Here is a 69935-nt window from a genome sequence, read left to right as displayed (position 1 = left end):
ATCCAGTCTATTTCATAAAGGATTAAAACCTTTAAAGAAGATTGATTGCCCCCTCCCTCCCCACCCTTTATTTCCTCTTTTCTACACAATGTAATCCTAGATTATGGAAACCATTCAGGGTTAGATTTTTAGGAAATTTGTCCAAGATTAATGTTGATGGAGGCATCCATTCTTAAGATTGTCTTGCTGCTTTGTCAGAGCTCTTTAAGGCTCCTTTTCCTGCCTAACACAGCTGAATGGTGTTTCCAAATTATAGAAACACAAGAAGAGGTTATGTTGGTGCATTGAAACGTGGTGGTCCCATCAATACTATAGATATGGGTAAACCCTGGAAGGACATGTGCAACTTTAAGTAATTTACCTGTCTTGTGATGTTGGGGATGCAAGTTACAAGTTAATCTGGTCGATAGTCATTCATGTCACCTCGCCAACGTGTAAAGTTAGTCACACTACGTATTCTGAAAACACAAACAGAGGACAACCTTTTGGAGATGCTGCAAACAGAACCAAGGATACTCAGTTCTATTTATCTAACCCATCCCTTCTCTGCTTGAATCAAAAATTTATTCACCAAAACAATCTTTATAAACCTTAGTCAGATTTCTCTTGACTTCTGCGTAGGTGTCACCGAGCTAGACAATACAGTCATCCATCTGTAATGCGTAGAATGAATGATCCGTAAAACATTCTGAGCAAAATCCAGAAGATACAGCTTCTCCTGTGGAGTGAGATGTTCTGAGTCTGTTTGGCAAAGTCTGGGAATCCAAACTTGTTATTGGAAGTACTAAACATATTGAATACTTTTGGTGGCGCAATAGATGACTGAGGTTAATGGAGAATGGTTGGATATCAATACAGGAGAGAAACCTGAGAGAAAAGATTGCGAGGCTGAAAAAGACGAGATGCCAAGCAGGAGATTCCCCTTCCTGAAGAAGCAAAATATTCAACCATGCAAGGCGCAGGTCAGAGCATGTTCATGTGTTAGAACGGCCAAGTCAAAGTCCAGACTTAAATCGATTTTATGAGTCTGTGGCAATGCTAGAAAACTGCTCTTCACAATTGCTCTCCATCCTATCTGACTGAACTGGAGCTACTTTTTGTCAAAGAAGAATGGGCAAAAACTCACTCTCGTCAATGTGTAAAGCTGTCAGAGACCCACCACAGAGCGCTTTCAACTGTAATTGCAGCAAAACCTGGTTCGACAAAGTATCACATAGTAGTGTGCAAATACATGTCACACTGCTCTTTCATTTTATATATTTATTTTTTTTAATGCGGCACGTCATGTTGACCTGTCACATTAAATCCTGGTAAAATACATACAAGTTCTGTCGTAACATGACAAAATCTGGGAAATTCCAAAGGGTATAAACACTTTTTTTTCCCCCAATGCAGTTGTAAATTTAGAAAACCTGCTTCAGTAAAAAAAAATCATCTTGTGCTAAAAGCCCACTGGATTTTCATCAGAAATCACATCTGAACAAGTTCAGCATACAAATTAGAAGCTGTAAAGGCAGGGCCTGGATCGATTAGCATTTCAAATATCATGCCTCTCTTTATTTATGGTTTAGGCACCTTGCCTCCAGACTGTTTTACGTTAAGCAAGGTAATACAGCAAAGAGAAAATGGTGAGCGAAAAAAACTAAAGACAAAGAATCAAATTGTGATGGAAGCATGTGGAAGGAACAGCTGGTGTACAACTATTTATTTTTCATGTACCTTCTGGGGACTGAATCACTTTGTGGCTGATTCAGGGCTGTTCACTGACTCACCTTTTGGGAGCTGTTTCAGTGTTTAAACATTTTTCTCTTCAGTTTAGCCAACCTATAAAACGTCCTACTTGTGGAACTCCAAAACCTGCAATTAGGCACACATATACAGTGCTGTATATGGACTGCAAGACAAGGCTCGGATGACTTTCAGATATGTATAAATGTAGTGTTGTAGTTTCCAAAGTGGGACAGGGAATCCACCGGGGTTTGCACATTAAAGTGGCTATGCACACTCTGGTGCAATGGAATCGTTGCTGTATAAGTAAAAGGTAATGTCACATAGCAGCAATGAACGCAGATAATGGAACTAAATGGCAACTGGCTCGGGGAAAAAAGACTTGTGGCCACATCTTACACGCTACTCGCTACTGGAGTCCACAAAAATGACCAAAAAGATGTTTGAACTAATAAGGCGACAGAATGGTTCACTAAACAGAGACAAACACGAATGCAGCATCAGGTGGGGAAACAACACAAACCATCAAAGGCTCCGTCTCTGTTCCTTCTTCTCCTATTGTACCGTTGCTACACTGAAAAAATAAACACAATTTGTGTTCCTGAAAACGCACAAGAAATGCACTGTTTCCTTTTGCTGGATTTCCAAAAAGTTTGGCAAATATTGGCGACGGGGTGTGACTGAGCCGACTGGAATATCGAGTGGAGATTAATGATTCGTAATCACATCACCGGGCTGGCAGCGGCAGTCGGAACAGAGGGTTGGGTGGAACTGATGGGGAGAAGGGGACGATTGTATGCGCGCTTGTGTGTTTGTGTGTGCGTGCGTGCGTGTGTGTGTGTGTGTGTGTGTGTGCGTGCGTGCGCAGAACGCGCCCACCTCCAGCGAAATGCTTCGCCAGCCCTGGAACTAATTTAAAGTCCTCGTTTAGAGGCTGTCACACGACGAGCTGTGACGACCACTGATCTCTGCACATTTAGTGGCGCGGGCAGCTGTCAGGACACTGACAGACAGGCCCCACCACTGACTGATTACATACTGGGCCGAGGTGAACTGTGATCTGGTGAACTTTATTTTCCCTGGCAGGCCCAACGTGCGGCGAATGCCTCAGGCCCCGCCGCCATTTAGGGGCCAGCGGCCGCCCTCGCCCAGCCTCTCCATCTCCTCCATTAACACTACAGCCGAACCTGTATGAATAATCCCTGAGGGGTTTTGATTTATTAAACCGATGATGGAGATCCTGTGACACCTTCCGAGGGACAGAGATGAAAAAGTAAACGCCTGCGGAGCTATTTTGGCAACACTCTTGAGATCCAGAAGTGTGCTTTCTTTAATGGCACCAAATTGGAACTCAAGGAAACATATTCGATGACAGTCCAAGACAATGACAAACAGCACAATCAGAAACAAGGGGAGGATGCTATAGGTTTAAGAGAAGCAGTTTTACTCAGATAAGAAAGGGCGCATCATGATTTCACTTTTGCGCAAAATATTATTAATTGAATTGTAGTAATACACAGGCAGTCAGACCAAATACTAAATGTGTGAATTAGCCAAAATACATGCAATACAAGTGAGTCAATATGCACATTTTATATACACTTTGTTTAACACTTTATGTTTTTATTAATCATCTTAGAGATTTCTTGTGATGTTCAGTTTGCCAAACTAGAGCTGTCACTGATCTCCAGACCATGTAATGTTTATATCATCAGCAAAAAGACCTCGGTTTTGTTTTGACATTAGACACTAAAAGAAAACATGATGGCTCTGATATTGAGCCTGGGGGTATACCACAATTAACATTCAGACATGAAAACCCAACAAGTCCAAACTGGTGCCTTCTTTGCAGATAACTTTCAGCAAGTCAAGCCCAACCAGCCCTGTGGCAAGTTGTCTGTAAATAAGTTGTGATCGATTTTGTCAGCTGCTCTCTATGTTAAACTTTCCATCTATTGTGCCCAGGGCAGTATTTAAACAAACCAAACAAACAGTAAAGATACTTCTGGTCTGTATCTTAATGTTTGACCTTTAGAATTGTTTTTTGTTTTTGTTTTGTTTTGTTTTTTGCTGCTGTCAGTTCAATTATTTGCCAAAAGGCTGGAAATCGGTCAATTTTGCAACTTTGTCAGCATTGAATAATACTGAGAAAAGGGCAGAGTTTATAGAAATGTATTTTTAATGAAACACATTTCCCTTTGTCTCCAAATGTAGAGACCTCATGAGAAAACGACTGTGACTTGCAAATTTTCTTTACCTTAAGTTTCATTGATGGTCCACGCAATAAATGTCTGAAATATCATCGCAACCAATTGGTGCTTTTCCTATTCATTTAAAACACTTAAAAAAAAAGTTATTTTTTTTTGTTGTGTGTTGTCCCTGTGTCTCAAAGCTGAGATAAAGAGCTCTACATTGAGTGTATGCATGCAGTCAAGTGTAACACCCTAAAAATGTAGAAACTGTGTCATGGAGCTTAAAAAATATCATGAATAATGTTGTATCATCAATAAAACATGATAACAGTTGAAAAGAGCCCATGTTCTTGGCCCTGCAATAATTGTAGCCAGAACTGTATGCTGTAAACACTGATTGCATGTCTTTTTACGTAGGGAATGCAGAAAATTCCCCTTCAGGCAACTTCTGCTGAAACAAAAACATCTCTATATTTTATATTATTTACTTCATTCAAAATTAGGAAGGCGATGTCTTGATGTTAAATGAGCCTCCAATTAGTTTTTAGAGCAACTAAGAGAACTGTGAGATACATCATTATTGAGCGTAGTTGTCATTGCAAACTTTGCACACACTCAGAAGCGCCTGTCAGTCTTCAAAGCAGGCTGCTGACGTCTCTTTTTGTCTGCACAAAGAAAGCCGTCAAATAAATATTCTGTGCCGTCTTTACCTGCAAATCTGCCTAAATCTGCGGATTAGATCTAAGTCCGCCAAAATCTGGGGTCGGCGATACATCAGAGGATGTGCGGTGCCGGGAAGTTACGTAACTCATTAAGACCGCACTGTTCTCTCCGGGGCCGCTTCCTCATCCCTCTAAACTTGCGGTCTTTGAGCAAATAAAGCCCGAGGAGGGTTGAAGCGCGAGACAAACTCTGCAGAACTTTCTGATCTGACGGCGAGAGTTCAACTTGGAGTCCGTTCAAAGTGGATCAGCAGGCATCATTACACCCATTATGCTGCTTTCGAACAAGTTTTTGCTCGACAAATCAAATCCAAACTCATACGGGAAATAAGTGCACACAGTTTCAAATCTCAGCTTTAAATATGTAGCAGTCCAATCACCCATTTTTCTTTTCCTACAGGTAGAATCCAACCAATTTGGTTGCAGAAATTGCCACTTGTGTTCTTCACTTATACATTCTTTCTCTTACGACACCCTTCTGTCAGCTTTTCTTTCCCATTAACTTCTTTGTCCTTCAGAGGGATTGGGGTCTCAGGTTTCCATTTCCTCCTAACTTGTCTTTCCTTACTGCACGTTGCAGCGACACCGATATGATTGGCATTCCGCATTAGCCACTTTTTTTTTTTTTTTTTTTTTTCGCCCCACTTTCCTATTGTCATTCCGCGGCAGTGCCGGACTCCCCGGCTCTCCCTGAACTGCCATGACAACGTGCAGGAAAAGTGTGACGAAGCCTGAAGGCCTCCTCAGTCAGGAGGAGCTCCGCTGGCCTCTGCAGCTGGCTGCACCCTTTCATTTATTTTCATGAGGGAAAACAAAAGGCCAGCTTGAGGAGGGAATGAGGCAGAATGGGTAAATGCACCGCAGAGACTGATGCAGCGATATTTTCCGGTCAGATTCTGCCCGAACATGAGGTGTTGTCGCTCTGACTTTGATTGTGGGGCTGCGTTGTGCAGAAAAGAAAAGGGCCCGGGCCTGTGGTTCGATGTTTATGTGCTGGAGTTTGCGAAACCCGGTGATGCAGATCGGAACGACTAATTGATTCGACGATTGATCTCGTCGCCCCACCCACGGTGTATTTCACAACACTTGTATGATTAATTGTGTTTATCAGGTGGACGCCTGGGAGGGATCAGCGCGGCCCGAATGGGAGTGTGCACGCACGTTTCTAGTGTGCGCACGTGTGGTGCTATCAGCCGCATGCGCGATAATGGACCCACAAGTGTGGAAGAATTTAGGTTGTGCTCAGATTCATCAGAGATTTGGATTCATGTACATCTTTCCGCTGCAATTCACAATTGAAGGGGATCTCCTTTCCTAAATTGAACAGCATGTTTGGACAGAACAAAGGGGAACTATTTCCTCCATTCCAAGCCTCCTTTGCAAACCAACCAAAGAAAACCCCTCATCTTTGTTTGATACTGATGCTTTATGACTGACTATATTTCATTAATATCTTTTCTGAACATTTTTCAGTGCACTCTTCTCAGTAGCCTGCAGGCTGATTTAAAAAAAAAAAAAAAAAAAAAAAGTTTTTCTGAATTAATCAGAACATTCTGTTTCTTTTTGAAGAGGAAAATTAGTCTCTGAAGCTTGTTTTGTATCTGAACTGACAAACACGGGACAAGAAGACTAATGGTCTCCTTGACAAACCACTGCTGCTTCCTTCCATCCATGTTATGCATTTTGCATCCTTTATTTGAAGGGGGAGCAGCATTTAAGGAACAGCAGTCTGTCAATTAATCAATATTTCTTATTTACAAAACACTAAATCACATCCAAAGGATGCACAATCAAAGAGAAACCAAAATACCTCATCCAGAGCAACCATGAACAATGTATGACAGTGGCCAGGAATAACTCCCCAATGGGAAGAAACCTCGAGCAGACCCCGACTCTGGAGGGGGGCAACATTTCAGTTCCAAGTCGACTCGCACTCATGGCTTTTTCTGCCTGCTGCTTCAGTGAAATGCATCCTGCGTACTGTATGTTACTCCAGACCTTCCCAATGAAATGGCTCAGCAAATATAAAGGAGTCTCCCCAGAGAGGCAACAAGTGCACATTGCGAGCAATCATGACGACAGAGCAAAAAGATGAAATGGCAGCAGATTCATCAGTATGACAAACCAGCGAGCACAGACATCCACAACACAAACAAACAGCGGAATGTGCTGCAACCAACCCAGATGAAGAGACATATTTTTATGTTTCTGGGAAACATTAAGAACAGAAAGACATGCGGAAGACAGTTGTTTTGCTGCCATTTGCTATTCTCAAAGATAACAAACTCAGCTCCTTGTCAGTATTATAGATGGTAACAGCTCACTGTGGTTATTATGGGTTGGTTGCTGTGGCACAAGTTGAGTTTACATAAAATGTCAGGAGATTTTTAAGCAAACTTTTCAAGGTTCTCGAAAAAAACAAAACAACAAAAGAATGAAAAAAATAAATGCAAAGTGGTTGTGTTTACGGAGCAAATAAATTGAAGGAATTACAGTGAAGAACTGGGCAAGTTAGATTTATTCTTGCAGGCTAGCATTGGCCATGATCAACACTGCTCTCAGACCAAATGATATGAATCTTCAGTTCAACTGTCACATGAGCTGCAATCACAATGCCAGAGTTGGTGAACCTGTTTCCATAAACATTTTGTGTAAATTAAGACTGTTCTTAATTTTGCCATTTCAATCAATGTTCCAATGCAAATTCTGCATTTAAAGGCTTTGGGAAAACCCACTAAATGTTCAAGTACAAAAACTTTATTCCCCTAAGTCCATCCCTAATGTATTAGATAGACATACACTATATATATTTTCTGCAACATAATTGTGTACTGGCAAAATAGTCTTTTCCTGGCTTTTCTTTTGAGTATCTTCAGGTTGGCAAAATTTTAGAAGTGCCCTGGTGGAGCAGCAGCAGAAAAAAGAAGAAACTCTCCAAGGTTTTGCATAAAACAAAATAATGTATTCCAACTTTTCTTTTTTTTTTTTGTCTTGGCAACAACCTCTCCTTTGGAACTCATTGGCTATCATTTATTCAGGCTCAATTGTTTGCTTGAAAGTGCTACATCTTCCAGACTATCGGAGAAAGCCTGCCGAGGAGGCCTCTGGTGTCTGGGCTTTCTTGCTGCTTTGATGCCTCATTAAACCTGCAGCCAAAAAGACACAGAGAGGTGGAGAGATTACTGATGCAACATGTCTGAGTTTAGAGCTGAATGAGGCCCTCCGGGGCAACTCCATTAAAACCAGACCCTCAACCGAGAGAGGGAGGGGAAAAAAACTTTTACAAACAACGATCAGTTTGAAGCCAATTCTCACAAAAACTCATCAGTTATGTGTGGTGAAACATTCAGGATTCCCCCCTCCCCCCTTTTTTCATTTCCTGGACATCCCACATAGTCTTGTCCCCAAAGGTATTATGATGTCTGTCAGCACATCTATATGAACGATAAATAAGGTTATCCATATAATGTGTAATTGCAGACATTACATTAAAGACATAGAGAATTATATAACCACTTGATGGGGGCACAATGTCAGTGCAAGCTCCTCACAGATGAGAGAAGCCAGAAACTATACAAAACAAGGAAAGGATAGCGTGCCCCCACCCCCACGGTCCCCCGGTCCACGAAGTAATGCCGGGACGTTAGCGTAGCGCGATAGCGATAACACGCTCCTCCTCCCCCCCAACTTTGCCCCCCCCCCCCCCGTCAACAAAACTTCTGTGGCCCAGCGAAACGATGCAGGTCTGACTTCAGCTGAAACAAATACAAGTAACAATTGCCGAGCTGTATACTTGCTTTGCCTTGCTATGGGTCGGCAGCCAGCCAAAAATAGTCTCAAGGTGGCTCTTCTCCAGCCGGTCCCCAAGCTCGGATACATGCAAAATGTTGTGTCAGGAAGGGCACCCGACTTTAAAACATATGCCAAGCTAAACATGTAGATCAACTGGCTGTGGCAACACCACAAAGTAACAGCCAGAAAGATTTGCTTTGCTAACTAACTAACTTGTTTTACACTTCGCAATTCTGCCTATTTTTGAGTCAGGGCATTCAAATAAATTACAGTTCCTGGGGGTAAATGTTTCCTGAAAAGGAGCCAATTTGCACGTAGTTACACACTTAAAGATTTTGCAGACTTTATGTTCCTTCATGGGTCTTTTATGACCAGAGTTATGAGAATTAGGTGCTCCTCGCTACCTATTCCTTTAATCTAGCACCTTCAATCAACCGCCCTGCTTGGATAACTCATTGCGCTCGCCGTGCGCTACTTTGAAACATTAATAACCATAATCACCATTTCACTTAACTGTAAAAGTGTGGAACGAGTTCAAAGCGACAAAATGAGCAAGCGGCTGGGCGGATGAGAGGCTGTGCAGGTGTCCGCTGGCGATAAAGCGGTGATATGGCAGCGACTGTGCCTTTACCCATTGTGCGCCCTCTGCTTCAACCTTGCCCGGAGCTCGGCCGCCCGAGGCCCGGTCATGTCTGACTGATTAGATAAAGCGGGAGAGTCAAAGTTGCCAGCGAGAGGACGGGTATGAATCCGCACGAGTCAGCACTTTCATCCAGTCACAACACCCCCGAAAGGATACAAACGCTGAGATTGACTGTGCAGGTTGAACCGAACCTCTCCAACTCTTCGTGAAACTCTTCATGCCTCAGCATTGAGGGGACGCTGTCTTTTATCATAGCCCTTGCTGTGTCAGTGTGTTTTTTGTCTTTCCTACTTTATGATGATTGGATTCCCTGAGGTGTAACGTTCAGGTCAAAGCCAGACAAAATGCCTGGAATAAGACGCTAAACTAAAGGGTCTCCATTACAGCCCTGCAAACCTATAAATATTTTTATTTAATCTGTGGCATACCCAAATTGCATTCTTAAATTTAACTTTCCTCAGCTTATAATTCAGCTTCTACCGTGATATTTATCTTTTTTGATACCCCTTCTATAAATATCCAAACTTTATTATATGACAACATTGATTCCAGGGCTCGTAATGCTGGAGCAGGTACCTCAGGGTACCTGCTCCAGGGTAGAGTACCGACCTCAGGGTACTTCTGTTTTGGTTAATAAATGTCTGAACATGACTTTGCACTTCACGTTTAATAATACATTACATGCTTTTTGTAAGCGACGGGGAAATTCCAATTATCATCGAACTATTTTGCAGCACCACTGGACTGCTGCCACTTTGACAACCCTTGCAATAGATCAAACTACCATTTGCTGAAGCTCCCGATCATTGAAAAAGGTTAAAGTCTGTGGTTCAGCAGCAATGAACGTTTGTAAAGTGACTCGCTGTCGGGGTTCTTCTAGCCGTCATCAGCCGCAGTTTTGGAAAAGAAAAAGTCACTCATCTGTCTGAACACATGGCAGCAGCTTGAATGTGGGAAAAAAAGAAAGCAAGCGCGACTTAGTACACATCCGGTGCATTTAATATCTTGCATTGCTGTTTGGGAAACCGGAGAGCCAAATCTTTCCAAGGAGGAAAAAGAATAAAGGGAATATTGTTTTATTTTTGTACCATAATGAAAAATAAATGATAAATAATCCATCTCTCCAAGGGAGAGGGGAAAAAAATATGTGTGGAATGAAACAGCTTGCGGCGCGTGCAAACGCACAACATGATGACGATTTCGGAGGGGGGAAAAAAACCCCGAAACATTCATCACGCAAACGAACAGCCGTTTCCTCGACTAATTGACAGGTTCTAACGATGGCACGTTTTTTTTTCCCTCTGAATTCCAGCCAAAGTGCTTTCAAGCTCCGCTGCCCACAGGAAAAGCGCCATCTGTACGCCTTCCATAAACATTTTGCCATTTTGTTTCGTTTTCGCCTTTTTATTTTTTTTAGATAAATGCATTCTTGATGAGCATGTTTGGTTTCATTACGTGCTTTATTGAGTCGAAAGGTACCCCTCACGCCCCCCCCATCCCCAGACCCTCGTCTCCGCAGGCACGTTTCTCTCTGATGACTCTCCTTTGTTGTAGAAAATACGCTGGTGATAACAACACTGCCGTCTTCTGTGAGTGTGACTGATCAGCCACTGAGTAGTTTTAATAACAACCCTGTTCTGAAGGGCTGCTCTTTCTTTCCAATACAGTGTTAAGAAATTTTGCCTAACAGGAACCTGAGCCTCTTCATTTCCAGTCCCCTCTTCTTTTTTTTTTTTTTGATGTTGCATTGCTTCCTTTATCATGGATTATGCATCTCCAAGGCATACAACCATTTTAATCCCCTTTCCTCTCTCCCCGGCAGATGTTTGCTTAATTCCGGCTCGCACGCCAGTAATTTATTTCTTGTATAAGGGCTTAATAGCGCCACACAGGTACACAGCAACACCGACTGGCTACACGAGGAAAGAGGTAAACAGGTGCTAAAACGGGGCCGTGGAGGTAGATCCATCGTCGAGGTCTTTCTGGAGCTCACAGTTGCACATCTGCGCCGTCCCCGGTCATCGTCACCGCGTGCCACCGCGTGCCACCGCGGCCTCCACCCCACAGATGGAGTTTGCAACTGGACGCCCCCTGCGAATAATCTTCTCATTACTTATCATGATGGACTGTGGCATGCAAGTATCAATAAGGGACTGCGGTGAAGCAATCCAATTAAGGCCTAAAACTAGGAGTCTCATTAGTGCTGAGGCCCTGATAATGCAAATGACACCGCGCTCGGTAATCAACCTTGAATATAAATGGGCCCGGTGAATCCAGCCCTACAGGTGATTCAGTCTACCTGGATGCAATTAAACTGCGACACGGCACCGTTTGAGGCTTTGGATGCAGGAATTAGCCCGTTCTGTCTCCAGTCTTGAGTTGTTTAATCATTTTTGGACAAAAAAAATACATATATATATATATTTGTATATACATATATATCGATATACATATGTATGTATATACATATATGGTAGGGGGCGTGGCCAGCCTGATTGTTCCCTTTCCACTCTGCAGCTGCAGCCAAGTGCACCTGCAATGGAGACACGGCTGGTTCTCGTCTGCATTTCTCAGCCTCTCTGTGAATGTCTTTGTGCCTTTGCCTCTTCACCAGATAATTTGGGCCGCTTGCAACATCCGACTCTTCTGCCCTCGCCTTTGGTCACGTTCGAGCATTTGCTGCTTTCCCCTCTGTCATTTCTCTGCCTCACCATTGAACATCTCCCGCCGCTTTTATGCTCAGTGTTTGCTGCTGCCCAAACAAAATTTCGCCTCTACGTGTCACGTTTCGCATCTTAAGATTAACCGCCATATTTTTTTTTGGGGGGGGGGAGGATGTAACCTGTGGCTACGACAGGGTAGAGTAAGGACGCGGTATCACTCTCTCTCCAAACAGCCTACAACCAAAACATAAAAAACAGTTATAACTACAACATGCTGCAAAAATGAGATTCAAAACTTCTTCAAACCCAGCGCCTGCGGATGCTCGGCAACAGACAGAAAAAAAGAAAGTACACCGTTGCTGAAATAAGGCAGAGGTCTTAACTCTGTTGTGCACCATGAATTGAGAATGCCTTTGGAAAACTTGTGCTCAGATCGACTTCCGCAGGCAAAAAAAAAAAAAACTTGAAGATAGCACTGAACTTTGATGGATGTTCCTTGCTATTTCTGAAGGTAAGGAAGAGATGGAAGGAGATGAATGAGGCCTTGTAATCCAGCATAGAGAAAATAGAAAAATAAAACAGACAATGGCGAGGTTGGGATGAATGTTTGAAACAGCTGTGCAGGATGTTCTTTCCTAAAAGTACAGCAGGGCTATTCTTTTATTTTCATGGGTGACTGGCCAAGAAAGCGGCAGCATCTTTGCTTTTTAATTGGCTTTGAAATGATGACTGGGCTCTTCTCACCGTTTAGCAGTAATGCAATGAAGACGGTGGCTCAGCACAAGCAGCCTCCCGTGACTGAGACACAAGTCAGATGTGAGGCAACAAAAACGCAACCCGATGGAGAAAATCCATCCGAGACGATCGCGCCAGTTTTACTGCCCAAACAGCATCACATCAGCAGAACCACCTTAAGCATCGGCATGGACACCTGATTGTTTCCCCACTATAACGTGAAACAAGTTTGGTTTGTAAATTCTAAATGACATTTTTTAGTCTTTCTACCAGACCAGAAAGCCTCCACTTTTTTGTTGCTTTTTTTGTCCAACAAAGATATGATCCTGTAACTCTAATCTAAGGTTGTATGTCGGGGGAAAGATGGTGTGAACACATTCACACTTTTTGCCGCTACCCCTGAATTAAATCCAGGAGTCGATTATCGCAGTAAAACACAGGTTTGGGGGGACTGCTGTGCGAGAAATTGAAATTGCTTTTGCACCGCTCCGTGTGTTGCGCCATTATGGCAATTTTCGAGGCACCTCGGATCTCAATCACTTTAGATTATAGCTGCTTTTCCTTCCCGCTAAGTGCAGAACCAGCAGCTGTTTCGGCATCAGCTGAGTGCACCTGATGCAAAATATCTGCTGCCACTTCACCGCGACGCCATCTCGCTACGAGCACATGCGCTTGGCTTAGCAATTTTACGTGAAGCTGGCGAGATTGCCGACGCGACACTTGGTTATTTGCAATAGTACAACAGTTTGGGCCATTTTAAAGTGTAATTGAATAAAATCAAAATCAAGAAGCTTTTCTTTTTTTAATCTCTGCGCCAGTCAACTACCAATAGTGTTGTGGATCTCGGTTTGGTTCTGTTTAATAACAGGCTAAAAAAAAAATATCTTCCTAAACCTGTCAATGTAAGACAGAGGCTAAATGTTAAAGTCGTGGCGATGTGGAACTTTCTCGCTGCCTAATTTGGAATGATACGGTAACAGCAGCAAGTGTCAGCATGCTGCAGCTTGGTCAACTGTTCCTGACGGTGATGCTTCATGTTCGTAAATATCACCGCTGTGAAGCCGTATAGGCATTGGGTTGACAGGAGAGCTCATTAGCAGCCCGGCTCTTAAAGAGGTGTAAATTATCCCGACACCTTTAGTAGGTATGGGTGTTAAATTTTCATAGGGTAGACAGCAGCTTAGAAGGAAGGAGAGCAGCATCATTAACACAGTGATGGTGTGCAAGTTATTAAACTTTTTTCTTCTCACTGCTAGTGCCTTCTGTTGTATATGCTGCAAATTTCCCCCATTGTGGGACAATAAAGGCACATCTTATCTTTTTTAATTTGAAGTTAAAAGTGGTGAAAGGCAGAATTAAGCAACAGATAGATGCTATCATATCCAATGGAAGAGAAAAAAAACATATCAAGACATGAAGGAAGCCCCCAAAACAAATGGAGCTTGACTCAAAGGAAAATCAAACAGGTAAATAAATAATCATGCTCCAAATATAATTTTCCTACTAGATCAATACATTTGGACACAATCTTAAACCTTGTGTCTCTAGCAATGAGTAGCCCCTGTGACCACATGTGGGTTGAGGTATTGGATAATTCCAAGATCATAGTGCATAAAGATATAAAGTTCATGGTGCACACAACTATCTGCAAGCCAACAGCAAAATAATTGGTAAAGATCAAAATAGGAGGTTATTTTCAGCTGAAACATAAAAACTGTTTCGACCACTTCTGTTGCTGCTCTGTCATGTGCTATTACAGGACATTTGTGAAGTTGGACCTTTTCACTATACTGTCCTTCTAAAGTCAGCTTGCCACCAGAAACAAAGCAGCCATTGCTTTTTTTCTTCTAAGAGACATGGATGTTTCAAATGTGAGGCAACCATCTATTCCTTAAAGGTAATAAGGTGGACGGACTACCTCAGACGCAACAGCTTAATTCCCCAGCAGTCACTCATTAGTGAGCGGAAGCAGCATTCTCTCTTTGCGAGGGAAGTTTCCAGTCCAAGTGGAGTGGAGGTGGGTGGATCTGTGGAGGCTTGTTTTGTTATTGTTTTTCTTTAACAGATCAGTTGGCCCATCATCAGCTCGAAAAGCTGAAGCAAAGACTGCCAACCATGTCTCTGAAGAAGAGCCGAAGACCACACTCACTTGTCCAACCATCCCAAGTATTGGCATCAAAGAAACTTCACAATACGGAACTTTTCACAACGTCAGCATTTTTTGTTGTTGTTTTTTTCTTTTTAAATCCAAGCCGCTGTGTTCTTAGTCATTAAGTTTACCCTTTTCCTTGAATACAAAACATCCGTATCTCCGAGGTGATTAATAATTCATGGCTTACTACGGCTTACTACAGCTATTAAGAATTTAAAACCCTCAGGGCTTCACGCTGATAATTAGATTCCAGAGAGCTGTCTTTACAGTGATCATACTGGGATTCAATACTGCAGAGTTTGTACGTATATATATCCCTTTTTTCCCCCTATAAATGATTTAATATACCTTATCGGTTAGCAATGAGTCTAACCAGTTGATAGCAACAAAAGAAAAATGCCTTTCACCTCTCAAACTGGGCACAAAGACTGAGGGAAACCTTGTGTCTGGTGGATTGTTTATTTGTTTGCTTCTTTACAATACATCTACCAATGATGGAACTGCCTTTTTTAAATGGGGCCACATTTGTAGAAGTCTGAGCGAAATAAACAAAATGAACACAGCATATTTCTTGAAGGGCTTCCATCAAATGTTGTCCCAGTTTTATTTTTGCCGTGACGGGTGAAACTTTGTGTCTTTTCACGTAAAGTGTATTGAAAATAGTTTGTTATGCTGAAGCGTCTGCACATACAGTTTATCATGCCAGTGTTTTTTTTTTGGTTTTTTTTTAAAAAACAAAACAAAAACACTGCACTGGCATAAGTTCTCTCCAGCACACTGGCACCCAGGGGGCGTCCCTGCTGCCAACTGCTACGGCTTTGCACCTCAGGCAAAGTATGCAGCAGTCCCAAAGAATTAGTTCAGTGCTGCTGCTTATTTGCTTACGTCCGTCACAGCACGCAAGGAGGGCCGCGACAAAGTTACTCCCGAAGACGTCCAAAGTTTTCCTTGATGCACCAGCTCGAAGAATTCGAGCGATGGGTCAGGAGGGAAGATGGACAGATCAGCGAGCCGAGGCCACGGCTTAAAGCGCTCCGCTCTCGTCCCAAATGATCTGAATCTTCATTGGAATTCGGGAGGACGTGCGGGCGGGTAGTTAGCATGTCTCCAAGGTTAACGTGTTTGATGCAAGACTGAGGGATTGAGAGAAGTGCTCCTTTGAAGTGTCTTGTCGGAGTCAGGGGGGAGGCTGCGGGGCCGTTGAAGATCGCCGACGATATTGACATTAAAACTCAACCCAGAATGATGCCAATTGAAATTTCATAGCGCTCCCCTCGGAGAGCCGTGGAGTCGGGCGTGCCAGTGTGAGATGAATAATGAAAGACGCCCGGCTTTGCTCATTTTTTATTTAATGTGGAACTCGTCTTTGTTGGGGCTCCGTGGGAGCAGGGGAGCGCACGTCATACAGGTGCGCATTCAAAAAGAAAGGAGTCAAACTCTCCCTTTAAACATGCATGGAATGTGGCGTGAAGGTTAAACGAAGGCGACGAGTCTTTTGTTTTTACTGCAGGTTCTCGCTGCCATTGATCGCCGCATGATGAATGTCTAAAGACACCTTCCCAACGAGTTTGGGCTGAATTCACTGACGGAGTCACCCTGCGGGTGCAACTAAATCATTCCACCAAACTAACACACTCAGCTCGGAGTATGCGTGGTGCGTTTCAGCCAGTCTTGTGCACATTCAAAACCGGTCACACGGACTTTGCACTGGGATTCCAGCAGTTGTGTTTCAACATGTCCAACGTGTCCTTTTATTTGTTTGTTTGGAATAAATATTGCCATTGTCAATGGACAGCAAAGCTCATTCACAGTTCACTGACCTAATCAAGGATGTTTTATAGGTCTGTGTATTTTTGTTTTTATGTTATAATATCAATATTAACCAAATAGATGAAGACATATTTCCCCCCTTTTGCTTCCAAGAGAAAATCAAATTCAATGAGGAAAACTCATCAATTTCTCTCTCTGCTTGATCCTGCACTCACACCTGTAGACTATTCAACATGCATTCAGCATCTAGTCATCATCATCCTCATCCTCATCCTAAACCTCATCATTATCATTATTATTATCCATCCATCCATCCATCCATCCATCCATTTTCAATACCCGCTTCTTCCTACACTCAGGATGGCGGGGGTCTTCTGGTGCCTATCCCAGCTGTCACAGGGCGAAGGCAGGGTGACACCCTGGACAAGCCGCCAGTTCATTGCAGGGCCAGAAGAGACAAACAAATGCTGTGTCTCAATTCAGGGTCTGCACCCTTCAGACCGAGTGTCCTCCGTCTGAAGGAAGCGTTCTTCGAGTACCCAGCCTAGAAGGACGGACCAAACCCCGCCTCCCTGGTCACCACCCGGGACGGTCTAGCCTTCGGCGTATTTCCTCGTTGCGTCACCGCCGTTCCCTCCTGCTGGCCAACCCCGGAAGTAGCGTTTTCATAGCATCAAGCTAACCATTGGTTTGCCATCTAACGATGGCGTTGGATGTTAAAACTGAATATTATATGTGAAATTTAATACTTAAATGTATACAAAGCACGCAAAGCATCATGGGATACATAAGTATGCGAAGGATAGTAGCGGTGCATCCTTGGAATCGGCTAAAACGAATGCGTATTTCCGAGTACGCATTTTGAGCGTCCTAAGCACCCTTGGGAATTGGGACAAGCCTTCGCGCAGTGCTATGACGCAACTTCCTTGCAAAATGCGTACTTCAAGGATGCAGACCCTGAATTGAGACACAGCAAAAGACAACCAACCACGTGCACTCACACACACAACTGCAATCAATTTAGAGTTTCCAATTCACCTCACTTGCATGTTTCTGGACTGTGGGATGAAGCTGGAGAACCCAGAGAGAATCCTCGCAGACACAGGGAGAACATGCAAACTCCACACAGAAAGAACTCATGACCTTTTTGCTGTGAGGCGACAGCGCTAACCAGTGTGCCACTGTGTCGCCCCATCATCATTATGTTTTTGATAATAATATATTACAGTTAAACACTTTGACACAACCAGTTGGTGTCTAGATTTCACTGTTTAAATGTCTGCCTGTAGCTCGTGCATATTGATTTGAGCCGGCGTTGCACAATCTTGCAAGGAAAAAAAAGGCAGACCAGTTGTCTTCTGTTTCACTGCAGCAGATGTAGATTTTATGCAAGCAGCAACGCTCGGACTTGACAAGCAGACACTGTTGTTTCCCCACTTGTCAGAAAAGCACCTGACCTGTTGTTTGTTTTCTCCTCTCCCGGCGCTGCGACATGTCCTCTGTTCTTTTTTGCCTGAGTCATCTGTCGTGGAGCAGTCCTCTCCCGGGACTTCAGACCCCGGCGCCACAGAATCATAGCTCACGGCCTGAAAGGTTAATAACCTAATGAAGAGTCAAGGGCATCAGCTTGAGCCGCAGCTGAGTGCTGTGAAAGCGAAAACCGTGTGGGAAAGGTGCCACCGCAGCCTATTGGATTTTGATTTAAACAAACAAAGGTGCTGACCTGCGCTGACCTCCGCATGGACTGACAGTAGGAGGAGTGAAGCTTGAAGGGTTCGGCTCGCTCTTGATTCCATCACCAGATTGTGGGTCAATCGAGTCGATGAGGGGTGTGAATCCCTCCCTGTGGAGATGGCGCCAGACTTATCAAGATATCCCATTAAGGGGAATAAGGCAGGAAGGAACTTGGGTTGTCAAAGGCACAGCCAAGTGTCCGCTATGGTCGCTAAACAGCAACTTCTCTGACCAGGAGGAATTATTAAAACAGCCCTTAAAATGTAAAAATAAATAAATAATAATAATAATAATAATAATAATAATGCATATATATAATTATAACAATTTATTAGGACAGTCTTTCTAACAACATAATGTAATATGACACTAATAGCTCAACGAAAAGCCAGAACTAAGGTGAGGACCAAAATATTGGACACATTTCTGTCTGCACGCTTATGAGGAGATCATTGAGGTAACGTCTTAAAACAAAATACCAGCTTTCATCCAATGAGAAGGTGTTGAGTTCTACACAACGATCTACACAAGTTAAACAGTCACACTTTTGTCCAACTTTCTGTTGTTCCTTCTGTGCGTTTCATTAAAACCAATTCAGTTTAACCTGTTTATTTAATACTCTAGCTAGCACATCATTGTATTTGTTTCTTTCACTTTCTACTAATTATTGATTCAGCTCACATAATTGTAGCATCCAGCCATCTGCCATTACAATAATGTCAGCAACGCGTCTGATAGCAATGGGAGTGTGTGTGTGAGTGCACATGCGTGTGCATGTGTGTGTCAACCAGATATTAAATAATAAGGTTCAGGTTCAATTGTGCCAAGAGGAATTAATCCTGCTTTGCTTTGTGTAATGAACTGAATCTCCTGCTTCGAGTGGTTCAGAACCAGCCGTACTTCTACGCTTGGCAGGAGTCGTTTTTCATTTTCGTGCAAGAGCGAACCTCTAAAAAAAGACGGACGGCGGCACGTGGGTTTGGGGAAAAGTCGGTGATCAATCTAATGACCTTATTCACAGGGATTTTCCAGGGAAGTAACAAATGTTACCACCTGTGAGGCAGGAGAATCATTGGGTCATGCTAATTAATAATTGCATTCACAATAGCCAGTGTTAATCCACTTAGGAGGAGGTCAGTGTAATTCATTCTCATTTTCAAGAAACCGGGACTGACATTAAATTAATGAACCTAGAATAAGTGGCATTTAAGACGCACTCGCCCACTCACGGGGCGGGGGGGGGAGCCACAGGCAACGATAGCTTCGCGTCATTTTAATTTCACTTTTCTCCCCCCCCCCACACACACACACACACACACACACACACACACACACTCCTCCGTCCCTCTTGTTCCCCCTCAAACGACTTATCCCGTTGCACCGTTACAACCTTTGGCATTTTCATCAAATTTAGTCTCCAGCAGAAGACACATTCACTTGTATGAGGTGTCAGCAAATGTCAGAAACCATCACGCAAATCGCGCCAAGGCCGACAGTAGATATTTGATTTCTGATATCGGTGTCCGGATTACATGTATATTATGTATACTGTACTGGACCGCATAGGAGGCAACATTCAGAGGGAGTTTTTTTCAGTTATTTTTCTTCTGTCTTTGGTTAGAATAGGCTTCCAATGGATGGAGTCCATCCCCTCTGTGAATCAGTGAAATGGTAGACTTATATTTCGTCTAAACCGTCCCTTCTGCTTTGTGAGCCATAAAGCTGTACTTTTATAGTGACCATTCTACAATGAAATACTGCACTTAAATCTCAATGTTTCCATTTCATACAGTGTTGAAAATACTCCAAAATAACCCCATACTAGAGGAGAGTGAAGCTGCATTTAGCTTGCAATACTGTAACTAAATAATCCATCAGTCTGTCCTCTCCAAAGTTATCCAAGATTCAAATGATAAAAGCCTGGTTAGCCCGGTTAGCCTCCTTGGCTAACCAGCTACTCATTTTGTTGTTGCTGAAAATGAACAGCAACATGGGCCGATAATGATGCTGCAGGTAGGCATTCATAACAGATCACTTGTCTTAAATATGAACAACACATATAATATATTTACCCGCAGGTGGAGCATTGGTTTATTTGCTCTCCTTTTGGTATTCTCAATTTTGCACTGACCTGGCTTTAAAGCAAATCTAAACAAAAAAATATCCACAGGGAAATACAGCGCCTCCTTGTGCGGCTTCCCCGTGGCCAAAAGTAATTGCAGCGACCAATTACAGGTGCATTTGGGGCTATGGTGACGGCATGCAATCCATCACATTGTTCAGATGCCCTACCAGGAGATTACTTGATAAGTTGCCCTGACTAATCTGGTTAACATGGTAATTTTTCAGATTTTGGTCTCGTCAAAGTCACGACCGTGTTGAAATAATTCCCGTAGTTTTCTGGTGTTATCCAGTCCTCCATATGTTTCCTTGCACACCACTTGCTAGGAAATCCTGCTTCTTGCATCTTGCATTCGAAGAAAAACAAGAAATCCATTCCAGGAGCCTTTGATTTTTCTTTTTAATGCAGAGTTCAATTCCAGAGTTGGGGATGGGATTTTCTTTGCAACCTGTGCTTTCTCTGATAACCACAAAATATGATCCAGCAACCCCGGAAACTAACTAAATTGCATCAGATTCTATCTATTGCCAGTTTCTCCTCGCTGGGTAAGATGCCTTGTGAACTTAGCAGGGACCACGCAGCCGCAGCTGGATGGACTACACTGTGTCTCCATCGCATCTTCACAAAGTCCAGCAAGATGGGCCATGAAAGACTTTCCTGTCTTCAATGGAAGCAAGTCGGCTCACTTTGATAACGTCTAAGGGCCGTGTGATCTCCTGTGCACCATTTAAGATGGCTTTGTGTTCGTTCTTGCTCAACGTGGTAAGACACAGCTCTTTTATCTTGCACTCCCTCAAGTAATAGCTACTTGCAAGACAACAAAAAGTACTCTTTTTTTCTCATCAACGTGGCCTTAAAGCTACGTGGAGCTCCGAAGCATCTCCTTGCTAATGATCCACTACTAGCTGCTGGGGTTCTGCAAGGGCTTCTGTTTTAATCATGCTCGATATTTCAGTGCCTTTGATAAGGAACGTTGCTCCATTTTACTTGCTCTAAATTGTGATTCATGATGAAGTGAGTATTGTGGGAGATGATCTTGATCTCTTGTATAAAATGTCCTTTCTCAAGCTGATAAATCTATTCAGCAGTTGTGTCTGCACTTTTATGTGGCTAAGGGGAGAGACATTTTGCAAATGAATCTACTCTGCTGCGCACTTAGGGCAAAGATCATATCTGGCGCAGCTTGACAAGTGACACTTTTGCTACTTTTCCACCGACAGCAATATGGTGCTGTTGCAAGGCGAGTGCTAGTGTTCATTTCAGCCTGCCTATGGCTGCCTTCACTCAGTACACTTGCTAACCGTAGCAGGGAGACAGTTTCTGTAACTGATTAGAAAGCAAAGTCATTAAACCAGATGGCCTTCCTAGAAACACTAGGACTTCTTCATCAAACTAATTGTGTGTCTACAACAATTCTTTATTGACCTTTCCAATTGTCACTTCCTGTTGACTGCTAATGTTGTTGTTGCTAAGTCAGCTCTATTACCGTAGTTAAAAAAAAAAAAAAAATTCCCTCAAGGTTCCTCCTAACGGCGGAAGTGGAAGCTAAGATCAGCAATATAAGCTGTGGAGTACTGTGGTGCTCAGCTGCCCAAAACAATACCATCCCAGCTTTTATTAATACAGCGTGTTAATTACAGCGGTGTTTCTCCACGTGCCACAGAGAGACTGTTTGCTTGATGGGCAGGCATCAACCAAAAAGTGGCTTCTGAACTCGCAAGATACATTTTCTTTAGAGAAAAAAAAGTATTCTTTTTGGATATTAAAGGGATATCCGTCAATTCAACTGAGTACAAACTGATTGTGTGCATGCACAACCAGTCCCTCTAGTTTTGTGTCTCCTCCAAGGTTCACAGAAACTAGCTTGGTGGACAAAGTGACAATAGTTGCTACCATCTGTACATAAAGCAGTGGTTCTCAAACTTTCTCTGTCACGCCCCACCTTGGAGGAAGAAAACTTTTCATGCCCCCCTCCCCAAATTTGGGGCTAGAAGCCCCAAATTTGACGTGACTGTGTCTTGAGGGATCCTGATGAACCTGCGAGTGGTCCTATGTCTCTAGGACAAAGTTGACTTTTGACCCCATAGACTTGCATGGCATTGGGTTAGCGATAAGGCTGGAATTAAGGTTAGGGTTAGGGTTAGGGTTACTGCTGGAATTAGGGTTAGGGTTTTGGGGTTCCTCATGGGCTAGAAGCCCCAAATTTGACGTGGCTGTGTCTTGAGGGATCCCAATGAACCTGCAAGTGGCCCCTAACTCTCTAGGACAAAGTTGACTTTTGACCCCATAGACTTGCATGGCATTAGGGCAGTGGTTCTCAAATGTTCTCTGTCAGGCCCCACCTTGGAGGAAGAAAAATTTTCATCTCCTCCTCACAAAGTGCAGAGAATAGCAGAGCTTTCAGGGGTCTTGTTTTGATGAAATTGACCACATCAACAACATCAGTCATGCGACAACATCACATTTTCTACCTGCCACACGGGATGACATTGAGCGTTGCGTGCGCTAAGTCACAATATCGCGCCAGTCACGGCGTAGATCACGTACTGATGCAAAGGTGTTTGATTACGTTCTATCAGCGCTGGAAAACTCTTCATTGTCCTCTGGCTTTTTCGCTCGCGGCTCGCACATTAGAAAGAAAATAGAGCAGACGCCGAAGCGATCGCTGCGCGGCACAAGCCGGCCGCGGAGGTGCACCCCGCTTCAAGTCTGGCGTGAACGACACAGCTGCGGAACGATTCTACAGCCAAAAGTGCCCAACAACAATGAACAGTGGCCACCGCCGGACTCCTAAATTCTTCTTTTGGTCCCTGTCAAATATTTGTCCATCCTGTGTACCTGAGCAGCGCTTTTCTTAGCTACAACCTACTGAACACTTTTTGTTCATTGTTCCGCCGTGGAAAAAGTTCCGACGTGAAAACATTAGTTCCCCCGGGGGGCCCGTCTCCCTCCCGCCCGGTGTTTCGCGCCCCCCCCCAGACGTGACTCTGCGGCCCCCACTTTGAGAAACACTGACATAAAGAATGGCACCATTCGCTATCACCCAGTAATAAAACATTATGTTCCAGTATGTTCAATATCACCATGTTGTTTCACACCATTATAAAGTGCTTAATATGATCTCCAGGCAGCTGTCCTTATTAAACAAAGCCGTAATTGGTGCAAGCTTGGCATTAGCAGGGAGAGAACTTTCGTGTTGGGCTGGCGAGGAATGTAATACAGCAGTACGCTGTGGACTTATGGGAACAGCCATTGCAAGACAATATGCAAGTTTTGCATCAGAGGATGACCTTTTTGGTTATATAAGAGGCCTTTCCACTTAAAAAAAAAAAAAAAAAAAGCGTGAGAAGCGAGTTGCCTATGGATGATGGCGTATTTGTTGCAAAAGGTTAGAAATGCCAAGCAGAGACTGGGAGCACTCTGGGATTCTTTATAAAAAAAATTATAACATAAGTAACTACTGCAGCATTTTCAGTAACATAACATACATATTAGTGTGGTAGTTTTAAAATATACAAAACAGGCACCAGTTTTCTCTATGTTTTTAGTTTGCAGAATGAGATTTCTTTATCCTTCAGACCAAATATCAACACCTTCATGGCCGATACTGTTTTAGTCGTTTAGGCTTTCACATTCTTTTCAGAACATTGGCCACACAGAGGTTCCATCTGAAGGCTGGATATTAATAAATAAATGTTTTATTTATTCATTTATTTATTTATTTATCTTTTTTGAAGAAGAAGAAGAAGAAGAAGAAGAAGAAGAAGAAGAACAGGTTGTGCACAGCAGACAAAGGCACCATCCAGTTGTGGTGGTCGTGCAAAACAGATGTCACGCCTCACATAACAATAGACGACAAGCTGTCTGTACCTTTCAACGCCAAGCCTTTTGTGCAAGATGCCAATTATATCTGAATAGCAACACTAACGACAGATCACCAGCAGCCACTGGGGGAAGCGCCAGTCGTCCCTGGGAGTTGTGCCTGACTTATTACATTACACGACACGTCTTCAGCAACTAGCCAAACCAAACACTTTGACTTATGAAGATTTTAGCTTTGACAAGAAGGTTGATTCGCTCTGTAAGAAGTAGTTCTCCATTTGAAATGCAAATAAGCTGCCAATTAAAACTTATGGAAAAATGACGGAGCCCTTGGGCATGAGAAGGATTTTATCTGTCAAACAATGGACAGATGTATTTTACAAGTGTGTCTCGAGTGAAGTTTGAAGTTGCATGTCTGTGTATAAGGTGGACTTTATTTTTAAATCGCTAACATCAAAAAAACAACACTAGCAATTTGCACACTGTCTGTGCTGTTCACATGGGCCCAAGTGCATGCAAAATTGAGCAAAACATAGTTTGAAAGTGATACATCCTTTTAAAAAGGGATTCATGTTTGAAAAGAAATGGTATTATGGGGATTTACAACAATTCAACGCCTGTAACAGTTACCTATCTGTCCATATTTTCTCCTCTTTCTTTGTTTATTCAATGACCTTTCGTGCTACAAGTTCAATCCAATGTGATTCAAGTCGCCACCCGGCCCGTCCAATCTCTGCAAGCTGCAGAAAGCAGGAGTCATCATCTAACACCAGCAGCAGAGAGCCACAGCCTGACATTTAAATAAAAGATGGTGCAATTCAAAGGAAACGCCGGGCCTCATGGAAAATCTGATAACATCGAATAGCTCTTACCCTGATTTCATAAGGAGGTCCCCACTTGAAGGAAGCATTATTTTTATCTTCTGTTCCACGCTCCGGAAAATTAAATATTCATAGGCTTTTTCTCCCGCATATTTACATACAATGTATTTTTCTTTCCTCTGCAGGTGAGCCTATTTTTTTTTTCTTTTTTTCAAGGTCACCCTTTTAAAAACAAAAACACCCTGCTAAAATCTCATTTAATTGCATTGTCGGATTTTGGAGTGCCCGCACCGCTGCGGCATGTGAACGCTGAACAAGACACGGGGAAATTATGTAAAGGTAAGTTTCCCTTTGGATTTGTGCAACTATGACATTTGAAAGTGAGACCATTGTCATGTAGTTTCATTGTCAAAAGACAGCAACTGATGAATATTTCATCCCGGCTCCCAAGCCAACCTTTGCTGCCTGCTGCATACAGATGTTCGCTGCATTAAAACCCCGTTCTGGTCTGTTGGGCTTCGTATACACAGGGTTCGGATTGTTCAGCCATACAGCTGGGCCCGGCTCTTTTGTTTGCAGCACAAAATCACATTCTTCAACCAAAGCCGAGATCGCCTGTTAATTAAATCCATTACTGCAGATAAAAACGCATTTAAAAAAGGCTTAGGGGACAGCAAAACATAAAGTTAAACTCCGCCGAGAAAGCAACAAAAGTAAAGAAATAAAAGTGAACACGTTTTGTTGGGGGGGTTTTTTGCTGCTGTTGTTGTTGTTGCTGTGGTGTGTGTTATGAATGGGTAGAGAGGTTTAAAACACCAGAGCGCACATCAGAAAAGTTGCAGAATGGAAGCAAGTCATAAAATTTGCTTGGAGTGGTGTGCAAATACACATTAAAAATCTGATAAATGTTAGAACCCCCAAGTTTTGTTTTTATTTTTTAATTAAGCACAGTGTTGACCAATAAAATGTGCCTCGGCGGACCAAGAATAACTTTATCTCAGCGTGAAGAACGAGCATCCACATAAATATAAAAAATGTTCTGTAGAACATATTTGCAGTCGACATAAAATGTTCTACTCACCACAGTGCTGGGCGACATTTTCTAATCAACGTAGCCATTCTGGTGTTTCACGGATGAAGCTCACAGTGGCTCATAACAAAATCCAAAGGGGGAAAAAAAAACTTTATATATTGATGCAGCCCAATGTGCCCAATGTGACTCGAAACAGCCATGTTTGCAGTCCAAAGTAGCCTGCTAAACACATTTTTCATTCATTGTTTTTTTTCTCAATTTGAATTGTGTGCTTTGAGTAGACAGCCACGATTCTATCCATTCTATTTACTTTTGAATGCAACTCTATCACTCCGTCAATCTCCATGGGTTGCGCCCCCAGCCCATGAACACAGCAGTGAGTCATAAATAAATGCAATTTCATTCTTGAAAGAACCATCCCTCTGTCATTCATTCACTTTATATCTGTCTTAATACAGTTCCTGTGTAACCTTTGATTTAAAATGGAAACTGACAATTTAACAAATAAATAAATAAAATCTCTCTTTTTGTTTGCTTTGTGCACTTAACCCTCATGGTTTGCCTCACAAGCAGATTATTTTTGTGCCCAATTAAAAACAAAAAAAACAAACAGTTTTATCAGGAAGGTAAAACTGATGCAGCAGAGGCCTGAATCCTCTTTTTTCTGGACATCTAGAGAGTTTATCGATCATTTGTGATGTGAGGTTGCTCCACAGGAATCTGGAATCTAGACTAGAGATTTGAAATATCTGAATATTGGTATAATATGGGACATTAAGTGCACATGCATTTTCTCACAAACAGCTAAAATGTAGCAATGACGGTAAGATTCTAACTGCTCACACCGCAGTCAGTGCTCCCCTCCCCTGCTCCACCGTTCTCCCTCCCAGGAGACCGCTGGACATTAACGGTGCAAGGACATCGCCTCTGGAGACGTTTTGGCTTCGCGCGGAAAGGTTGCCACGAAATCCACCACAGGCAGGACTGGAGAGCTGCGAAGCCTGCCGGGCTTCAACAATAGGGTGGGATTTGTTGATGTTATTGTAGTTTTCTTTCCCCCCTTTAAATAAATCCCCGGGCTACGAGACGCGGCCTTGTGTATCTTTTCTCTGATGAATATTGCATGGATTCCAACTTGACTGGCCAACCGAGCTCCACTCCTTAATAAAATCACTGGGAAATAGTGAGGTAAATTATGCCTTAACTGCAGTGGCGCCGATTAATTATTCATTAGCGTTCCAGACAGTCGAGGCCTAGCATACCTTCACTGACAAAGCTCCTGGTGGCGAAGCGGAATTAGCATTCATGGAATGTTCTGCGAGGCAGATATAAATGATTTTATGAACCTGCCACGGAAACAGATGTATGAAATGCAAATGCGCACATATTATATTACAGGCTTCCTCACCTCTCGGAACTTTGTTTACTCTGCGCGTGTCTGCAAATTAACATTTTTATTGTATGAAATGTGAGGAATGATTAGGTTGGATGTGGCTGTGATGCATGTCGCCGCCGTGGCTAAAGAGGACCGACGAACAAATTGCAAGAGGAAGTGGAAAATGTTGTTGTTGAAGTTGTTGGCGTGTTGGGGAATTCAATCAAATGACTGTGTTCCAATGTAAAAAGCAGATATGGGTGGGCTGCCTATAGTGATGTGCGGCGGGAGGGTTTTTAATTTTACGCGGTCACTATATTTCTCACTGAGAGAAGTCTATGCACGGGAGTCCCACTTTAAATGCAATAACAAAGTGTGTTTCCTCCTACCGGATATCCATTCTGCTGCATTAATAAAGTCGCTGGAAATAGTGAGGTGAAGCCATTATTGTGCTCGGGCGCACGCAGCGTTTTTTTTTTTTTTGTTTTTTTTTTATGTCTCCACAGGAAAGACGCTGCATTCCAAATTTTTTTGCGCGCATCAGTTTATTAATGAGCGCACGAGAGCCGGTGGTTTTTATTTGCGGCGTGGTGGTAGCAGTGGGACTCGAGTGCAGTTTGAAAGCCTTCCGTACCTGCACCGCACTCTGCCGGCGCGCCGCCCAGCGTCTCACCATGCGAGCGGGAAGTGCGCGGAGCAATTTTTGAGTCAATTTTCCCGGCCTCCTCATGCAGAAAATGAGCAGGGCGCAGATAAGATGCAAAAGTGCACTGTCGGCCGTGTAGCGTGCGGCTGCTCCTGCGATGGCGATACAGGCGAAATCCTGTAGGAAAACCAAACGCAGCCCGGGAATGGTGCAGCATAAATATGCGGCCAGCGATCACCATGGCAATGTACCCGGCTCACCCAGCCAGCGCCGGCCACGATTTTGTTGCGTCGTGCTTCCGCGCGGGCGGTATTAGCACTTTCCAATGCTCACAAAGGAGCCGTATAGCTGCAAATCCACGATTAAATGGATTTACTCAACTGGAGATAAATGCCTGCGATGCAGCCGTAGCATTGCAGAGACATGCCTTTTAATCCCAACACCAGCGTGAATGAGTCATTGACCCAAGTACTGGCACAATGATATTGGAATTATAATAGGGTTTTTAGAGACTGTACGGCGGGTTTAGGCGTTCACTTCGTCACCAAAAATAGGAAACAAGCTTTGAGGATTTGGTCAGTGGATTGGCGTGAAAATCAACAAAAACAATTTTGAAGGGAACAATTTGTGGAAATTTTGCCCATTCATCAATTCATCTACTACCAACAATAATTGATGTCCTTGCTTATACCCAGGGTAGAACCAGTCTACTCCTTGTCGTGGATTTGTACAGTCCTATCTTGGTTTAGGAAACAAAATGTTCATTTTTTTTTTTTTTTGCCTCATAGCTTACCTTTATTTATTGCCAAATCAAAGGAACAACATCCAAAGTGCAGATGTCATTTGGGGAAACAGGAGAGAAGTACGTCCACATTCTGGACAGCTTCCAGATTCACCTTTGGACAAACAGCACAGTGCAAAATAAAATTTGTCCACAAGATGTCCCCACCTATTAGTAAACCATAAAGTTTGTGTTTGCATTGTTGGATGTGGTTACATTAAAAAAAAAAAAAAAGAAGAAAAAAAAACTCTCATCCCACACAACAGACCATTCATTGCACACGACGATCAGCCCCACACTTATCATCTTTTCACTTTTCACAGCACACATGGCGCGGCATATGACGCGCTCTCAGGCAGCCCGCCGCACAGGAGGACTGCATAATGAAGAAGGAAGTCCTAATGTTGTGTGTGGAGTTATGAGCTCATTCCAGCCTCGCCTGAAACGCGCGTCTGCAGCCAAGGAGTCTCGTGGTGTAACAGTGCTTGTGTGTCTCAAATTTTTATCACTCAATAGACCTGCCATCTGGCCGCTCTCCGAGGTGCAGATAGACAGTGGTCCAAAATAGAAGCAGCGAGAGAAGGTCAGATGCTCAGTCGAGGCATCTGTAAAATTGCTCTCTGTTGGCGTTGCCGCGTGACAAAGAGGCAGATTTGATCGAATCTCTGGTGCACGTTCTGCACAGAGGAAAACGCCCTGATTGCAAATGACGCTGTGCCTCTTTTTTTTTTTCTTTTTATTGCGGGTAATAATAATGTCATTAATGCCTTTGTCCTCCAGACAATAGCCGGTTCCGTGTCCTTGATTTGTAAAATAATTGAGGGGAACATTATGAAATGGCCTCGTAAAGAGGTTTGATTCGGACCGGAGCCAGAGCGGCGAGGCTGCAAATAGCGGGAGATAAATCTGCTGATGCATGTTTTCCTGCATCGCAAATCCTCATCATCGCCCCACGCCTCCGCGGTTTGCATGAATGATTTGTTGGGGCTTAATCGGCGGCTCAGTCATTCAAAGAGGGGATCCGTGCTAACCTCTCCCCACGACGGCGCGCTCGGGCTTGGAAACTCTGATCTATGGCGCTGCAGCGGGAATTGACCCTCATCGGATAAACCGCACCAAATTGCCTTCCTGATATATAGCTGCCCCTTGTTACCGCTTTACCCCCTGTCAATTCTCCCCATTCCCCTCAAGGTCAGCTCACCGTGCTGTCGGACAGGAGTAGCAGAACAGAGCTCCTGCGATGCCGCCCGTCCTCCCTCCATGACTCATGATCCATGACTCCCCAGCCGTCGTCGTGCACCCCCCCCCCACACACACACACACACACTCTTCCCCACCCCGCCTCCTCCGCAGGCCCCTGAGCCCCAATCACATTTCAAATACGCTGATGATTGCAAACACCTTCCGGTAGCAGGCGCAAGGCTTAGAGGAGAAAGAATAGCGTCAAATCAAGGAGACACTGAGCTCGCAAATGCTATTTAGGAGTGAAAAGAAGCTCAACTCTGCGAACATTTTGAGACCTTGTATTTTGTTGTACGCCAGGCAGGAGGCTTCAAGTGTTCTGAAAGGACATGAGGCATCGCACGAGTGCTAGGACTTTCAATTTCATGTCTCACACCGCCTCACAGGGTTTCTAATCCCGTGTACACACTCAGTCGGTGCGTTTACGCGACCCCCTTTTTGTCCCTCTGAATTGGTTCAATCTGAGGAGTCAGATTGTTTTGTTTACATTTACACCAAATTGATCGGACTGATCTGTGGGCTCCCCTAATGCCTTCCAAATTGAAATGATCACATGATCCCGCACGCAGCTACACCAGGAAGCCCGCAGGCATTCGGAATGGAGATGTTAGCGAGACAATCCAAGCTTGTTGGTCTTTAAATTTGAGTTGCTTTTGAAACTGTGACACCGAATAAAATATCTTCCTTGTGTAAAATAGATCAAATATGTGGCGCGATCATTACGTTACATGGCAAATATACGTACAGCACGGGTTCCTTCATCCGATCAGAGTTTCAGTAGGATTGGGGCAGTTTGATCGCAATGAAGTTTTTACACAACGTGACTTTAATCAGGTTTTATGAGGTGACTCACGGTCCTTGTAAACGCACCTAATCAAAACTCAACCGATTTGGAAACTTTGTGGAAATCTACTATAGGAATGCACTGGAAGGAGTTCTGTTAGTCTGAATCGTGCAACTGTACTACCTCCCAAGTGATACTGCTTCACTTTAAAATGATGCCCTTTATATACACTAACCGGCCACTTTCTTATATTGTCTTGCCTATTCTGGGTACCTAAGAAAGGACACCATTTCAAGGTTGCACATGTTTTCAGAGATCACATTCTGCAGTCCTTGGTTATAAGCAGTGGTTATTTGAGCTGCCGTTGCCTTTTTCTTTGGTCTCCAACTAGTCTGCCCTTGATGACCTATGACCCCTCACAACAACAAGCTATGTTGCTGCTAACTGGATATTTTCTCTCCATTGGCACCATCCGTTGTAAACCCTAGAGATGGCTATGATGTCTTGTGAATCCCAGTAGTCCCAGCAATCCTAGCAGTTTGTCAAATACACAGACCTGCCCATCAGGCACCAACAGCCATGTTCAGTCTCCTCACTTCCCCATTCTGATGCTCAGCAACAATTGAAAATTTCACCTATTGGAGTGGGGGGTGAGCATGTGGTGCAGAGCCATAAGTCTTTGTTGCTTGTAATGTTCAAACATTTTGTCACGTTGCCATGTAGTTGAATAAGTGACAGTTTTATTGCATCTGACCGTGAACTTTTTGTTCGTGAGGAAAATGCGACGAGAGTGTGTGCAGAACCGATACATGCTGAACATTGTGCCGTTGCCGTCGTGAATAGACAAAAGCTGATTGCGCCAAAAGAGGCAGGAAACTGAACTTAAAGGGGACTTTGTTGCCCTGTCTCCTCTCTACAACATCAAGGGCCACATTTTCCATTGGCCCCTGCATCATTTCCTAAAATACTCCTTCATCAAACAATAGAACCCAGACCAGCGGTATTTCTTCTGTTTACACAGGAACCTGCGAGTGTTTGATGTGTGACAGATCTCTGCCAGGCAGCACAATTTCCCTCAGGAGGGAAGCAAACGTGGTCGACAAACTCATTCTACCTCTTTTTAACGTCTCTGCAAGGCAAATATTAGATGCTTGGTGTGGAATTTCTGGTACATTTCTCTTTCTCTTTTTTGATTGCATTGCATTCTCACAGGAAAGCTGAGGTGTTTGAGCTGCCGTGGCAGACTAGAAAGGACAGGACACAGTGCCAAAAAAAAACAAAACAGTTAAGTGTTAGTAAAGCATTTCAGTGTAGGCAAAAGCAATTTGAAAGCATTTACTCATTTAGTTAGGATTCTAAACTGTTTTGGAATTGTTGGATTGTGTATTTGATGAGTTTTTGAGGGAGGGAGACCTGCACCATTGACTTCCACTATGTTCACTGAGTAGCTCTATAAAAACAACAGGCAGAGATAATTAAAAGCAATGTACTAACTTATGTGACAATAGGAATTACGGCAATAGGGGAACTTGCCAACATGTTGGAGTGTCCTTTTAAAGCTGCCGCTGACAAATCAATCAATCACACCAAAAGGTTGTGCCCTCTCACTCATGCAGAACAGTGTTCCTTTTACCTTGTGTCCTGTTCCACTGACCCCTGCTTGGTATCGTCACCCTCAACCCCCCTGGTGGTGACAGTGACAGGAAAGTATTGTCACAGTCTCCGGCAGAATTGTCTGCTCTGTGTTCTGCCTTGTGTGTGTGTGTGTGTGTGTGTGTGTATGTGGTTGACTCACCTGTTCCTGATTTCCTAGCTACCACCAGCACACCTGTTGATCGTCAACTCATCAGACCTCACAACATTTAAACCCGGTTCTTCAGTAAACTAGTTTTCTGATTCTCGTCTTTTTGTATTTTTTGGACTGACTCTTGTTTTTTTTTTTTAATCTGTTCCCAGACTTTGCCTGTCTGCCGCCCAGACTGCCCACTCTACCCACATTCAGCTCGGCTCAACAACCAGACACCCTCGCCTCATGACTCCTTGCTTTTTGACATGAAACATTTTCACACCCTATCTCCGTGTTTGATCGCTGGTTTCTGGATTTTGCATTTGATTTGAGGCCGTTCTTGCTTTCTAATGGGAGAAATTGGAAAATGGAGACGGATGACCATGGAGCCTCGTTGGAGACTTTTGAATAAATGTTCTTGGAATTAATAAACTGTTGCCACTGCGTAGAAGGCGGCGTTCAAAAAATCTGGCACGTGGAATGAGCGTTGGACTTGGAGCAGAGCTTTGCGGTTGAAACTTTTATGAAAAGCACCGTAATGTATCGCCGGACGTGGACCGACTCAAAGGAGTGCTTAAGGTCCTCTATTGAGAAAGAGAACATTGTGTGCGTTTGTGTGTGAAGTGTATTTATTAAGAGCTTCCTAATGTTACACAATTTCTGACCCTTTTCAACAAGGGGGAACGTATGGTACTTTCATGTAAATCACAAAGAGTGTTGAGTCTCTTTAAAACTTCCCCATGTGGTAACATTCTAACAAGGAAGTGTGTCACAGGGAACGCAGAGGCTCCAAGGAAATCGCTTTCAAGAGGTCAATGTGGGTGGTGCAAAACCCTCAGGGTAGCACTGAGAGCTGGCACACAGGGAAGCAGAGGCGTCCTTGTTTCTCAGCACCAGAGAGACCAAGAGCAAGAATCTTAAAATTAATTTCTGAGCAAAGACCCTCAAAAGTTTGAAATTTGCGCTTGACACGCATCCAAATTGAATTCATTAAAAGGCCGTTCACTCCTTCAAAGATTTGACCATGTAATGTTCAGGCTGTTTTTTGAGGAGGAGGAAAAAGGAATGCATGTCCACGCACACACACACGCAGGCAAAATCCGACCTTCACCCTTGCCAAATGAAGGATGGAGAAGTATATTTTTTAGGTATTTTTTCTCTGTTTGTTTTACACCAACAATCGTGGGCACAAAAAAAACCAACACACTCCTCTTGGCTACTCTTCTCTTTAGGCCAAAAAAAATAAACAACACAACACTCGTATAGTCGGAGTCTTTTAAATCGCGTTTCGATTGCAGTCGACTCCAAACAAGCCATTTTAGCGCTGGGGCTAATTAATCACGGCCCAATTTCCTATTGGTTGACGCTTAACGTGGCAGATTTACGCGTACAGCCTGCATATACATTTCTGAAGAAGAGCATTTGTTTGACACCCAGCCGTTGTTCCCGGCAGCACTCGGAGACTTATCAGTCCGCCGAAGTCGTTGTCGTCTCCCAGCGCGATGCGAGTGTGTTGTTCCGCGTCTCAAATAAGAGGCTCTAAAAAGGACATTATGTCCTTAAGTAAGCCATTCAGGAGAATAATGTCCACTTAACGGCCTCCCAGAGCAAATGATGCACCGCCGTCAGAGCCGAAGCTGGGCAGCCTCACGGCATCTCAGTAACTCTTATTGCCTGGCTCGGTTCCACGGACCCAAACCTGTGCCAAAAAACTGCTTTTCTGCGTTGACAGGGAACACAAAGAACCAAGAAAAAAAAGCCTTATTTTCGAAGGGTTTGTTTTTTTGTTTGTTTTTTTCATAGCGTAGCGCCATGTGGAAGCCTTACCTGTCACGGCAGATGCTGCATGTGCGCAACATATGTTCGGCTACTTGTTTGCCTGAGCTAATTGGCTTTTTGCAACATCCCGGCACCAGCCTGACCCACAAAGACCCTGCTCTGTCTCGGTTCAGCAGGCCAGAATTTACTCCACACTTCATTTGTACCACCTCGCTGAAGAAAACAGCAATTGCCACTGACCACTGACCCCTGAGCATCAGTTCGGTACGCCGCGCCACACTAATGTGGAGTGCAGACCGAGTTGGGCTAGTCGCGCAGTTCTTTTCTCTCTCGTTGGACATCTTATTCTTTCGGACACCTCCCGCTTCTATTATAATGCGGATCATATTTATTTGAAACAGTAAACTAGCAAAAGAGGCTCCCGTTGTGCAAGCAGTAGACTGTCCAGCGTAGCAACACATTGCTTTCGTGAAAAAGCTGCTGGTGGGAGAGAAAAAAAAGTATCAGTCACATTAATGAACAGGGAACGCTGCTGGTGTGTTGACAGGAAATGTCCTAGTGTGATTGATTATGTATAGCATTTTTTTTCCCCTCTGCAGCTTATTATAGGCTGCTGTATAGAAGCTCTGTTTCCCGCAGCTTAGCTAATCAATTTTAATCCCTTCAACAATGTATAGTCTTTTCCAGCCGTGGTTCCTAACCACTGAGCTGCACAATGTCAGACCTGGGAACATGTGCTGCCAGCAGGGAAGAAAAAATGCTGTGACTCGTGAAAATAAAAAAGTTGATGGAGAGACTTTTCCCCCCTGTCGCCCTGTGCCATGCCCACAACATGATATTGACTCTCTGGAGTGAAATGAAAACAGCAGAGGCACTGGACTTTAGTTTCTCCTTTATTTCAACATTTCTAAGCTATAATACTGACTTGCATGCAGTAAACCATATCCATTACCCTGCATACATAATAAATGGCAGCATCCTGGTCACTGATTGGTTCATCTTATTTGTGCAGGTTCCAATGACGTTTATTTTGACAACACGAACAGTGGCAGCTTTGAAAAGAACACTGTCATTTTTTTTTTTTTTTTCAACTTAAAATCACAATATTTATGGCTTGTAGTAGGCAGAAAGGCGCCCCCTGATGTTGACACTCATAACTAGCTGGGCAGGCAACCAACTATCTATCAAGTAACTTTGGGTGTCTGCACACTATACACTTAAAGAGCACACACTCCTTTCTTTCTTTTCTTTTTTGCCATTTTTCTTATTCTCCTTCTCGGCACATTAGATGAACAAATGTGGACAGGTGTGCAGGTAAAAGGTACATGGGTAAAAAGAAAAAAAAAGACAGAAACTCAATAAACAGCGAGGACAACTTCATAAACTTCTCGTGCAGTAAATTCACATGTATTATAATTTTGCTTGAGTGAGTGAGTGGAGAAGGTCAGGCAACAGCAGGGCTGTTGAGGGGAAGTGGGGGCAGGTGAGGATGTGGGTGTAAGGAGGTCAGGGGACCAGGGCTGCAGGGAGAACAGGCCATCGGTGGGGCAGGTGAAGGATGAGGGAAGGGAGGAGAGAGGCCATCCCATATTAGAGGAGAATGGCAATGATGACAAGAGGAAGGTAAATGAAGGACAGATAGATGAAGGAGAAAGCAGGGCAGGAGGGGTGAGCGTTGCCTGTAGTGGATGGAATGGGTAGCGCTGCCCCCGATGACTAAATAGGGAAAGTGGTGAGAACTCCATGGCTGTAGGCTGTTTGATTTTAAAGGCGAAGGTTCCCATAGTAACTCGAAAGATAACGTTTCACTTTTTCATGAATTCTTGCCCTTTGTTTAAGTGGGACACTGAGAAGATTTGACTCATTTAGCTTCCAAATGGATCCTTATTTTACCAAATCTTGCTTTTTTTTTAATTGAGCAAATTTAACTCTGGTTTGACCTGCAATATGCGTGTGTGAAACAAGCATATCTTTCACACCGGTGTAATTGGAACGTTTTGACAAACACTTTGATTTGACATTGTGTTTGCTATAAACATTTAACATAATCACAGATCCCCTGTCAGGTGCAGGTCTGTTTTGTAAGATTCAGGTTTGTTTGCGATGGAGGCATCTCACCGTCAGAGGAATTTTGAATGGCAGAAGCTGTCGAATACACATCCTTCTTTTTTTCTCTTTTATAACCAAACTAATGTTCTGCATGAATTACTTTCACCTGGATAATTGGCACCAAGGTGATAATATAATCATTGCAGCTCTTCGAATGAGTCATTTCACCTAGTCAAAAATAACTAGTTTTAAATTTGAATAGGAATAAGCAAAGGTGTCTGAAACTACAACTTAAAAAAAATAAATAAATAAAAAAAATTTTGGCCAACTGTTTATTATTTTAAGGTCTGATGTTCATTGCTGATTAGTAGGAATAAGGATCACTTGCAGAGTTTTGGAGCAGCTTTGTCCTACATGCTGTTTTCACTTCTTCACCTCATCTTTTTTTTTTTCCCCCAGTCAGGCTGCTCAGCTGGTCCGTCAGCTGGTCGTCCTGGGATCCCTCTCCTTTGGCTGCTAATGCTTCATGCAGACATTTGAGAGACACCCCCGACTCCCCCAAGCCAGCCAGCCCTCCTGTTCTCTCCCTCTATGTCTTTCTAGTTGGCATACCGTCACGTCTGCTGCTCTGGTGCTCCTCCACCCACTGCTGAATGCACAGTGCTGCATTTCAGGAGCCGGAGGAGGCGTTGCTTCCTTCAGCAATAGTCCTGAGCACCTTCACCGGTATGTGTCAAGCAGAGGTGACAGCGACGGCTCCCACAGCTCCCTCCCAAGCATGTCTACTTAGGTTTCATTTGTATATGTTCAATTGTTTTTCTTGTTTTGCTGTTCATTGTATTTGCTCTGTTCATTTGTTAGACATAATCATAGAATCGGGAAATAATTTCTCACTGTATTAGACCTCAACTTCAGTTCAGTCAAACCATATTTGTGTGATGTGACTGCTACCTGAGTTGCCAGCATACAAGTTCTGTTACTGTATGGTAACACAAAATTACAAAACATTTCATAGCATATATACAGCCTTATATAACTACATAATTGTACAATAATGTGTGATATTGGCTAACCATTTTGTAACACAGGGACAAGAGAATCAAAAAAGTATTGACCACAGCTGCTGTCTGCTTACGTATGGTTATAGGCCTGACAACTCATGTGAAAGTGGCTGAAAGGAACCCACACTTTTGATTTGTTTTCATTGACAGCTCATAATTTAAGAAATTACATTTCAAGAAATCAATTAACTGCAAGTAGTGACCAAACTGACCAAACTGAAGTCAGACCAAATTGGCCTGACGACAGAACTGCATGTAAAAATCTCTAGGTCTCCAAAATCAGAGACACCAATCAACCATCATTGCGTGGAGAACCTACAGAACACGTCACATTACCTCGTGCCTCGTGCACTCTAAGTTGCCCTTTTTTGCCTTTTTAATGCAAGTACACATTGCAGTCTGTGAGTGTGTGTCTTGAGAAATCCCAAGCTGGAGTTGCGGCGATGCTCTGTTCGAAGGACGCCGAAAGCCCTTAGTGGAGGGAAGCAACACAAAACAACAGCGCAACAAAGAAATAATCTCTCAAGGCTGTCAGGAGCTTCAAGGCACCTTTCACCGTGCACCGGCTTTGATAACCTCCAGTGCGCCAGACCTTTCCTTTCCTTTCCCAAGCTCTTGACACTGGCACAATTATGGCTCTCCAGGGGATTCCAGAGAAAAGCCCGAGCGATCTGAGCACCCAAGTGCCCACCGATCGTTCTTTCAAGGTGCTCGAGGTGGACAATGTCTGTTGTTTCGAGGGACTGGATTTCTTGAATAGCCGCACTGTCGTCCGCAGCACCAGCTCGAGCGCGGCTGATAAACGGGCTCTGGTGCAGGAAATCTGAGTCTTAGAACTCATCTTATCTCCTCGAGCGCAGACAATGCTTGATATCCTCTTAGGTCACGCACATTATAAGACCCTGCAGTGAATTACTCCGACCTTGTTGTGTGCAGGCGCGACACATGACAGAGGGGTGGAGAAAGCAGTGCATGGGCATGGCTCTGGTCCCTCCACGGCCAATAAGAAGTTGACTGACCTCAGACCTTTGGCAGAGCAGTGTCCAGATCTTCCAGCTGTGTCACCTGGTCACCGACTCCACTTCACTTTTTTTTTTCCTCACTTGTTCTTCCTAAAGTTTTTCATCGCTGGAAACAGATCAACTATCAAGTCAGTCGCAACTCGCTGAAGGCAACGCGTCATTTTTAAAGGGACCAGTGTGAAGATTTGCATTTATCAGCGCTGCTTCAGAGATGCCCGGACTCATTCGTTGACGTGTTCACGTGCCAGTGAGATTATCATTTTTTATTTATTTATTTATTTTATTTTTTTCTGTCGAGCTCTTCTGGCCACGGTCAACAGCTCCTGCCAAGGTAAGAAGCTTTTCTTCAGACTACAAACCAACACACGTATGTTGCAGCTTTCTGTTCAACCCGCTTCAGTTCACAAGTGCTCTCCACTTGTTGAAAATAATGGAATGTTCCGTTAGTAACAGAACATTCCATTTAAATAAATAAATATAAATGTGCGTTTAATATTAGTAATAACAGAGCAAATGTCCCTAAATGTGTTGCTTTGTTTTCAGGTTGGTTTATTAAAATATGTTGCCAGAAGCATGGCCGCAGGGGGAGGGCAGCGGCGGCAGAAATTCTGCCAAACACAATAGAATGGAGTTTATCAAATAGTGTTTTCACTTTTGACTGGTATCAAGTCATAAAAAAAAAAATAATTCCCCCCCCTTCAGATAATTCAAACCACAGTTCGACAAATTAATCCAAACCCTTCTATTTCTGAAACTAGAGGCAAAGTATAAAAGGGAAGTCTTAAATTACAGCACCTCTGTCTTCCCACAAAGAGAACGCAGAGTCACCCATCTGTTTATGTAATGCATCTGCAGTGCCTGAGCTGTGCTGTGACCCATGTTCTTCCACGTCACTCCTTGCAGGGGTGATGATCAGATTAAGTGAAGCTGCCCTGTGCAGTTATGTGTGTTGTCAAGTGGCACTTGAGGCCGGAGCCACTTCGACTTCTTTATTTAGCCCTTTTCATCTAGGCAGGGTTAGCGCTGATGCCTCAGACTCTTTTTTTTTCTTCATTCTCCCGGCTCATATAAATCAATTTCACAGTTTTCCCTCATACTTTTTTCACCCCCATTCTAGAGACAAGCAATCAATCCTTTATACAGCGTAACACGTTTTATTCATTATTGTGGTGGTTTTTGGTGGTTTTATCTGGAGTTCTGTCTTTCTGGAAGCATTCCTCCATCCATCATCTATTGTCAGCGCGCTGACTTTTTTCCTTGACTTCTTCTTCTTTAAAAATACAACACTGTCTCGGCAGCGAGTGAAGAACATTTCCCCCAGCGCGCTGTCCTATATGAGGAGGGCGCCTGCGTGGTGGAGGTGTGCTGATTATTTTCAGACCCTGAGCATCCTTCAAGCGACCTTTCCCTTGAGCTCAAACAGTCCCCCATTTTTTCAAGAGCAAAATAAACCAGGTTCAGAGAAAAGTTCAGAAGAGCCACTTTACTGTTTCTTTCTATTCTGTCACAATTCATAGTCTGTGACAACTGAAATAAATCTGTGAGGTGAATTTAAGGAAAGAAGCTGACATTTTTTAAGAAACTACTGACATTTTGAGCGGGGGGAAAAAAATAATGACGTCGTAATTACTTGAATGACGGGAGCTCTAATATTACACTGATCCATTCTTCAACACTTCTTGGTGTGTGTATGTGTATGCTGAGGTATCAAGTAATACAGAATAAACGTGTGATACTTTGTGTGTCAAACTTATTTTTTTTATCATGCTGCTTTTAAATCCTTCACTTCTGGAACAACAACTTTGCATGCAGTCCATGAAAATTTGACTTCTTTGCCCTGAGTGGCTCTTTCACAATTATACCAAGTGGGCATTAACGTCTATAGGAGTAAATGAGAGACTTACTGTACGTTCTCAGTTCACCTCTCTCACCTATTGCATCTGTAAAATAATTCAGAGAGCACTTTTACAACCGCACGGCACCAGATAAAATCCCAGCTCAATAACAAAAGTTCTTTGGAGCATAAAATATTCACACACTCGCCGTGCACTGCAGGCTTGTACAATAAGTTTTCAAAGCGCTAAACTAATTCATCAGCCACATCAAGTCCTCCTTGGCTGAAAAACACTATATCATCACCCTCTATAGCCCTAAAGCTACCAAGCAGTGAATTCAACCAGTGTTCATGGCCTGATCGATGTTTTCTCCAGATAGCCTCCCCTGTGTAAACAATACAATAAGTTGCTTGACTCTGCAGATGGACTCTTATTCATCACCCGCAAAGTGAGACTGTGGGAGATCAGCGGGTGGAAGCGCAGCGTGAATACAAGCAGGGGACGATTAGAGTCAAAGCAAGCAAAGAAATAAATAAAATTAATACAGTCTTAGACCCTACAAGTGGACTCTTTCTGAGTTAGGGCAATGGCATGAGCAAAGTAAAAGGCTGTGGAATTAATGCAGTTAAATATGAGAGAAGCCCACTGCCATTGCAGAATAAGATACTAGTTTGGTTAGAACAGAATACAAACATATCAAAACAAGCAAACATCAGTGGGCATGAATCACTTTTATATATAATACAAATATGTTATATACAAATATAACAGTTTTAAAAATTTGATCAATGTAAGAGTTTTGTGGGTTGTTGTGCCCATTACTGCATGTTTGACCTTTGCAAGGTTCCAAACCTACTCATCGACGTCAGCAGAGTTTTGTGCAACGTTCAAGAAAGCTAAATAAAGCTGCATCCCACATCCATCATTAGTGCCAAGAAAATATTGTCCATGTCCTTCAGGGAAAAAAATAAAGAGTTATAATATAGTTGTATCCAAATGTATCCAATTAAACTTGCATTAAAGTAAAGAACAGCTCAACTCTCAACTCAGGGTTGAACAAAACGAAGACGGATTTGTTCTGTTGAGGTGATCTTTTTCTTTACATCCTTTAACCCCAGGATGCCTCACGAATAACATCATTCATGGCCATCAGCCTCTTCATCCAACCTTTCTTTCTTGTCTTTCCCCCCCCAAAAGATTCTCATTCCTGCCCAAGGTATTTCGATAAGAAGCTTCCTGAGTGAAAATGGCGCCTTCCGTGGGCAGTCCTCAAGGCTACACGCCACCCGAGGGCGGCTGGGGCTGGATGGTGGTGGTCGGGGCCTTCATCTCGATCGGCTTCTCCTACGCCTTCCCCAAGTCCATCACCGTCTTCTTCAAAGAGATCGAGGTGATTTTCAACGTGACCAGCAGCCAGGTGTCTTGGATCTCCTCCATCATGCTGGCTGTCATGTACGGCGGAGGTGAGTTCCGGCCCCAGACGCATTCTACCGACGGCCGATTCTACCGAGTTTGTTAACGCTCGGCATTTAGCACATCAAGGAGATTTATTGACAATCAATTTCTGGCTCTTAGCTCAAGTGTAAACGATTCACTCCCGGAGTGTTCAGTCGAAGACCAATCTGTTTCTTTATGATTAAACCGCGGGCTCAACATCGAATCCTGTCGTCCTTGGATTATCAACAAACAGGAGCTCTCATAAAAATACACAACAACGCTGAAACCACATATTTTGGAGAATTTTGGAGATACAGGCAAGATTTTGGTCCTGTGCTCCTGCTTCTTGAAAGCGTACACGCAAGGTTTTAAAATGGTCGCTGTGATGTCGTGTGATGTCACGCCAGATTGGGCAGAGATGAGATAATGTGACTTCCTCCCAGCGCGTGATACACTTCCTGACACAAAAGAGCTCCACTCCTCTGAAGATCTGTCTGCTCTGGGGAAGAAAAAAAAAAAACAACACTGCACTTTTCGTCACGCTAATGTGTGATAAACTGAAAGAATGATGACTTAGGCATCTTTTTTTAATCGGCGGGAACTTCCAGGAAAGTTTCCCTCAGTACTCCGACCTCATGTAAAATGGAAAATGTTAGACTTGCTCTGTATCAAACTTTCTGTTTTGACCCGGGCGGCAAAATGTGTTTGCAAGATGCCACTGCAAGCAATAAAAAAAAAAAAGTAGTGGAGGAATTGTTTTTATTATTATTATCATTATTATTATTATTATTGTTTTGTTTTTTCGAAGCTCGCAGGGGGGAAATGCCTTAAAGATTGACTCCTACGTAACATATATGTAAGTGAAACAAGCGGCGGCAACAGCATTACAGGGCGAGAGGCGAGGAAAGCATCACGTCTGAGTTAAGCCCTTGTTACAGTTAAAGCACCCGCAAGGTCTGAGTTATACAGTAAGGACATCTGCTTATTCAACTTTTTTGCGCCGTTCAACCACTGTGGGCCGGTGAACAACGAGTTGGCGCCCGCTCCCGCTGTCTTCCGCGGACGAGTGATTCACGAGCGACGGTGGAGGGACTGGGCGTGTTTATGCAGAACGCCGCTAATTAATGCAAATGCTACGGAGCAAATGTACACAGATGATAGCAAGCGGTGCATGGTAATTGGAAACAAGTGAGTGAGTGTTTGTCAGCGCTGTCGGCGCACGGTTCCGGCATTGTTCAACATTCCGAGCACACCGAGCGGGAGGAGTTCATTAACGGCCTACTGTTGCGTACTCCCTATTTTTGATTCATTACTTTCATAATATTTTACATTGGTTTGTCTCCAACCTTTTTATTCGAGGCGACTCTCCCTGCGAGGCGGAAGGAAGAGACTCATTGCTCGGCGCGGAGACGGCCTGCATCACAATTTAAAACCCCTTTGTCTTGAGCCGCCCGGGCAAATGAGTCTGGACAACCTCTAAACAAAAACTGTCAGTTTCTATTCAGGCTCATTGGCTAGTGCAAGGATTTGGCAGGAAGGCCGTGGTGTCTTCCGCGCAGATCCTCATACTCATTTAGGCCCCCCGATGGATGGAGATTGTGTTTCGAGACGCAAACTCACTGTTCATTTTAGTCATTTCCTCACAGATAAAGGTTTTTCGCTTGAATTTGTGCCGGGGCAAGGCTGCGCGCATACCAACATGACCAATTACTGTCGCGCCATTCATTCTTCAAGCCAATCAGAACACTTGCTAAACTGGAGGTGGGGGCGGGGGGGAGGGGAAAGGGAAAGAATATCACAGTTGTCTCCTCCAGACTTCTCACCTGCACAGCACACACACATACCTATACACCCGCAGTGCCCTCTCCACTCTGAGCTAACTTTAAACTGTTGCTATGCAAATGATTTCTCCCTTCAACAGTGGAAGTTAAAACAAAAAGAAATTTGACTTTATTACATTGCATTTTTCCTGGCAATTTCCAGAGCCCATCCACTGCAGTGCAGCACCCACTAAAGTGAGGAGCTGGTTTTTTGGGGGTGCATGGGGGTTTCTGCATTTTGAGCGGAGCCACTGCCAGGGCACTGGGGCTCTCTGGTGGTCAAATACAGAAGAATACGCTGAAGGTTTGATACAAGAAACGTCCCTCATATGTGTTTTTTTCCCCCCCTCCTTTAGGACCTATCAGCAGCATCCTGGTGAATAAATATGGGAGCCGCCCTGTTATGATTGCAGGAGGGTGTCTGTCCTCGGTGGGGCTCATCAGTGCCTCCTTCTGCAGTTCAGTTCAAGCACTGTACTTTTGTATTGGTGTGATCGGAGGTTGGTATAGTCTCCGTTTCATGACACTGGTTCTGCTGCACTCTGTCGCCACCTACTGTTCAAATAAAACAAATCCAAATAAATGTATTCCACAGCCATTGATTTGCAGCTGCACGTTTACAGGTGTATATATTTTTTGTGTTTGTTTCAACTCTGACAGGTTTAGGGTTAGCCTTCAACCTGAACCCAGCCCTCACTATGATTGGAAAGTATTTCTTCCTGAAGCGGCCTATTGCCAACGGAATCGCCATGGCTGGCAGCCCCGTCTTCCTCTCCACCTTGGCGCCGTTGAACACATGGCTCTTTGAGAAGTTTGGCTGGAGAGGGAGTTTCCTGATCCTGGGGGGGCTGCTCCTCAACTGCTGCGTCGCCGGTTCCGTCATGCGGCCGATCGGACCCAAGCCCGTGCCCGCGCCCAAGAGCACAGAGAGGAGGACGGCGGGGCAGATTATTAACAGCTTGATTGATCTGTCCTTGTTTAAACACCGAGGTTTCTTGCTCTACATCATGGGCAACAGCATCATGTTCTTCGGTCTCTTTACACCGTTGGTGTTTTTGAGTAATTACGCAAAGAGTAAAGACATCCCCAAGGAGAAGGCTGCATTCCTGCTGTCTGTGCTGGCTTTTGTTGACATGGTCGCTCGGCCTTCGATGGGTATGGTGGCAAACACCAAGTGGATCCGACCGAGGGTGCAGTACTTCTTTGCCGCCTCTGTGCTGTACAATGGTGTTTGCCACATTTTCGCACCCATGTCGACTGATTACAAAGGCTTTGTGATCTATGCGATCTTCTTTGGGTTTGCTTTTGGCTGGCTGAGCTCAGTGCTCTTTGAGACCCTCATGGACCTGGTGGGAGCTCAGCGTTTCTCCAGCGCTGTCGGGCTGGTCACCATTGTGGAGTGCGGACCTGTGTTGCTGAGCCCTCCACTGCTTGGTGAGTGTGTCTGCTTCACATTTGCCAGTTTTTGGTCTTTCTGGTCTTCGTATGCTTCACGCTCACATGTAACATGGCCTTGTTTTGACTTTGCAGGGAAGTTTAAAGACGTCTATCACGATTACAAGTACACATACCAAGGCAGCGGAATCCTCCTCATCATCTCCAGTATCTTCCTCTTTGTTGGGATGGGAACGAACTATCGCCTGCTGGCCAAAGAGAAAAAAGAGGAGGAAAGGGCAACCAGAGTAGGCGGCAGAGAACAAAGGTCCAACAGGGAGACTACAGATGACACCGTGTAAAAATTCATTTTTGGTTTAATTGAATTTGTTGGTCCGTCATCATCCTTTACATGGCAGCAAATACTTTTCTGACACAGCAGATGTTAAGAACCAAAGTGTATAGCCTTATAGCCTCACTTGCATTTTCAGTTTAAATACTTTTGCAAGAATAAAGCCATTTAAAACTGTAATTGAAACCGTATTTTTTTCACTCATATGCTTCGCAATCAATTTTTATTTGTATAGCGCCTTACTGCAAGCACAGCACATAATAGGTTTCTGATTAAGAATTCAAACCTATACATGTCACTTCTAAATGTTCTATCTATTATTATCTAATTGTACACGTACCAACAGATAATAGCTTATTTTGCAATGTAACTGCAATAACAGCTGTGTCTTTTTCTTTCATACTATCCTCTCGAAAGTGAAGCATTCCACAATACACGCGCACTTGCACTCTCCATAAGCAGAATTTATATATCTTTAAACTTCTTTTGGTCTGTTTGCATTTGATGGAAAATTCTGAATGCACTAAACATACTTGCATACCTCTTTGTAACTTTATGCAAATGCTGCAAATGGATGCACAGACATATAAAAAAAAATAAAAAAAATAAACTGCCATTTGGCCAAAAAAGAATGTCCATTGTCTCCTGTGTAATTTCAATTCAGAATTGAAACTAAGTAATCAAGGACGGATTATTTCACATGTACCGTGACAGGTTAGACTAACTATTCGTTTTTACGTTTATGGATGTTGATTAAATGCTATTTTTCTCAACATTATTTAATTCAATCAGACTTTCCCAGCCAAAATACATTAAATAAATTGCCTGAATGAAGACATAAAAAAAACATTACCGTCATCCAAACACATCACTAAGTAACCTACACAGCATTGGTTTAGAACATACCTTTGCAATAACCTCTGATATGCATTTCTGTCTCCAGACATGTCAATGTCAACATTGTTGAAATTTGTATAAAGTGACACACTTACATGAACAAATAGCACAATATCACTTGGTTTATCACATGGTCAACATATAGAACTTAGGAAGCAGCGGTGTCCTAGGTTTTCCATGCAACAAACATTATATTTGCATATACTGTTGAAGCCCGTGCTGGTTTTGATGGTTATCATCTTAATATTATATCCATTGTCCTTCAGAACGAGAATTCTCCAAACAGTGTGTTTATTCTGGACCTTTCAAATGTAAGGTGGTCACTGGTCAGGACCAGGTAATAGCAGTCTGACATTGTCCCAGTGCACCATCTGCTGGCAGGCGGCTATATTGGAGAAAAAAATAAAGCAAATAAATAAATGAATTAAATAAATAAATAAATCATAATACATTATCTGGGGAAAGTTCCTTCCATTCTAGTGATATGAAAAATATCTAAAGAGGCTACAATTAATCGCCTCATAACAAAGAACGACCGAGTACGAACAGCTTCACTGACTTGCCAGTACGTGATGATGTGACACTAGTAGACGGTGCACTGCACGCGCCCGCCGGTGAAAACCGTCAAACGGTCGAAGAAGAGTAACTTCGTCATTGGCCGTTTTTTAAATGAAAGTCTGAGTTAAACGTGTTGCCTGGTCGGTCATTTGCCCTCCCTCCGCCCGTTTGTCTTGTATTTCTTTGAAGAAGGTGTCTAAATGTAAGCTAAGTAGTTTAGACAACGTCGAATGACATGTCGCGTTACTCGGTGCACTTAGCTTGCTTGGTAAGCTAACTCAACCTAGAAAACTTGGCGATTGATGCTGCGCAATTCTATAAACGACACAAACAGGAGCGAACGATTCTCTCTCCCTCTCTCTCTCTCTCTCTCTCTCTCTCTCTCTCTCTCTCTCTCTCCCTCCCTCTCTCCCAGCAGCAAGCAGTGAAACGAAGTAGTTCGGTACACCGCTATTCAGTAATGTAGTAATAGTCGTAAGTGGACCCTTTTTCACGTTTAGTTCAGTAAATTTGAAAACTAGTTCAAATTCTTTGCTTCGTTTTTGTCAAATTACTCTTGGGAGACACACCTGTTCTTATCATAGGTTACTGTTTTATTGTGGGTGAGCTTTTTAAATGTTTGTCAGTGTAATTTAAAAAAAAAAAATAAAAAATGTATTTTTATTTTTATTTTTTTTGTAGTTTCCATCTCTTGTGACGCCCCCAGAATGGATAGAGACCGTGGATTCAACTTCAAACTGCTGGTTCCTCCAAGAGTAAATAGCAGCCAGGTGTCTGCTGTCCGGCCCCAGGAAAACATCGAGAACTGCGGGGATGTCGTGAATACATTGCAGCCAGTGAGTGTCCAGTGCACTGGTGACCTATATTATAAATGCTGTACCATGAAGTGAGAATAGTTGAACAGTTGTATTCAGCTCTTTACCTCTGGTGATTACACAATGCAGTCAGTATCTAAACCTGGCATGGGCAAACTATGGCCCGGGGGCTATATGTGGCCTGTTCAGATTTTTAATCTGGCCCGCCTAACTTGCAGAAAATATATTAATAGCAAGTAAGTTATAAAATGTATTTTTTCCCCCATTGTTTTACGAGTCATATTAAAGAGCTATATACTGTCAGGCTTCAAAGACAGATATTTGGTTGTAACGCTTTGCTCATCTTTTCTCTCCCATGATACATTTGCTCTTGGTCCGATTGCTCTGTTAAATCTTAGAACCCATTGTGGCCCACAAGTCAAAAAGTTTGTCCACCACTGATCCAAACGATAGCTTTGAATACGTCATAGATCTCTTGCCCACAGGGTACCTACAGTAAATACTTTGACAAGGAGCAGAACATGCCGTTGTCCAACACCAGCATGGTTGCATCAACCCTGCCAACCAAACAAGGTATTGTTTGTTTGTTTTTTTTTTGTTTTCTTAAAGCAACAACTTGTGGAGTTCACCTGTTTACATTTGTATATATAAATTCTCTGATGTTTTTTTGTCCCCTTTAAAGCTTTTGCTAAGACAAAAGCTGTGTCACCAGTAAAGGACAAGGTAATATTTTCAGTGTGCAGATATTAAGCCGGGATATAAAATGCAATAGGAGCAATTCATTGATAATTCTGAAGCGTTCCAGTTCATTTCCCATTTTGTTGACATTCCCCAGACTAATTGCAATCCCAAACACGTGTTTGTGAAGCTGTTTGATGAAGTTGAGAAAATCCATAGCTGGAAAGTTCAGATTGCCTCTGACACTGTGCAAATGGATAGGAGACTTCAAGAAAACAAAAAAACCATTGAAACCCAGCGCAAAGCCATTCAAGAACTGCAGGTTTGAGCCGTGGTGCCATTCCTGTTTTTGCAACCAGTATTAGTTTTCTACACAAGACACTTCAAAATTCTTTTGGAAATTTGTCCTTGCAGTTTGGAAATGAAAGTCTCAGTATGAAGCTGGAAGAGCAGATCAGTGACAATGAGAACTTAAGAAATAAGTATGTTGGTTTTTTTTTTGTTTTTTTCCTTGTAGTGAAAAACTCAAAACTAAAAGGTCACATCAAGTGACAATATGATTTGCAAAAAGAAACCAGAATTTATTATTTTTTTAAATATTTTCTCCTTTATGTTTATCATAGGGACAACGCAACAAGAAATTTGTGTAATATTCTTAAAGACACCTTTGAGCGGTCAGCTGAAAAAATACATTTATGTAAGTGTCTTTTTTTTTAACACATGGACACAGCAGTTATATGTGGATGATTTATATACATTTTAGAATATTTCACATTAATTCTTTCCACTTTCAGTTGAATCCGAACGAGAAGAAACACATCACGTGTTAATGGAAAATAGTGAAAGTATTCAGGTAAAACTAATTGTGTTTATTCAAAACAAGTTTCAATGATGAACCAAAGTGAAACCTCCTTGGATCCTGCAGAAACTCGTGGAAGCATTTGAAGAGCTTCGTTTGACAGCTGAAGCTGATCAACAAGAAATCCATAAAGGTTTTTCCTTTTACCTTTGCTGTTGGTTTCCAGCTACTAGAGCTAAAAGTCTTGTTTTTTTTATTTATTTATTTATTTATTCTTTTAGATAAAGGTAGAGAAAGAAAAAAAATGATAACACGTTAGAGTAGGGAACATTTCACTACTAACTAACAGTTAAGAAGGGTTTGGGTTAGGGAATGGGGAGCAAGGTTAGGAGTTAGGAATAGGCTTAGGGTTCTGATTAACTAGTAGTTAATAATGAAGCACTTCCAATTTGTAGGTTAATAATTAGTTATTTGTGAATTAATGTTCCTGAATCTAAATTACAGACAGATAGATAGATAGATAGATAGATAGATAGATAGAGAATCAATCACTTGTCAATAACTGGACAACAAGAACGTCTTCAGAAAATTTACTGATGATCTTTTCCCAGTCAAAGAAGAGTTTCTGCAGTTAGAAAATTTAAAAGAAAAATATTGTCAAAAATTCACCATGGCAGAGAAAAAGGTTAGTAAAGTAAAACCTTCAATGAAAGAAGTTAAGTTTGGACCTCTCACAGTTTGAAAGCAGTTATTACTACGGAGTGAGGCTGACTTCACAGGTCGATGTGCTGGAGAGGGAGCAGAAGGAGAAGGAAAATTACATACAAAAACTTCTGCTTGACTTGAGTCAAACTCAGAAGGAATTTAAACAACTTCAAGAAACTGCAAGTAAGACCCCGATTACAGTAGTGATGCTTAATATACAATTGATTGAATTGACAATGAGCTATGATCCTATGCATATATGAATGCTCATATGTGAGATGGTGAGCATTTATGTTGCTGTAAAATTATATCAGTTAGTTGTAGAAAGTTAATGCCATGCACTATTGTCATTACAGAGGAAAAGTCAGAACTTCTCGCAGTCTCAAAGGCTGAACAGGAGTCCCTTCTACAGGAACTGAACACTACAAAGCAGAACCATAAAGAAGCCCAGGTGAGTTTCTGGTGTTCTTTTATAATTTTCTGACGTACGTCAGTCTTTCTTCTTCCTTTTTTGATTAAAATTAAGTTCCTTTATATAGGAAAGTTTTGAGGCTACCGTTGCACTGTTGGAAAAGAGTAAAGAAGAATATGTAAAGATGATTGAAAGCAACGATCTTTGCCTGGAGGAGCTCAGCAGAGTCAAAGCCCTGCAGGCAGAGAAACTGGAGGCTTTTCAAGCCACGACCCAGGAGCTGCAGAGTTCACTGGCTCTGGAGTTGCAGAGGTGAAATGGCCTCACCAAAGGTCGTAGCATTGCCCAGATCAAACCTTACAGCTTTCCTTTCACACTTCTGTGCTTCTGCTTTGATTCTTCAATGTTAAGGGCTAAAGAACTTGAAGACGAACTCGCTTCAAATAAGAAGGAGCTTCAAAGGAAAAACACACTTCTACGTAATACTCATATTGTTGGCTGTGTAATTATTTTTAACTTTCACATCGCAAAGATGACGTTTTCTATTTATAACAGAAGAGGCCTTGGAGCAGAGCGCACAGAAAGATGAGCAGATGAAAAATCTTAGAGATGATTTGGTAAAATAATTAATAACCCTCGTGGTGGTTCTGATCCCCTGCACATCTGCTTGGAGTTTTGTCTAAACCCTGCACAAGGTAACTGGATGATTTTGGTTTGTTTTTATCTAAAGGACCAAAAATGCCAATCTGTGGAATCTATGAAGGTTGAGATTGATGTTGCTGAAGCCAGACTGGCAGAACTCACAGCTGAGCTTTTGAAGATAACAGAGGAAGCCCAGTTTGTGAAGGTGTCGACAACTGCTGTGCCATTTCAAACAGAAAAAAAAGGAAGTTGCATAATTTATGCCTAATATATATATGACGTGTGTTATTCACATACATATTTTTTTCTATCAATACAGAATGAAGCGGAGACTGCCTTAGCTGAAAACAATGCACTGAAGACAGCTTGCCAAGCAGCTGAAAAAGCAAAGGAGGAATCAAGAGAAAAGTCCACGATGGCAGAGGTTTCAGATTTTGATTGAAATTTACAGTCCCACACCAACTGTCCCCTGCCTTTTAATAGACATGTTGGGTTGCAAGGTATGTAAAACGTGGCTGTCTGCATTAGATCAAAGTACAGGAGTTGGAGGGACAGCTGTGCAGTGAAAAGCAGAAGAACAGTGAGCACACTCGTCAGATGGAGGAACTGAGAAGACACGTCGCACAATACGAGTACGTGTATGAAGCATCCATTGTAGTTGTAGCACATATAGTTGAATGTTTAATCTGATCGAATGCAAGTGATATATCTAGTATATCTTAAGTATACGTCTGACTTTTTTCGTAATTTTAAGAGAAAAATACAAAGAGCTGTTATCCAACTTTAATGAGCTGCAGTCTGAGACGGCCAGTCTTCAGCAGCTGGTAGAGAGTGGATCTTTAAATGCCAAAACCATTGAGGCAGACTTTAAGGTTTGAGTGATCCAATGAAATTCGAGTCATCCTTTCTACACAATGTGCAACAATAGTTGATTGATTGTTCTTACAATACCGTTACAAATCATTTTGTCCAATAAGGACTCTGAGGAAAAAGCTTTCAAACTGACAAGAGAAATTCAGAAGCTGGAAAATGAAAACCGGAGATTAAGGTTAGTATAAAATTTACACAGCTGAAGTAGATTTACAAGTGCGCCTGTTTTGGAAAGAAAATCTTTGTCTTTACATTAATTAGGAATGAAGTTGGCTCCATTACAACTGCAGTCCAAGAGAAATCTCTAAAAATAGAGAACCTGGAGAAAGATATGGAAGAAAACGTAATTACAATTAAACCATTCATGGAAAAAAAAATAGTGCTACACAAATATCCTCTTTTGAAGGAGTCCATTGTTGCTTTTCAGTTTGAGCGCCTGGAGAATGAAATCAGAGGAAAAGAAAAACAGATAGCAACCGCCGACACAAAAGTGATTACAAAATCTGGATTTGACAATGCTGCTGTATTTATTGATTGTGTGGAAATGAATTGCAATTCTTTGTTTACTAGCTGTGTTTCCTCAAGAAGAAGTTTGACATGAAAATAAGAGTCCAGGCAGAGTACCAGAAGGAGGTGAGTCCAATAGAAAGGGACTCTGCATCCTCAGGGAACTGTTCATTTAGTTTTGTAACAACATATTTCCAGAACAAAGTGCTGAAGAAACAACTAATGAAACAAACATCAAAATCAAGCCATCTGGAGATTGAGGTATGATGGCAATTAATAATAAAATAAAAACATTCACTAACTAAGTGAAAACCCTGAATGAGGTCTGTTTGTCTTAAGATCGACAGTGTCCAAGAGGAGCTTCAGAACCTCAGAAGACTCAACGAGGAGAACCATGTCAAACTCTCCAAAGATCTGGACTCCAAGTCTCAAGTCGTTGCGGAGCTCAGCGAAGAGGTCACCGCCGTCGCTCCAAACAAACAGGTCGCACTTTTTAAAGCTCCTTTGGGTCCGACACATAAGAGCGAAAGCTTCGTCGACAACAGGTGGAGAGGCTCAGGTGGGCCGAAGCGGAAGCCGTCAAAAACAAGGACGAGATGGAGCTCAAGTGTCAACACAAGATCGCAGACATGGTGGCGCTGATGGAAAAGCACAAGGTCGGCTCGCCGTTCATACAATGGCGTTGTCCATCCGAACAATGTAGGAGCGACTTCTGTTGTTGTTTTTCTCTCTTCCAGAACCAGTATGATCGGATCGTCGAAGGGAAGGACGCGCAGCTCAGTGAGAACAAGAAGAGTGCCGCACACTTGCAGTCGGTGGTACGGTGCTGACAGACCAGCGCAAGTTTTAGCCAATGGTTCAGTGATCAATTGCTGCACTTCACAGCGCAAACCCGACGTTTTTAACCAGGTGAGAGATCTCGACAAGCATAACTCGGACAGTGACAAGCTGAAGCAGCAGCTGAAGAAAGAAGTGGCAGAGAAGGTTTGTTCTAGTTTGAATCGGCCCAATTCTGGGCGTTCCGACCCAAAGAGGTTTGAACTGTCACCTGCTGGAACCACTTTATTGTTGAACGCTATCAGGAGAACCTGCGGAAGGAATTAACCGACTTGAAGAAGGACATGTCATCAATGAAAGCCAAGTCGGATATAAACAGGAAGCAGGTACATAATCACTCTTGCCAAGAAGCTACCTTGAATTGTGTGATGTTTTTCTTGACGCGCCTGTCGCTTCCTCTCCAAATGTTCAGTTGGCCACTCCCAGCTACGTGCCGAGCAGACCCTCGGAGACCCCAGGGTCGTCCAAGATGCATTTGTTTGAACTGTCCAAGACCAAAAGAACGCCCTCACTTCGCAAAGGAGGAGGAGCCACCAAAACTGGGAAGACACCTGTGAGTTTAATTTGGGAGATTCTAATTTGATCAGCACTACAACTGATGGATTTTGACCAGTTTTTAATCACTGTTTCCTCATCAAGTTTACTTTAAATTTTGCTCTTACACGGTCAAGTGGAATTGCTGTTTGTGTGTTTTCTTGTGTCAGTAGTTTTACTTGACTGAAACACAAACCACCTATTTGTTGACACCAATCGTGAAGTATAATCCTGAACTAATTTAACAATAAATCTATAAGTACTCATTATTTCTACAATATATTGTAATGCTCTTTGTTTAGGAATGTGACGCCTGTCCGAAAACTGTCCAATCCCGACATGGAATCACACAGAACAGCAAGGTGGACAAATACATTTGTAAAATTATTTATAATTGCATCATAATCTCTGTACATAAACTGATTAAATGGATTTACATTGTGTGATTTCATTTGTGATTCATGTAGTTGATGAATACATAACGTTTCAGGCAATTTTGCCTGCCGTTGTCTCGTCGTTGCAGGGATACCCAAACACTCCAAAGTCTTCTGAAAGAGGGCCGAGTGGAACAGTAAAGATCAGAGTAAGCTTTTACTTTGTCTTCTCGTCCCTTCTTTCCCCCAAAATAAATGGTGACGGCTTTCGTTGACATGTACTCTGAAATGAACGCCAGTCTTACAGAATAAAAACGCCTCCTTCTGATGTCGGCGCGCGCTGGAATAAGACCGCCATAGAGCTGGACAGCAAGTCTGACAGCTCTGATCTGAGCGACATCATGGTGAGCGTGTTTTATGCATGAGTCACGAGCCAGAAGTGTCGGCCGTTAAAATCAGAGTTGGTTCTGCGTGAAAAATACCAAAGAAGGTGACGGTGATCTTTCCTCACAGAATTTTGCAGGTGCACGTACACCTCATCCCTCCGTTTCACACTGCCAGCTGAACCTCTCGCAGAAGGTATAACGTGGCCACGTTGATGATGATGATGATGGGTTGAAGAAAAGATAAATATGCCGACAAAAACGTGAATTTACATTTGTATTCGCAATTTTTTTCAGAGCAAAACCCCCATCGGTCAGAAGTCACCGAGAAACTCCTTGAAGCTCACCGCAATGAAACGAATGAGAGACGCCGGCTGGGCTGCTGTTATCGGCCAGGACAAAAAGAAGAAGAGAGTCAACGACAAAATCTTTGCATGAATTGATCCGTTGAACTCACGCAGTCTGTAATATCAGCTCTGTTTCCACAAGTATAGGTGTTCATGTTCAAGATGCTTGCTAGTCAGTTATGTCAGAGCAAATGTAGGCTGTTTTTTTTTTTTTCTCTCTAATTCACAAAAGGTGGAGGGATTTACAGTTTTGGTCGTTTCATAGTTACTATTTAAAATACTTCTGGAAAATGCAGTTGCCCTGTTGTGTCTCACGCTTAAGCTTTCCTTTCCATTAACTATTGTGCTGTTCATCACTGCTGTTGCAATAGATATGTATCAGGTTTATATAATACCATTCATAAATGTGAGAGAGTAATAAAATGTTAGAACCGTTCCTTATTCACAGCTGCGGTCTGTTTTCTTTCACACTGCTGCTTCTGTACAAGATTTCACTGTTCCATTTTTGTCCATGTCCATTTTGATGTCAGAGAAACAACAACAACAACAACAACAACAACAACAGGCTGTGACGCCTTCCTTCAGCTATAAAACTCCAGACGGTATTCATATTGGTCGTCTGGAGGTGCGGGCAAATTGTCGTATATCGGGTGGAGGTCATAAAGTCCTCCGGAAATGACCAGGGTGTCGTCGTCGTCGTTCACAAATGTTCCTGTTGGCGAAGCAACGCACAGATTTTAAAAGTGGACGGAAGCACATTTTTACAACATGCTGGCGTAAAGGATGCTGTCAAATCAAAGCTTCTTACTCATGTCCTCGGACCCGTCGAGGGGCTGGTGCCTGAACTGCCTCCTGTGTTGACATTTGCAAAGTATGCAGACGGACAGCACCACCAACACCACGCCGAGAGTGACGCTGAGGCCGATGGTGATGTACTTCTCCGAACCGATTAGCCTAGAAGCTGTCAGCACAGGAGGAAACCAACAAACAAACATACAAAAACGATTACAAATTGAGTTTGTGTCTTGTTTTGGTTTAGTTTTGGTTAAGTGGGTCTCAACCGGTGGAGGGTCAGGACCCACATTTTTTCCTTACCATGAAGTTGCGACCCAAATTTATTTCACAGCACTCAAATGTATTGCGTAAAACTAGCTCACTTGCTCACTTTCTATCATCTCTAGCAAAGAAATTATTGAATTGAATTCAGTGTCCTGCAAAATAAGTGCCCAATATTTTCCCTATTAATAATATACATATGTGGGTGTATGCGTGTGTGTGTGAATTTTTTTTAAATCACCATAAAAAAGAGGGAAACTGCCCATGAAGCCACAACCCAATCAAATTAGCTCTGACCAGCCACATGAGAAATGCTGGTTTAGATTAGTTTATGTTGAATAAAAACATTTTGAAAATTAAATTAAATTTAAAAAATGAAAAAATAATCACACAGGAATGGAAATGCATACAAAAGAAATGACAAAAACATGAAAAACAAAAAGAACACTTCATCGGAAAAGTTACAACACACAATGGGCAGCGATGAGAAATGGAACAGAGGCTTTGGTTTTCTCACCTTCTGTCGTCCCATTCGGTGACAGCGAGGCGGCGCTGACGGTGTGAGACGAGCTCGTCGGGTTCACCGTGGTAGCAGTCGTGCTGCCGGTGTCGCCCCCTGTGGCGGGCGTTGCTGTTGTTGTGAGTCCGGTCTGGGTTGTGAGTTCGGTCTGGGTCGTGAGTTCGGTCTGGGTTGTGAATTCAGTCTTGGTTGTGAATTCAGTCTGGGTGGTGAGTTCGGTCTGGGTCGTGAATTCGGTCCCGGTCGTGAGTTCGGTCTGGGTCGTGAGTTCGGTCTGGGTCGTGAGTTCGGTCTGGGTTGTGAATTCAGTCTTGGTTGTGAATTCAGTCTGGGTGGTGAGTTCGGTCTGGGTCGTGAATTCGGTCCCGGTCGTGAGTTCGGTCTGGGTCGTGAGTTCGGTCTGGGTCGTGAGTTCGGTCTGGGTCGTGAATTCGGTCTGGGTCGTGAGTTCGGTCTGGGTCGTGAATTCGGTCTGGGTCGTGAGTTCGGTCCGGGTCGTGAATTCGGTCTGGGTCGTGAGTTCGGTCTGGGTCGTGACCTCAGCGGTTGTCGCGGTCGGCGACAGCGCGCTGGTCGTCAGGGAGGTGGTGAGGGCCGTGGACGAGGACGTCTGGGGGGTGCTGGTGCTCTCCGTCGTGGCCGGAGCGGTCGTCGTGGACGCTTCAGTGCTTCCCGTCGTGCCTGTGGTCAGGTGTGTGTCGGGAGTCGAGTCTGGGCTGGTACTGCCGGGAATTGTGGTCTCATTTTCCGCCACTGTTGGCAGGTCCGACGTGCTTGTTGGGATCAAAGTCATTGGGAGTGCCGAAGAGAAAGCCAGCAGGCAACACGCCAGAGTCGCAAAGGTGGCCGCCGTGGTCCTGTTGTTAGACACCAAACAGGCGGGAGGACGTTTAAAACAACATCGCCCAAAGCCCTTCGTACAACACCTGTCACAGTTCAACGGGGGAAAACTCAGACTCACCTCATTTCGAATCAGAAACCTATGGCATTTTTCTCCCCCGTCGCAGCCGACTGAACCTGCTGTCGGTCTGCTGGAGGACCTGAGAGGGCCAAAGGTCTCAGCTGTTGGCGCACTGGTGGGGGTGAGAAGTGGGCGGACCAGCCCTGGCACTGTTCGTTACCAGGGAGACCGTGGGCAGAGCTGGTCGCCTTACCCCAATCAAAGCTGGGTGTTATTTTGTCTTTGTGTGCCCAAGCCACTCCTTGCTCTGTTCAAATAGCTTTTTACAGCCGAAGGGCTGTAAAGGAGGAGCAGACGGAGGAGGAAGCGCGCTGCCAAAGTCTTATCAACACTGTAAATGTATCTTTCCTGTCAGACTCTGTTCTCTGACTTCGTCCGGAGGACCTTGAAACACGACAGTTCACATTTGTAACAAAACCACTTTTATTTTTATCAGTGAGCATAAATTGTGACTCATTCACACAAGCAGTTCGTGCAGCGTGCAAATTCCACATAAAATAATAAAACGACACACATGGACTTTGAAAACCTTGAAACACACCTGGATGGTGACTTCAAAACAGTAGTGTTATCATACGCAGTGTTCCAGAGATAAAGGCAGAGGCGCACCTCTCAGAGAGGACAATTGAACACAAGGCTGTGAAAGTTGTCTGAGAGCAGGAAGTGCAAGTGCAGCGCAATTGATTAAATTACTTTGTCTCTCTGGAAGTTTATGTTTGACAGGAGAGCGAGTCAACACACACACACACACGTGATTAAAGTGCTGTAACGTGAAATGTTGCCAAGGACTATTTGAATACAGTGAAGTTATTTCGTGTGGTTTGTGTGAAAGAATGAAAGCGGCAAAATATGCTAGGCTATGGATTTGAGTTGAGGTGTTCATGGTATTCACAGTTGTTTGCTTCATAATCTCAATTTAAACAACACAATTCATAGCAGCATACACTACACACGCAAAGGCATCAATTATTTTTCCCTCACTATTAGTACTTTCTCTTTTTTCAATGCTTTACCGTGATGCAGCAGCAGTCATGGACTAACAATGAGTTCCATATGACAATAATAATAACAACAATAATATAAAAACCAAAACAAATCATGGGCAGGACTACTGGAACGACAGGGATGGAGATCTTTCGGGAGGTTTTATAGTTTGGTGATGGTAATGCCTTTGCTCCCCAAGTCGTCATCGGTGAACGTTGGGTTGTCGGTTCCATTTTCATAGTGTGGCGGCATTTTCTCCTTCATCTGTGAAGTCTGCAGAAGAAAATAAAGACACATTTCACCCTCACACATCGCATACACTCTGTTGACGATCCTCAGTTGGGATCACAGCGCTACGGACTTGCTGAAGTCTCGCCGAGACGTCCAAACAAAACGTTTTACCTCTGATTTTGCACTCCACCTGAGGCAGATCAGGTCGCTCTTTCTCACAAACAGATCAGAGCTGCGCCTCTTTTGCTTGCACCCGCCTGAAAAAAAGAGAGGAAAACCAAGTTCGTCCTGGACGGGGTTTCGAAGCCTTGTTTCAACGGGTCTCCAAAGCGCAAGAAGTTCTTACCTGTGATCGCGCTCACCAGCAGGCCACACACAATGGTGGACAGCATCCCCACCACGGACAGGTAGAGGTAGGACAGGGAGTACCAGGAGTCTGCCAGGGGCGGCCTGTCGCTGATGTGCAAAGAAAATCAAATGTATTTGCACTTAACCGATTGTTTCTTCTTTAAAGGTCCAGTGTGTAATGTTTGTTTTTTTTTATATTGATAAAAACATATTATACTGCCCATAGAAAGTGTATATTTGCAGTACAAATAAAAGTAATTTGGTTTTCCTACCCTTGGAACGGTTCTCATATGTATTTAAGAATATACATAGAGCAAGGTTCTCGCTCCCGGTTAGCTGCCATCTAGCACAGCCAAATTTCTAAGGAAGCCTGGTCTGGACAATCCAGCCTGTCTGACAGCATTTTGTACTAAGGGTGACTGCTTGCGCCTTCTCGAACCTTCTCTGTCACGCCCCACCTTGGGGGAAGACATTTTTTCATGCATAAATGTGCAAATAATGTTTTACCTTTGGCACACCACTTTTTGTGATATCAAAACCAACATTCATTTTTTTTTATCATGAACATTCATTTCACATTCATTTCACTTTTTTCTTCATTTATGAAATCATTTATTTTGCACAAATAAACATCTTTAGCAAATCACTCTTTGTGACATCAAATCCTGAACTCTCTTTTTAAACCAGAATACTTCTTTCACTTTTCCGGGCGTCCTGTGTCACACAGACATAAACCAACCAAGAAGAAGATGGACAAGTTATCCAGGTTTGGGTGCGCAGGCCACCGTAGCTCACTGGCAAGCTCAGGAGGCGGAAGATAAGTGAAAGACGCTGCAATCTAAAATTTAACCACTTGATGTCACAGTTTCTTCTTAGAAATTACTCCCAAGTACTACACACTTAACATTTAATGACTGAATTGCAAAGGCCAGGTTTGCGTTTAATGTTTTAACGCGATCATGTCATCACTTTTCAAGACTCACTCAGTCTGATATTCCGGAGTCGTCAGCGGAGTCATCAGCAGAGTCGTCAGTGGAGACTCCGTTGTGTTGAAGTTGCTGCTGCAGTTGATTGTGGTGAGAGACAGGGGCCTGGTCTTTTCGGCGAGCGGCGGGTAAATCTGGCCTCCGATCCCCACCCATAGGGTCAACACCAGGCCCACGATCATTCCCGTCAGTCCGCCCTGCAGAGTAAATACAGCTACCGTCACTGAGCTTCTGGGTGAGTCTGAGTTGTGACAGGTGAAGAAAAAAAAAAGGACAATGTTTATATGTGTGTTTTTCCACCCACTGTTGAATTTGTCGTGCGGAACAGCATGCCTAACAGGTAGAGGCCGAGGAGGGGTCCACTGATCATTCCAAATATGGACAGAGCTGCCTTGAAGTAGAAATGGATCATTTAGAAGTGGGGACTTGATGGTGCTGTCACGTTGGAAACGGCTCTGCAGAGGTTTACCTGCAAGACGCTGCCCAGCATCGAGGCAACCCCAGCCATCCCAATACACACGCCTCCATAGAACACACCTGCAAGGGAAAAGCTTTTTTAGGTCTTCCTTCGATCTCACAATGAGATTTAATGCAAAGATTAAAATTTAGGCTGCTTTGGTGCCTAACAGCTACATAGGTACCTTATTCCTTAAGATAAGATTTGATACGAATAAAAAAGAAATGTGCAGAACGAGGTGCTTGCAAAGCACATATAGTCCACCAGTGGGCAGCATATATGCACCGAAAGGCCTTCAAATTCAGATTAGTTCTGGGTTTTACTCTGAATATTTTGCCAAATTTTTGAGGAAAAAAAAAAATGAAAATTTGAAACATATGAAGCATGAATCGTGGTTCAGGACTTACAGGGTTATTAAGATGACTCATAAGATATTTCCTAACCTGCGCAAGCATTCTGAAGTTTCGCAATGTATTGTGTTGACACACAGTTACAACACAACAGAGACTAACGGTGGCCATGTTCTCGGCCGTCAGAAACAAAGACAAACATGTCACAATCTAGCTGATTTTTGTGTTTCACAAATGATTTGGACTGCATATATGCTAACATGCACGCTAGTGCATGGGCAACACAGGCTTCTGTTGTTTTGTTGTTGGATATGAATCCCTCTCTGTGAAACTCCAGGCTGATTATGCAAACTAGAAAATATCTTCAAAACCTTCATTGGAGGAGAATTTAAATTTTTGGATGTACTCGCCCTTTTAATTACATAAAGGAAAGATTAATGATCGGCCAATAATAACTTATCTTTATGCTGTGCGAAGCTAATGCTTCGCGGTTGTGAACGCAAGATTCCCAAGAACCAGAATGACTGTCGAAAAAACTTACTCAGGCCCATGTTCAGCCATTTCTGCTTTTTCTCACTGAGGTCTTTGAAATGAGGAATGATAAAGTCTTCCATTGTGACGGCCACAAGAGCATTAATGCTGGATGACACTGTGCTGAAAAAAAAAATAAGAAAAAGAATGCAACACTAGATAAGAGTGACAGATTTGTTCAAAGTGCAGATTAGCTCACAGGTCAGTTAGTGTCTGCTACTGTCCACTGTTGTATCAACACGTTACGCCGTCCTTTGAATTGTATCTTATCTGCTACAAAAGAAAAACAACACTTTTCTTCCTCTTATGCTGTGGCCTCACCTCAAGGTGCCGCTGTAGGCAGCCGCCACAAACAAGCCAGGGATTCCAGGGTAGATCGCCAGCATATCCATGACGAGGTAGGGCAGCAGCTGGCGCACATAGACAAACACTTTAGATTAGCGAGGCCTGGACGCTCGACTCACAGCGGCGGTTTAGAAACAGCCGGTAGCGTTTACCTCATCCGGACTGTTCACATCCCCGTTTGAAAGAGGATCGCAGTTCTTATAAATTGAGAACATGGTGAGGCCAGAAAACACGGCCAGGCTCACGGTGACCCACAGGCCGACCATGTTCACATACAGAGACCTGAAGCATGAAAGACAGAAGCTTTGTCTCAATCGCTTTTGTTCCACAAAGGGCGAACGAAAGCGGCAACGGGCGCAGGTGTGCTCACATCTTTGCGTGTCCCAGGGTTTTGCAGGAGATGTAGCGCTGCACCTGCGACTGGTTGATGGAGTAGATGGACACCCACATGACGCTGCCGCCGACCACAATGGTCCAGAAAGTGTGTCTCCGCAGAGGATCTGGGTCAAAGCTAAAGCCGATGGTATATTAAAAAAACAAACATTTGACCCATTTGAGACAACAATGACAAAAGAACTGTCACACTTACTCAAACGCCTCCAGTCGGCCCCCTTGGCGAGCATCTTCCCAGATCTTTGGCAAGCCGCCCTGCAAGACCGCTCCCCGAGCGATGACAGCCACGAAACCAGCCAGCATGATCACCATCTGCATGACGTCTGTCCAGATCACGGCTTTCAGGCCACCCTGTGACAAACATCGCGTGTGTCGTGTCAAGGTCATTTGATGGAAATCTGAAGTTTTAACAAGAATCTTAAGAATAAGAATTTACAAATGATAAATGTTCCAAAAACAAAGAATACTGAGACTTTTAGATTAATATTTACCCACCAAAACCAAAAAACATCCATGACAGCCTATTTTAATCCATTTAAAATGTCAAATTGTGCAATTTTCCTTTTACAGATGTTTTCTCGAAAAATGTGTTTCCGTTCCTTGCTTTACCCCCAGTCAGATGTCCACCCAAATTTCTGAATTTGTTTTTCTCCCGCTTCAAAACAGCTTTTGGTGTAAAGCTAACATCAAGCATTTTTGCAGAGGGCTCTAAACAGAGGGCTAAAATGCTATGTTCTGTGAATCTGTATGCTTTTTTTTTGTTATTTTTATTTAAATGACTTGTTGCATAACGACTGTTTTGAGTTTTGAGTTACAACCTTTTAACAACCCCATAAACCAGTGGATTGTTATACATGCTTTTATGGGTTCAGAATAATAAATGAAACTTTTGACATGAAATGTACCAACCAAAGTGCAGTAGACGATGCACACAACACCTGTGGCCACCAGGACTCCCCAGAGGTCCAGACCTGTGACTGAGTAACAACAACAACAAAGTTTGTTTAGATTCATGAAAACATGAGCTCTAACTCTGAGTAACCCAAAACTTTGCGTAGTCATAACAAAGACTCATCATTATGCAACACCCTGCAGTTGGATGTCATTCCACAGACGTTTAGAGATCTTTCTGATTTTCCAGTCTTTCACATCATTGCGTACTCACATTCAGATTTGCTAATTTTTTATAACATGAAAGTCATTTCATTCAGCAAAGCAATTGAAGAAAAGAAAATCGGGTGAAAAATGTTCACATATATACTGTGCAAACATTAATTTTATTTTATCTGTGTAATCAATGTGTCATTGTAAAGAGTGACAAGTGTAAACGACATTAAGCAATAACTGCACGGTACTTACTCAGAGTGCACACAGTTTGTGAAAGACTTACTTTTGTTCAGTGCCAGAGCTGGAGCGTAGATGACCAAACCAGTGTACAGAACCTGAGAACGGAGCACATCATTAGCTGATTGAGTGGAAACAAAACAAGAGTCCAATGTATGGTAATGATGCCACGCAAGAGTTTTCCATGAAGCCAAGGATGTTTGTCATGTTTACTTGCCGTCTGTACAATGTACATGGATGTCCCAATCACACGAATTGGTCGACTGAACCGCAATTCCAAATACTAAAGGCAAGAAAAACAATGTTATTTAAGTTGCACCCATTAAAAAACAGAAAACAATCACCAAATCAGAAATCATTTCATTTTATTATTCTTTTTAATTGAAGGAAATTAATTTTTTTCAATCACATACTTAATAAACTTCTTTGACCATGTTTTTGGAATTGGAATTACACTTTTAAACCAAAGTTTCTTTCAGTTGTTATTGAAATGTCCGTCGGGATAAAAACATTGGTTCAACATGTCAAATCCCAAAATTAACAGTTAGCAGTGATTTCCTCTGTCTGCTAATAAGCCGGGTTTGCTTTATTGATATCCAAGTCATTACATGGCAACACAGGCTTTGCACCCTTCTAATATTTCTTGGTCCGCTCACCTCGTAGGCGCTGGTGATGCCCAGTCTGTAGAAGACCGGGACAAAGATCTCGGCCGTGACGGCTGACATGATGGCATAGGAGAAGCCGAAGATCCAGTAGGCGATGCCGTAGCGGTAGGCCTCTGCCGGCGTGCCAATGACGGTGATGCCGGACATGAAGCTGGCCGTGAGCGACATGGCAACCGGCACGGCTGTCATTCGCCGTCCGCCCAGCAGGAACTCGGCACTGCTGGTCTCCTTACGGCTCCGGATGGCCTGGAAGAGGCCGACGCCGGCCGCAGCCAAGATTGTCCCGGCAAACACCACATAGTCCCAGACAGAGAAGGTGGCCACCTCCCCACCTGTGCCAACCATGATTCCTTCAGCAGTCACTTGGGTTTGAACTGGTAGATGGATCCTCACAATAATGCAAGATCCCACTCCCACCGCCAAAAACGTTGTGTATTAAATAATTTCTGCAGACTTTTAGGCAACTCCCCTTCGGCAAATGGTCACAGATTGCAAATAAAAAATAAATCACTGCATTTGTAGCATCATGAAGCTCTCCGGTCACCTTATCAGCTGCAATTCTGATCAAAGATTTGTGCTCAAACCTTCAGCAAAGACAAGAAAATCCACAGCGGAGGTCCGGAGGTCCCCAGACCAGACGGTGTCAAACTCTAACAAACAAACTCCTGCAGGTGTCTGATCCACTGCGATGCTTTCAAGGGACTATAAAGATTAGTTCAGTGACGGTAACTTAGTGGAGTTAATGATCCATCAAGGACACACAGTACTGCCGTCAGCTATAATTTCATTGATTGTAAAAAAAAAAGGGCGGCGGTCTCATGCCTGGGCCGCCGCAATGCTTTATTCCTGCTGCGCACCCATCCGGTGGTCTAAGTTAGAAAACTAAGTGACACGTCCACCCATCTTCCTCTTTTTCAAGTAAACTTCAGGAGGTGCCGGGAGGCAAGGCAAGTTCAGTCCAGGCCTCCTTCAGCTGGTTTGGCCGTTATTTTGTGTATCTGACGGCTGTGATTTAATTGGTGCATCTTGACCTGCCTTATCATTTCGGTAGCATTGGCGAGCATATTATCAGCTGTGGAACAGGAGAGAGTGATTTCCTCGTCGTGGACAGTGAATCCCGATGTTTCCCCCAAGAACAATTTGACCAAGAACATTTCGAGTGACATTGACGTGTCAGACTTTAACTTTAATAGAGAATGTGCGCTTTGAATCGTTGCATTTTAGGAGATGCTTGCAGCCGCTTCAGTGAGTCTTCAAGAGTTAATGTGAAATGGCATTTAGTGTTAATGTTTGCAATAATGAGTAAAAGTGAGGAATGGACATTGAACTGGCATAATAATGTTAATGTTTTCACACAGGAGCGCAATACATGTCCGGCACTGAGCTGTGTGTGTGGCGCCAAATGAGCACCATTAGAGAAAAACTTGAGTTCGGTCCAAGTCACAGCGATTAACCAAAAAAGTAATAAATAGACAAATTAAATTGGATGGAAAACCGTAAAGAGTTGAAAGAGGGGTTCAATTAAAACATTAAAAGCATCTTTTCCCTCTGAACAATAGCCTGCACACACATTTTCCAACAATAACATGAGGCCAATTGAAATCACCATGTGTTGCACTTACTCCCTTTAAAATGTGGTAAATCATTCCCTGTTTAAAGGCAAAGGTTTGCAGAAAAAAAGGTGGAGAGAAGGGAGGGCTGGTCCTCCTCACTCACGAAATGGCCAAAAAAGTAAAATAATGTGCTTAGTCAGGGGCTAGAATTAAGAAGGGGAAAAAAAAGGAAAGTATCACGGATCAGAAGATTTATCTCTATAAATGGTTGACATGGCAAAACATGAGAAAAAGTCTGCATCATCATCATCCCTTAAAAAATAACCTGACACAAACATTGCAGAGAACATTTCAGATGGCTGTACTGTGAGAAATATAATATGCACAGTTGATGACTGTTGACAGTTTTGATTTTATTTTTGTGTAATTTGTACGTACTTGACAGCAGGTTCCTCCTTCAAGTGATGTGTTTCTACCAAAGCTCAGAAAGGAGAAACGGAGGGGGGGGGATAAATCTACACTTACTGTAAAAATCAAATTTCAGAAACCATGGATTTAGATTATTTGAATTGATTTAAATTAAATCATTTAAATTTGATCATGAATTTATGGACGCTGGACATTAAAAGGTGAAAACCAAGTTGCTGAAAATTTATCTCTGAAGCAAAACCTCCCAATTCAGACAGAACATAGATACATTTTCAGCAACAGGTGTCATTATGGCTGATATGTGATCAAAATGCAACACTGTCTTAGTTTGCCCACTTTTTGTGATCGCATCTGCTTTTCACTTGCGTCACGTTGTCCCTGACTGGTTTCACCTGTGTTCCCCTACCTTCATGTATAAATAATCCTTGTCTCCCTTTGTCTGGTGTCAGGTCTTACTCTTAAATTGTGGCTGTTGTCCCCCCTTGTCAGAAACATTGTATATTTTTTGTGTTTTGGGCCATTTTTTTTTTTTTTTTTTATGATTATTCACTCCGAGTTGAGGTTTGAAGTATTGAAATAAACAACTCTCTTCTGCAATTCCATGTGATTTATGCATCTGGGTCTTTTGCCATACCTAGAGGTGACACTAAGCAAAAGCAGTTGGCTGCCATGGAAAGTCTTTCTTTCATTTGACATTTAAATCCTTCATTTTTTTTCTCTCCCTCATATGCTGCTTATGTTTGCTCAGCAAAACGGGCCTTTCAAAATCTCAATAAAAAATATCATTTTCCTTTAATGTGTCAGGGAGACTTGTTTATGTCTGACAATGATTAGACATATACACACGCAGAGATAAGATCCTCGACCTTTTTTAAGGCTCCAATGTATCACCAGTTAAAAGGTTTTCCAAAGAAACCGTTCTCTGAGCTGAATGCCGATCATGCTTTGCTGCTTTTGCTTTTTGCCCTGCAAAAGACCTCAGAGAAATACCACATCAGCGTGTGAGGTACAGCTAGACCTGTAACATCTTGTGCTCACTCTAGGGAACAGTGTCCACCCTAAGTTTTGTTTTGTGTTTTAATTCGTGACTCAGAGGACATACTGGAAAGTTCACGAACCAGATTTGATTAAAACCTTTACAAGATACGCGCAGCCGGTCAATCATTGCTTAGACGGCAAGTTTGGTTTACGTAAAACCTTTTCTTTGTGGTTCTTTGAGTGCACTTTTAAAGCAGTGCTAAAATGTTTGGTCTTGTTGTTTTGTTTTGTTTTCAACGAGGACATTGTTAATTAATGTCATTCGCCTAATGGACCAGAAAGGTCATGTTGGAGATAACAGCCTGGTTAGATGAAGGTGGATTACATTAGTTTAGCATTAAATGACTATAAATACCATGAATATTGTCCACCTGCGATGGTCAGACTCAGATCATCAGTAGGCTTGAGGCAAAGCAACAGAGTCTCTGCACCAGGTGATAGAACAGACATCTCCAGGGGAATAAACTCTATTAGAGATACCAGACTTTTTTGTTTTCTGTTGGTTCATCTGACGCTTTGTTTCTTTATTTATCTTCCAGCAAAAGTGTTTTATCACTATTTTGCACTAATATGGAAACTGCAGTCTTCTCCTACTGGCTCCTGTTTTTGCTGTTCAGTCCTGCCGTTCCCACCTGTTTACCCACTGACTTCACCCTGCATGTGGAGAGGCCCGAGTGTGACTTCTGTGTGGCCATAAATACGACCATCTGCATGGGATTCTGCTACTCCTCGGTATGTCCTTGTGATAACCTCTGACTTCTGCCTGTCAACCTAGGAATTCAATATTGACTAGAATATAAAAAATAAGACAGGAAGAGAAATGTTTTAGTATCTATAGTGATATAAAATACTTGTGCATAAAAAAACATGATTAAAATGTTACCAAATTGCCAGATTTTATAGGAAGGACATTCTTGAAATGAAAAAGGGTAGGAACAGATAAAACCAGACATGGACATGATTGATTTCTATTGGGAAAAATGAAGGTGTGTGCGTGCGTGTGTTTTCCACTCCATGATGTTGCAAACAACTAGAGTCCAATTTGAGTTAAAGCCTCCTAGAGCCAGTCTTATATCAGCATAAGTATAACATTAGATCATTTATTCAGTTCATCAAGTTTGTCTTTCATAAAGAAATTGATAAATGATTGATGTTTAAATGCCATCGTGGTTTAAACCAGTACAACAGGGTCAGAGGTCTGTCCTCTTCATATATATATATATATATATATATATATATATGTGTGTGTACAGTTTATCCATATAGATTGTGCTTCTTGTTGTGTCTCTGTGTGGTGAGCAGGACAGCAACGTGAGGAATTTAGTTGGTTCACGCTACGTTGTCCAGCGAGGCTGCACCTACGACAAGGTGGAGTACCGCACGGCCGTCCTTCCCGGCTGCCCCGCTGCGGCCAACCCCGTGTTCACCTACCCCGCAGCCCTCAGCTGCCACTGTGGCTCCTGCAGGACTGACAGTGACGAGTGTGCACACAGGGCCAGCATGGACAGAACCGGCTGTACCAAACCAGTCCGAGGCCTCTACCCGTACTCTGACTGGCGCGACTACATGATCCCCTCCTGATTTTATGTGTTGATCTCAGCATTTTGACCAAACAGTGCACTGTGTTTGAGAGCAAAAACATATGAATGAAAATCACAGAAAGTAATAATAAACATTATACAATTATACAGCTTGTGACAGTGTGTTGTCTGTACTTTATTGTACCTGCTTGTTTTGTAATGCCTTCGCTCTTTTTGGATGTCGGCTCAGTCATCCTGGGGTGCCTTTTTCTCCCCTCAATCATTTATCCTCCTCCATACTTGAGCGTGCGGCTCCCAGAATGATGTGTAACCTGCGAGGGATACACACCGATTAAAGCTGAACTCTCTAAATAGCTTTTTGGCTAAGCCGTGCCCAACTTAATCACATCCTGAGCCACACCGTATCATTCTGTTTACTACATAACAATCACAAGGCCATGACTCTGGTTCGTGTCACCTCCGGGTTGCTATATTCGCCTCTTTCTGGAAGGCATGTGATTGCCAACGCACCTATTGTGGGATACATCAGCCATGAGGAAAGCATTCTAAAAATATGAGCTGGAGATGCTCACAGAGAAGTTACTAAATTTCATACTTCTATGCTAAATACTTTCTGTTAGGTGTGGACGTAGTGTGGGAGTGAAAATGCAGTGAACCATTTACACACTTCAAAGTGTATTTAAAAAAGAATAGAACTCAATAGACCCTTCACCTTCATTACAAATGCCACACTGGCTAATTAGTGGAGTAAATGTAATGACTAGCTGACAGCCTACTGGCTAAAGTGATACTTTTTAGTCAGGAGTTAATGACTTGGTGCATAATTGGTTCGTAAGTTATAAACCTTCACCTCTGCTGGCTTTGCCGCCTGTTTGTGTGTGTGTTTGTGTCACCGTTTTGGCATCGTAGAGGAAGTGGTATTGTTTGCTTGATGGCTAAATATAATGTGCTCTTGTTATTAGTGTGTTAGCTAAAGTTAATATCCTATTGTTAGTGTGTTAACAAAAGTTAATATACTCTTGTCTTGTTGTTAGTGTGATAGCTGAAGTTAATAAATTTGTGTTGTTAAAATGTTTGCTAAAGTTAATATCCTAGTGTGGTTAGCGTGTTAATAAAAGTTAATATACTCTTGTTGTTTGCGTTAGCTAGAGTCAATATCCACTTGGTACACTTCATGTGACACATTTTAATCAGGCATTATGGATGAGGTGTGCATACAGATTATATGTGATAAGATTTACTGACTGTTTGCAATTTCATAATAAAAAAGTAGCAGAAACAAAGACAGTCATGTTCCTCACTTCCACTCAGTGTCACACTGCAGCGTAAACTTTGGCACAACACTACCTGTATCAAAACCAGGGCTAACTTAACTAACTGCTTGGTGCCAATGGAAGAATGTAATTTGGAAAAGAGCTAATGTTTACAGTGTGAGTGTGTGAGTGAGAGACTGAGGTCACTTAAACACAGCCCAAGTTCAATGTCTGGTGAGTGTGTGTGTGTGTGTGTGTGTGTGTGTGTGTGTGTGTGTGTGTGTGTGTGTGTGGTTTGGTTTTTGTGTCTCATTTAGGAA

At 43.0% G+C, this 69935-nt stretch overlaps 4 protein-coding genes across 6 annotated transcripts; 3 read left to right on the top strand and 1 right to left on the bottom strand.

Moving 5' to 3' along the window:
* Positions 1-38344: 38344 nt before the first annotated feature.
* LOC142887375 (monocarboxylate transporter 1-like) lies at positions 38345-45908 on the top strand. The gene is made up of 5 exons (XM_076024989.1): positions 38345-38785; positions 41487-41752; positions 43903-44046; positions 44207-44980; positions 45077-45908. Exons 2-5 carry the CDS (start codon positions 41536-41538, stop codon positions 45280-45282), a joined length of 1341 nt encoding a protein of 446 aa, XP_075881104.1. The 5' UTR covers positions 38345-38785; positions 41487-41535; the 3' UTR covers positions 45283-45908.
* Positions 45909-46792: 884 nt separating this feature from the next.
* On the top strand, positions 46793-55071 carry sycp1 (synaptonemal complex protein 1). Of its 2 annotated transcripts, XM_076024988.1 has the most exons (34): positions 46793-46929; positions 47409-47563; positions 48028-48115; positions 48225-48265; positions 48378-48542; positions 48635-48702; positions 48844-48917; positions 49015-49073; positions 49146-49212; positions 49631-49704; positions 49799-49907; positions 50081-50175; positions 50264-50448; positions 50548-50615; positions 50692-50753; positions 50867-50983; positions 51098-51202; positions 51307-51410; positions 51533-51650; positions 51756-51826; positions 51910-52138; positions 52219-52281; positions 52354-52416; positions 52495-52611; positions 52701-52811; positions 52893-52973; positions 53065-53139; positions 53238-53318; positions 53405-53545; positions 53829-53888; positions 54050-54109; positions 54200-54304; positions 54414-54479; positions 54581-55071. In XM_076024988.1, the coding sequence occupies exons 2-34, from the start codon at positions 47435-47437 to the stop codon at positions 54719-54721; spliced, it is 3192 nt and encodes a 1063-aa protein (XP_075881103.1). In that variant the 5' UTR covers positions 46793-46929; positions 47409-47434; the 3' UTR covers positions 54722-55071. The 2 variants fall into 2 exon arrangements, with proteins under 2 accessions (XP_075881103.1, XP_075881102.1); XM_076024987.1 differs by lacking the exons at positions 53065-53139; positions 53238-53318; positions 53405-53545; ... (3 more) ...; positions 54414-54479; positions 54581-55071 and having other exon boundaries at positions 48013-48115; positions 52219-52416; positions 52893-52992.
* Positions 55072-57572: 2501 nt separating this feature from the next.
* On the bottom strand, positions 57573-64639 carry slc5a8l (solute carrier family 5 member 8, like). The gene is made up of 15 exons (XM_076024986.1): positions 63793-64639; positions 63354-63419; positions 63183-63234; positions 62702-62769; positions 61989-62143; positions 61770-61910; positions 61552-61681; positions 61376-61464; positions 61065-61177; positions 60186-60253; positions 60021-60107; positions 59714-59913; positions 58729-58838; positions 58554-58639; positions 57573-58424 (listed from the first exon to the last, which is right to left on the bottom strand). The coding sequence occupies exons 1-15, from the start codon at positions 64144-64146 to the stop codon at positions 58314-58316; spliced, it is 1830 nt and encodes a 609-aa protein (XP_075881101.1). The 5' UTR covers positions 64147-64639; the 3' UTR covers positions 57573-58313.
* Positions 64640-66694: 2055 nt separating this feature from the next.
* LOC142887372 (thyrotropin subunit beta-like) lies at positions 66695-68509 on the top strand. 2 transcript variants are annotated; one of them, XM_076024985.1, is made up of 3 exons: positions 66695-66789; positions 67361-67553; positions 68124-68509. In XM_076024985.1, exons 2-3 carry the CDS (start codon positions 67392-67394, stop codon positions 68400-68402), a joined length of 441 nt encoding a protein of 146 aa, XP_075881100.1. In that variant the 5' UTR covers positions 66695-66789; positions 67361-67391; the 3' UTR covers positions 68403-68509. The 2 variants fall into 2 exon arrangements, with proteins under 2 accessions (XP_075881100.1, XP_075881098.1); XM_076024983.1 differs by lacking the exon at positions 66695-66789 and adding an exon at positions 66899-67255.
* The last annotated feature ends 1426 nt before the right edge of the window (positions 68510-69935 follow it).

This window comes from Nelusetta ayraudi, unplaced genomic scaffold (assembly GCF_046127955.1).
Source record: "Nelusetta ayraudi isolate G7.1 ecotype Tasmania unplaced genomic scaffold, CSIRO-AGI_Nayr_v1 ptg000017l, whole genome shotgun sequence".
NCBI lineage: Eukaryota > Metazoa > Chordata > Actinopteri > Tetraodontiformes > Monacanthidae > Nelusetta > Nelusetta ayraudi.
Note: the sequence above shows the minus strand (reverse complement) of the source record. Positions and strands in the feature narration are given on the sequence as shown.

What these genes read in the sequence shown, in the direction of transcription:
- sycp1 (XM_076024988.1), top strand. Translation starts at nt 47,435, where the DNA reads ATGGATAGAGACCGTGGATTCAACTTCAAACTGCTGGTTCCTCCAAGA. An exon ending in AGACACGTCGCACAATACGA is followed by an intron (nt 51,411 to 51,532) that starts GTACGTGTATGA and finishes CGTAATTTTAAG; the next exon opens with AGAAAAATACAAAGAGCTGT. An exon ending in GTGGAACAGTAAAGATCAGA is followed by an intron (nt 54,110 to 54,199) that starts GTAAGCTTTTAC and finishes AATGAACGCCAG; the next exon opens with TCTTACAGAATAAAAACGCC.
- LOC142887375 (XM_076024989.1), top strand. Translation starts at nt 41,536, where the DNA reads ATGGCGCCTTCCGTGGGCAGTCCTCAAGGCTACACGCCACCCGAGGGC. An exon ending in GGCTGTCATGTACGGCGGAG is followed by an intron (nt 41,753 to 43,902) that starts GTGAGTTCCGGC and finishes CCCCTCCTTTAG; the next exon opens with GACCTATCAGCAGCATCCTG. An exon ending in GCTGAGCCCTCCACTGCTTG is followed by an intron (nt 44,981 to 45,076) that starts GTGAGTGTGTCT and finishes TTGACTTTGCAG; the next exon opens with GGAAGTTTAAAGACGTCTAT.
- LOC142887372 (XM_076024985.1), top strand. Translation starts at nt 67,392, where the DNA reads ATGGAAACTGCAGTCTTCTCCTACTGGCTCCTGTTTTTGCTGTTCAGT. An exon ending in TGGGATTCTGCTACTCCTCG is followed by an intron (nt 67,554 to 68,123) that starts GTATGTCCTTGT and finishes TGTGGTGAGCAG; the next exon opens with GACAGCAACGTGAGGAATTT.
- slc5a8l (XM_076024986.1), bottom strand. Translation starts at nt 64,146, where the DNA reads ATGGTTGGCACAGGTGGGGAGGTGGCCACCTTCTCTGTCTGGGACTAT. An exon ending in GCATCGTCTACTGCACTTTG is followed by an intron (nt 62,144 to 62,701) that starts GTTGGTACATTT and finishes TGTTTGTCACAG; the next exon opens with GGTGGCCTGAAAGCCGTGAT. An exon ending in GGTGGAGTGCAAAATCAGAG is followed by an intron (nt 58,425 to 58,553) that starts GTAAAACGTTTT and finishes TTTCTTCTGCAG; the next exon opens with ACTTCACAGATGAAGGAGAA.